Source organism: Haliotis cracherodii, unplaced genomic scaffold (genome assembly GCF_022045235.1).
Source record: "Haliotis cracherodii isolate W230 unplaced genomic scaffold, xgHalCrac1.p SCAF_7, whole genome shotgun sequence".
NCBI lineage: Eukaryota > Metazoa > Mollusca > Gastropoda > Lepetellida > Haliotidae > Haliotis > Haliotis cracherodii.
Window position 1 is genome coordinate 4,118,757 of NW_027266330.1, and position 60,901 is coordinate 4,179,657.

Genomic DNA, 60,901 nt, shown 5'->3' on the forward strand with positions numbered 1-60,901 from the left:
TTGTGGACATTCAGACAAGAGATATCCAAACACATCAACTGAAGCGCCATTAAAATCGTCATAACTGTAGCTTCAACGTTCACACAGAAAACACAATACAACAGGCGTTGACTTGATTGTATGTAGATGATGTAACACGCTTGTCGTGACGACTGGCGACACGTGGACAATGCAGCTACGTCAGGAGTCATCATCAGTTCTATTTGATTACCTCAGAGACCATATCTGAATTACAGGGAATTTGTACAGGGAACACAATGACCAACCCATACCTTGGAACTGTGAACATCTACCTTCACGTCGAGATATTTCATGAATCAAACTGATAAAAAATAAATCGGGATGTAGGATCACGACACAAAACAACGAAACCTCATTCAACAACTCTGTGATAAAATAGCCGCATTTGACCCATGCGCAGCAATGTCGCAAATTAAGCGATCGGGTTACCGACCCACCCGTGTTGAGCCCCAAGAGTCGATCTCAGATCCGAACAGTACACAGCAGATAACTTACACAGTAAAACTGTATGCCCTGGCGGTTGAAGCGAGAGTAAAATTTGAAGTAAAAATAAAAGACGACTTAATGTGCTATTGCAAACGGGGCCAACATTATCCAAGTGACGCGCCTTCCTCTTTATTGGGCCCGCCGTGTGAACCCGCCCGTTCCGTAACGTCACGGTCGAGTTCAGTCTATTATTTATGACCTCTCTATATCGTCACACCAAGAGTGTAATAGCGGGGTAGTTGGGTCGAACTGGTCTCCAGTCTTGCTTAGCGTTAACCCCTACTCTACCGTCGCTACTGTACCCTACACCCGTATTGTCGGAGCCCACCCGTCTCATTGCAAGTCTGTGAAAGACGAGGCTTGGATTACCAGTGTTGTGCTTGATACGAACATGTCTATTTGCACTGGAGACACGTATGGTGTGTGTTCAGCAGAATGGTCTAATGAGAACTTAGTATAAATACCTACCGACGTCTTGTCCTGCTTTCACATGCAGGATGGGAGGATTATTCATAACTTAATAACTTCCTGAGCGTGACAACTGTCTATAGGATACTCCGACCTTTTCGAACAGGTAAACACGCTAGACATATTTCACCTCATGGTATTCGGATGCGGTCTTGCATAAATGAGAGTGCATACAAATACAACAGTGCAACATGTAGAGAACGAGACCAGTCAAGCGGATTATTCTGAGCCGGAGATAATCTGTGTAGTCGTGGTATGCAGTAATAACAGGGTGGTAGGACCGAGCTGTCGACTCACACGGACAACATCTAGGCACTGGTAGCTTGTCGATTTCACCTGGAGATTTACCTGGCGGCACACTTCCAACGGCATACCTGTCTGTTGACAGATGTTATTGTGGCACTGTAATAAGCTGTGACATTTATGGAATAATCTAGTTACACCAACACCATGGCTAAATCATCGGCCGGCAGGGTAAGTAGTCATGTTGTGTGTGTCATGTATATTTCAGTGCATATGTCATGTATATTTCAGTGTATATGCCACGTGTATTTCAGTGTATATGTCATGTATATTTCAGTGTATATGCCACGTGTATTTCAGTGTTTATATCATGTGTATTTCAGTGCATATGTCATGTATATTTCAGCGCATATGTCATGTATATTTCAGTCCATATGTCATGTGTATTTCAGCGTATATGCCATGTGTATTTCAGTGTATGTGTCATGTGTTTTTCACTGGAGCTTGTAACGCAAATATTAGTAGCAAAATATATGTCTACTTCCAGGGTCATCGTATTCTTTCATATTGTGCTGACACCGATAGTGACCATATGTCTTGCTGCTAATATTTGCGTTACAAGCCACAGTGATGTGCATCATGTACTTAGCATGTATATTTCATAGATATATGCATCAACGGTGTGGTTAATAATTCTAAATAATGTAAAGAACATGGCGGCTATGCTTTAAGTTTCAGATTTTAGCGATCGTTATCTATACATCTAACTTGGTATATAATCGTTGTTTCTTGTGCGACCGTAAAGAGCAGTGTTACAAATGACGGAACATCACGTCCCCGTCGTTAATGATGAGAATGTACATGGCTTTGAAGGTTCATCGAATATGATGATGATTATGATGATAACACGTCTTCTACTAGTTGAGAACTGTTGTATACGTTATTCCTCAAACACTAAAAGCATCGACCAATCATTTCGGGTGCGACAGTAATGGGATTTTTTTCATTTTATGTAGATATACATAGAAAACTCATCACGTATCATTTCACGAAATCTGATAACGACGCGCGTGTCTACTGTCGGCCCTTGTCAGCTGAGGTGGTCCTACCTGAGAACAGGTGCTCTGTGCTTTCCCCTACTCCTGGGGTATGTTTCCCTGGAGCTTTCTCATATCACATATGTGATCCATACAGTCTATATGTGACAGCGAGCACACATACATATGTGATCCATACTGTCTATATGTGACAACGAGCACACATACAGATGTGATCCATACTGTCTATATGTGATAGCGAGCACACATACAGATGTGATACATACTGTCTATATGTGATAGCGAGCACACATACATATGTGATCCATACTGTCTATATGTGACAGCGAGCACACATACATATGTGATCCATACTGTCTATATGTGACAACGAGCACACATACATATGTGATCCATACTGTCTATATGTGACAGCGAGCACACATACAGATGTGATCCATACTGTCTATATGTGACAACGAGCACACATACATATGTGATCCATACTGTCTATATGTGACAACGAGCACACATACAGATGTGATCCATACTGTCTATATGTGATAGCGAGCACACATACAGATGTGATACATACTGTCTATATGTGATAGCGAGCACACACACATATGGGATCCATGATGTCTATATGTTACACTTGGAGAGTTTAACTGTAACACTATAAATCAAGGCCTATTGTCTCTGCTATGTTAACGCACTGGGATTGCTGATCGATTGTCTACAAAATCGATTTGTATTGATCCGTCTCCCACTTATGAATACCACACTCACCCTGTCGAATCCACCATCTCCATAGTCCACGATACACACACGTGACGAAATACGGTAAACATTTCACTCTCTCAATCTTGACAAGGCTTTGAACAAGTACAGTACGCCAAACACAATCAAACTTAATCTCCACTTGAATCACTGCAAGCTATATTCTATACACAGCTAACCAGCCGTGCACACTTCACACAATCTGGCGTTCTCTCGTGATCAACCGATACAATTAGAACAAATTGTTCTGATCTGACGAGATTTCGCGTTAAGACGATTACGAAATTTGTGTTTTCAATAGAATGTATTGCTTATATTATTCATTTCTATTTCCTGTGTACAATTACGGAATTGTTTTGTTCATTTTGAAGCTACTAAAGAATAATTAAATTTAGAATAGAAAGTAATTTTATCCGCTTAGCTTTATTCATGACACCATCTTGAGGGAGCAGGTGCGTGATCCGTTATGTCCGCACAGAACAAAGTACTCCCCCCCCCCGCCCCCACCCCCACCCCCGTCCCCACCCCCACCTGATCATGAACTAGAAATAAAGAGACCAGCGAGACCGCCTCATCTGTTTCATATTGACATCTATGCATAAAGATTCAGAGTGACAAAACACTCTCCACAAGACTGTTTGACAAGAGGGATGACTTTAACTTTCCAATAGTCAACTTTCCCTTCATGTTGGGTTATTCCTGCAGCTCCAGCCTTTGGTGCTTACATTTCACAACTTTGAGGTACATTCGAACATGCTCTTTCTACCCAGATTTCAAAGAGCGTCATACGTTTGATGGGGGTTACAAATTCAAGGCCTCAGTAAATATGCTTTATGGTAGACATGTGAACGGCATCTTCAATTTAGGCACGTCAGTGGTCAAAATTATGTCCAATGCAAATACCTAATTTGACTTGTACCACGTGTTCCCGTGTTTCTTCAGGTGAATACTTGACTTGCCCTTTCATGTGTTTGTGTCGGGGCTCACCGTTTGGGCTGGATACGCTCACCTTTTCCCGAACACTAATTGATAGTCATTCATAAACACATGCTTATGATACCATCGGAAGCGCACAACGGACTCTGATTTTATCAATGATTTCGTAGAATTATAGAAATGGTGTTGTCGCTTTTACTTTCTTGATTTAGAAGGCAATGGAGTTATTTCCCCTTCTTACCCATAATGCACCTTGTCGTGGATGACTGTGACTCTCTAATACCAAGGCACTTCAATTCACTGTAATCCGACATAACGGTGTTCATGCTCGGTACATTTATTTTTATGCTGAATGGTCTCAGGAATCATGGCAGCACACGGTAAATGAGATTACTATATTGTGGGTTTGACTCCAGACGCTGTGGTGCGTGGCCATTATAGATTTGGTAGTATTTACACGCTCTGTCATCACGAAGCATTAAACATGAACAGTTTTGTTAAAGAAATCAATGTTCATAAGTACACACTAATATTTTTACATTTTATCATCATGTATCGGTTATATTATTTTCGGCGATGTTATTGCGAACAGTAAAACAAACGAAAATAATCATGCTGCACAATCGATGGAGACGTTTTGATCTGTACCGTCTCTGGGCTTTAGTTAGTGAGACAGACATGTACCAGTCAATGTAAACATACATGTTTTTTTTAAAAAAAGGAGACATGGCAAACATATGTATTGTGCCCTCATCAAATACTGTTTCAGGAACTTTAACATGTCCAGTGACTGATTGTTTCAGTGACAAATTATTTTAAAGACTTTGTTTTGTGAATACATAATATTTTCCAAAACTTCTATAATATTTGAGGAATTGGGGTAAACAAAAAAGTCATGATTGGGGTATTAAATAATACATAAGTTAGCAGACAAACAAAGTGTGTTTTAACAAAGATAGTCCTTTAACACACCAGCCTCGTGCGTGAATCCCAGACTGTCGACCCAGCTGGAGCTAAGTCTGTGGAGGGGCGGTCGGGTAGCCTAGTGGTTAAAGCGTTCGCTCGTCACGCCGAAGATCCGGGTTCGATTCCCGACATGGGTACTATGTGTGAAGCCCATTTCTGGTGTACCCCGCCGTGATGTTGCTGGAATATTGCTAAAAACGGCGTAAAACCATACTCACTCACTCACTCACTCACTAAGTCTGTGGTAGACAGAGTCACTGGTCACACTACACAGACTGTATTACACATGCTGTATCTCCAGGGTAGCTGACGTTGCCATGCTTGGCTGAACGATGGCATACAACACAGCCTGGCATGTGAATTGACATGACGACCTTGCTTCAAGATTCGTTAACAGGGATGAAGTTGTAAGGCCATAGGTCAGAGGGTCTCACCACTGTCTTATTTTGTTCTGTGAGACCTCAATTAAGAGGTCTTACCGGTGGTATGTTTCGGTTGGTTGTAAATCCTCAGTTCCGAGGCTTTGGCCACTAATCTATGTTACTGTATTGTATGACCTCAGTTCAGAGGGTCTGACCACTGATTTTATAGCGTTGGATTGTAAGACCTCAGTTCTGAGGCTCTGGCCACTGATATATGTTGCTGGGTTGTATGACCTCAGTTCAGACGGTCTGACCACTGATTTATAGCGTTGGATTGTAAGACCTCAGTTCAGAGGGTTTGACCACTGAATTATTGTGCTGAATTTTAAGACCTCATTTCAAAGCGTCTGACCACTGACTTACGTTGTTGGATTGTAAGCCCTAAAATCAAAGGGTCTGAGCAGTTCACAAGTATGCGTAGGTTGACCGACGTTTCAGATAGATGGATAGAAAAATGAGTTCTTAAATATGTAAAAAGTAAAATTAATATTTTTATATATTTTTTATTTACGTGATTGTGTAACGCCGGAAAACAGTTGTCTTGTGTTTTGGCCAGGAGGATGGTCTGTTCCCGAACCCCGTTCAAGAAATCATGTTTGACGTAATATCGCCTTGACACACATCTACGGAAGTGCTAGCACTGCAAGATAGATCCTTTCACTGGCATATTGTCCACGGAGGCGTCGTATATCAATGCTTAACGATTGGTTCTACAACACTAGGCCGTGTACCTTTTGCATGCAATCTCAGTCACCCATTCATTCGGGATCAATGCATTTGTTACACATACTGGAGTCTCACTTGGACGACGCACAACACAACCCAGGGGGTAGTGACATAGTTACTTATCTGACCTTAGTGTTGCTACAGCCTATAGAATAGTTATATTTACATTACACCTGACATGGCTTTGCGTGTTGCCGTATTACTCCATTTTTAATAGTCGATTTGTGCCACACGAACCAAATTGTTTCAAGTTTTTATATAGTAGTTTCCGTTATAATACCACCCCCACAGTAGCACTCTACTTTGAGGGCGAAGTCCTGAAACGCAAACAGGCAACTCCTGAACAGGACTAGCATGAACGTGGCTTCAGACCAACAGCAGACATTCTGAAACCCATGTGCTGGCTGTTAGTATGTAGGCCTGTTCCATCCTCTACATGACCGGTGACACATGTCATGGACATAGCAGGTGCATATCAGGGCATTGCAGTAGACACAATACCGGAAAACATGGAACACGGGTTCGTATCACGTATACATTTGTATGTCACAGACTGGCATATCCATACCAGAGTGTACATCTATTCATGACGTATACTGGCATATCCATACCAGAGTGTACAACAATTCATGACGTATACTGGCATATCCATACCAGAGTGTACAACAATTCATGACGTATACTGGCATATCCATATCAGAGTGTACATCTATTCATGACGTATACTGGCAAATCCATATCAGAGTGTACAACAATTCATGACGTATACTGGCATATCCATATCAGAGTGTGCATCTATTCATGACGTATACTGGCATATCCATATCAGAGTGTACAACAATTCATGACATATACTGGCATATCCATATCAGAGTGTACATCTATTCATGACGTATACTGGTATATCCATATCAGAGTGTGCATCTATTCATGACGTATACTGGCATATCCATATCAGAGTGTGCATCTATTCATGACGTATACTGGCATATCCATATCAGAGTGTACATCTATTCATGACGTATACTGGCATATCCATATCAGAGTGTGCATCTATTCATGACGTATACTGGCATATCCATATCAGAGTGTGCATCTATTCATGACGTATACTGGCATATCCATATCAGAGTGTGCATCTATTCATGACGTATACTGGCATATCCAAACATGTAGGTACTATTTATATATCACATACTGGCATATCTAAACGTAGATATTGTGCATGTAGATATTATTTATATATCACATACTGGCATATCCAAACATGTAGATATTATCTATATATCATATACTGGCATATCCAAACATGTAGATATTATCTATATATCACATACTATAAATAATATCTACATGTTTGGATATGCCAGTATGGGATATATTTAAAATATCTATATTATTTATATATCACATACTAGCATATCCAAACATTTGAATACTGTGCATGTAGATATTATTTACATATCACATACTGGCATATCACAACAGCTGGATATCATTTATATATCACATACTGGCATATCCAAACATGTAGATACCGTTCATATATCACACACTGCCAACTGTTTACTGTAGGTTTCATTCACTTCACTGCTTCAGTGGCAGAGCTCAGAGTGGCGTCCTACTTGTGTAGACTACAGTCTACCTTGATATGTAATCTAGCAGCGGGAGGGCCACTTCACGGGCGACTGTTTCACATAAAAGTGTATTTAGGTATCACACTACACATGGAGATATATATGTCGCATTAAAGCTGGTAGCAGTTGCTTTTAGCTTAACTTAAACAGTTGATTCTCACTCCACAGTACTTACATGTCGGTAATGGAAATTGTTGTCTCTATCAAGTCTAGGTTAAACAGAAAAAGATCTGGGCTTCAGGCGTTTGGATTTGTGTTTGGTTTCTTGGGGTTCAGCGTTGTGGATGTAGAGTGTGGTATCTTGTGTTGTTTGGTGTTTTGGTGTGGATGTAGATTGTTTTGTGTGTTGTTTTCTGTGGTGTTGTGGGTTTGCTCTTTGTGAGCCTTGATATTGTTTAAGAGTTAATGACGGATGATTGAGAATTGTTCCTGACATGTTTGTGTGATACATGCGGTGTACGCTCTTAGGGTTGGATGTGGGGTTTTTGGATGAATATTAAGATATTTGATGACTGGTCAGAGGGGATACCAGTCTAGCCAAGGAGAAGGGTGTCTGATGTCTGGACAGACGGGATACCAGTCTAGCCAAGGAGAAGGGTATCTGATGACTGAACAGACGAGATACCAGTCTAGCCAAGGAGAAGGGTATCTGATGACTGGACAGACGGGATACCAGTCTAGCCAAGGAGAAGGGTATCTGATGACTGGACAGACGGGATACCAGTCTAGCCAGGGAGAAGGGTATCTGATGACTGAACAGACGAGATACCAGTCTAGCCAAGGAGATGGGTATCTGATGACTGGACAGACGGGATACCAGTCTAGCCAAGGACAGGGATATCTGATGACTAGACAGACGAGATACCCGTCCAGGCAGGAAAGAAGGTATCTGATGACGGCACAGATAACATGAGTTGTTTCAGACTGATCCGAAGCCATATTCGACAAGGCTTACCTCTCCGCGGCGGAGGGGCGTGAATTTTACCCGTGAGAAACCTGTGCTTGCCTCGGTAGATAAGTCTGTCTTATCGTTGAGCCGGATTGCTATTTCAGAACGCCCCTCATAGATGTATTTAGTCTGTCTTTCTTGCTAAATGTTGCGTGTCTGAATTGTGTCTATAACACTTTTAGGTGTTTGCATCAAGATTTTCCATCTCTGTGCGTCGGTGGGGTACGATAACCCCAACCAGCTAGACATGGCTAAAGAAGGCTTACACCGAGTCTATCATAGTCCTTCACATGTGATTTTCTTTACACAATCCCTTGTACATAATGCATATGGCTGCTTGTGTCAATTAACGCGCATACTGTGTTACATTGATACCGTTCCTGCAGTAATACTCTCACATGCTTGGATTTTAACGTGTAGCATTGTATATGGAACTTAGATGGGTACAGGTGCATTGTGTTTAAGTGAATATATTAAAACGATATACATTTATGTTATTTATGGTGGTATTTGATATTGTTGAAATAATTTTTATTAAACGCTAGACTGAAATGAATTCTATGAATCCAGACACTTACATTTGAAAACTATTCTGTTGTCACGTGACCATCATGACAAGTATAAATTTCAAACATTAACGCATGAAGAGGCACGTTATATCAAAGCATGGCGGAACGCACCCCACCCTGTCATGCATCTAGTGTAACACACAGGGACAGCAGAAGGCCATACGCCCTACCCACCACCCGTCGACACCATGTTAGAACAGGGAAATCTACATGTGTATAGATCGGCACACGCCCATCACTGTCACACTGCTTCCCCACCATGGCCAGACATTACCGTGAGTGAGTGAGTGAGTGAGTGAGTGAGTGAGCAATTTCCCGGTAACACTCCACAGTAATATCACGGCGCGGGACACCAAAATGGTCTTCATCGTTCATTAAAGCAAGTACATACTTAAATACTAAGCTTAAAAATACTGCCAAGAATTATATGATATTTGTCATGAGACACTAGGCCCGGTTTCCTGCAGTCAGTGTACACAGAGCTCACTCCAACACACACAGAATGTCACACAATATATTATTCAGGTCAGGTGAACTAGAGGTCACGTGTTACATCACAAACCACCACACAAGTGCAGAACTGATGCTCCACCTGAACGAACGGGTGTAACTCGATATAAACACCCGCCAGGTAATGTACCAGTTCTGGTTCAGGGACGTTGTGACCGGGGCAGGAGGCGGTGGCGGGGAGGGGGAGGGGGGTCAGGGTGTATACAATGGAGGGTGGGGTGGGTGTTGACTCCAGCACAGTGAAGCAATGCGATCTTTGATTGTTCTTTAAATGACCTTGGTATTCCGGTTTTGTGAATATCGCATGTCTTATTAACAGGAAATGTCGTGACGGAGACATTAGCATAAGAGTATTTACGTGTTGGTAACATTTAAATGGTTTTTATTACTGATTCAGCTTAACGTCTATTTTGTGGTCACACATTTAGATGGGCGTTTTCTGTTATACGTTTCCCTTATCTGTTGCGACAATGGTAAAGTCAGCCAGCAATCCAGAAACTACATCATTCAGCACACACGCAGAGACGAGGTCGCAGTGACAACTGTACTGTACTTGGAGACTCGGATTAGAATAGGTCGCCAGCATTATATTGCTTGTCGGAAGACACGACACACGTGGCCTCGATGTCTTGATTGTTGCGTGTCATCGTACCTCGACGTGTATGTTTTGCTCATGACATCAGTCATTGGTTTGTCTCGTCCATATACGGTATGTTCACGTCTCTGCGATTAAGCTGGAATATGTCTCGTCATCAGCAGACTTGAATCTCTGTCTCGGACTGTTTCCCTGTTTTGTAAAACACGCTCTCAACAAACTGTATTTCAATTATCATATTATATTTTCTTATGATTAAGCTTTTTTTAGGTATTCTAAAATGCGTCGAAGGTTACAATCAAATACTACATTCAAAGAATATATATATGTGTTAGGGGCGATGGTTAAGCCGATTGTTCAAGCATGTGCTGAGAGTGCCGAAAACCTGGGTTCGATTATATATCCCTGTCTACAGCAACATATGCTTGCCGTAAAAGGCGACTATGATTATCGTAAGAAGCGCCTAATGGGATCGGATGGTCAGGCTCGCTGACTTGGTTGATGCATGTCATCGTATCCCAATTGTGTGGACCGATGCTCATGTTGTCAGTCCCTGGAATGTCCGTTGACTCGATTATTTAAAGATAGCCGTCATATTGTTGGAATATTTCTGAGTACGGCGTTAAACAACAAAACACAGTCTGACGAACCAGCCCATTACGGACAAGCCCAGGTATTTAAGTGTTGGTGTACGACGATATTCATCCACATCCGCTCAAGGCTTTCTGTCCTCCGGGTACCATGCGTGTATTTCTGTATAACAGTAAGAAAAGAAAAACACCTCTATATATTATGTGTTCACATTTCGTAAGTTGATAGATGGCGACATTGCTAACAGGTGACCATCCATCTCACAGTTGTCTAGCGGTTGGTCTTCCCAGCCTGCCGGAATGTGTTATCTGCTGGTGGATCTGGTGTAAACGTGTACCCCGATTGCTGAACTTAATTCTCAGTCTAATTGTTGCTGATTTCGCGTGTGTAATTCATAAGTTTGAATAAGATTCATGCTGACCTAGCATTAGAAGTTACAATACCCATCTGTGACAGGGAACCCACCCTGAAGGCGTCAACTACAGTAAACTACGGTTATAACGAACACGCTTATAACGAACTTACTTTTTGGTCCCGACAATTTGCTGTAGTTATGCTGTATATATGTTTATAACGAACTACGGTTATAACGAACTAAAATTAGTAGTCCCTTTGAGTTCGTTATAACCATAGTTTACTGTACATGATCTATGGTAGCTCTCAATGACCCACCCGCCACTCCTGTATCTCTTTGCGTGAATTGTCGGTCGTTGAGCACTGAACCAACAAGGTGTTTCATTCATGTTACACCATGTAACAACCCGGCTTAATGTATGAATACAAGACTTATTCCTAGCTGCACCCACTCGCGGCAACATAATGCGGTCTTTATTGAGTACGTCAAAACGATCGCTATTACGTTATGATAATAACCTCATGCTCAAGCAGCCATGTTTACCCCCGTGTCAATGAAAGTGGGTTTGTTGTTACCACGGACCTATATACAAGTCCGTGTTGTTACCAAGCCGATGAAGTGTTGCTATCAGTGATACATTACCTTTCATATAAACTGATTGCAGTACTGTATGAAATTTAATCTAAACTGATTTGAAGTTTCATATGCGTACCTTGACGTGACCAGGCAGTCAAACTTGCAATGACAACCAGGAACGTTTAGGAAGGTCCCCCCCCCCCCCCCTCCCCTTATACTTATTCTTATTATCGATTAGCTAGTGATGGAAATAAGCTTCTCAAAACGCGGGTTTATGTAAATCTGGCAAGTGAAGTCAATGCCAGCATCAAGGAGCCGTCTCGTCTCAGGATTCAACAATTGCGCGGCAAATTCAACTGACATGACTGACACAGCTACCCACAGGGCGCGACGCCCCCTGCCCGGTGATTGATTTGAGACGTCCCCCATGCACGGTGGCAGTCAGGATGCTGGCATAAGCTATTTATCATGTGCACTAGCTTTGAGAATTGGCGTGTCGAGTTGGATTGTTGGGAGATCACGGAATGATTCTCGTAAAAAGTGACAAACGAGATTTGTTAAGTATTTGGTTTACAGATCCACCGTTTCCCAAATTCATAAGTTCGGACAAGCAATTGAATGTTTCCGAAAATATGTCTTTTTCCCCGCCACAGGGAGAAAAAGCTGACTTTACCTACAAGATGAGTTCTGTAAAAACTCTTTCGTTTCATTCCCAAGACCACCGGACACTTTGGTTTGGATAAAACAAATTGAAAAGAAAATTGATTCACCTTCATTGTAAGTGTACGTTCATGTCTGATGACGGTCCCCGTGGAGTTGATTTAATTGTGCTCTCAATGTATTGCCCTCTTGTGCTTGATTGCTTTCATCATCCCTGCATGAATGTGCAGAGCCCAGGTGGATGTAGTCGGTATTGTATGTTGCTTGACGTAACGACAACGAGACCGTCATCAGCGAGACACATCGACAATCCCGGCAGGTGGAAATATGTTCCCGGTAATCTATCATGTATCGAGGTGGTCGGCCTCGGTATTTGTCGTGGTATTTATGACACTACACGGTATTATCATGATTCCGTCTGTCAACAAACTACACATCTACCACCTGCATCGCATCGGGCCATCTTCAACATGCCTTCAAGGCACCGCCATCTTATTTTCACCTGCTATAATGTATCTAACCGTGCTATTGACAATACAAAGCATTTCACCTTTACCGTGCAGTGCTACACTTCACCCTACTCACACACCACATGTCATGCACACACCCCATGTCATGCACACAACACATGTCATGCACACACCCCATGCCATGCACACACCCCATGTCATGCACACACCCCATGTCATGCACACACCACATGTCATGCACACATCCCATGTCATGCACACAACACATGTCATGTACACACCACATGCCATGCACACACCCCATGTCATGCACACACCCCATGTCATGTACACAACACATGACATGCACACATCCCATGTCATGCACACACCACATGTCATGCACACACCCCATGTCATGCACACACCACATGCCATGCACACATCCCATGTCATGCACACAACACATATCATGTACACACCCCATGCCATGCACACACCCCATGTCATGCACACACCACATGTCATGTACACACCCCATGTCATGCACACAACACATGTCATGTACACACCCCATGCCATGCACACACCACATGCCATGCACACACCACATGTCATGCACACAACACATGTCATGTACACACCCCATGTCATGTACACACCCCATGTCATGCACACAACACATGTCATGCACACACCCCATGTCATGCACACACCCCATGCCATGCACACACCACATGCCATGCACACACCACATGTCATGCACACACCCCATGTCATGTACACACCCCATGTCATGCACACACCCCATGTCATGTACATACCCCATGTCATGCACACAACACATGTCATGCACACACCACATGTCATGCACACACCCCATGTCATGCACACAACACATGTCATGCACACAACACATGTCATGCACACACCCCATGTCATGCACACACCCCATGTCATGTACACACCACATGTCATGTACACACCACATGTCATGTACACACCACATGTCATGTACACACCACATGTCATGTACACACCACATGTCATGTACACACCACATGTCATGTACACACCCCATGTCATGTACACCCCCCATGTCATGTACACACCACATGTCATGTACACACCACATGTCATGCACACACCCCATGTCATGTACACACCCCATGTCATGTACACACCCCATGTCATGCACACACCACATGCCATGCACACACCACATGTCATGTACAAAACACAGATATAGTCTGCTGTTGTCACTGAGAGAGAGAATTATTTGATACCATGGGTCGTCATGTTGGCTGAATTGTTGACAGCGGGACCTGCCATCGGCGTTTCCATGATCAAGATGTAGCCCTCTACAGACCCCTACAGAAACACGTAACTGAAATTACCGAAAGTTGCATAACTACTTTCACTACAACTGCAGTCGTGTGGCTGTGTACCAATACCTGGCTCTCTACCTGCGTGGGCCTTGTATCATGTCAGTGGTGGCTTGTTGTGGATGTTGTAGCCTCTGGGTGATGTGGAGGCAAGGATTCTCCAGTCGAATAAGGCTCAGTTCGCTATGTAGAGATGCATCGCGTCGGCGCGTCACAAACCTATGATTGTGGGTTCGAATCCAAGATTCAGCCTAATAATGCTTGTAGCATCACTTTGGGCTTTCTTTCAAAATCAAACTGACACGTCTTGGTACACCTTAGCCCTGCTGAGAACGGCCTTCACTCACCCACACATACTCTGACCGATAACGCGAGTTGTGTTTGAATTACAGCAACAGCAACCGACGTAAATGTAGCTATGCCCTGACGTAGTACAGCTGTAAATAAATAACCCTCATACAGGCCCATACCTGACGGCTGAAACATGTGCGCTGGGGTCCCAATATCTCAGTGTTGGAGGGATGATACTTAGTGTTTCGAATTAGAGAGTCTCGCCAGAGCAGTAGATCAATCTCGATTCAAGCTGTTCCACGTGTGAACACCCTGACGACAAGCAGGCTATGATGTCCCCACAGTCTACTGGTAATGTAGCTACCGGGGTCATCAAACAGACATAGCTGTCACAAGTCAGACCGTCATGTCACGTCTCCCCGATACTAGCATACACCCCTACTGGCCGAATACATTCCACCTACACAATGAACAGACAGCTAAAATGTCCATATCTGATAAACGCCACGTTATAATATGGGGCACCATTTGGAAGGAAACTAACACACAATTGGAGTTGGTTTTCTCTTACTACATTATTTGTTGTAGGAAATAGTTTCAAATAGCTCATACGTCTTACAGTACTGGGGAGTGTTCACTTTGACCCGCACACCGTAGAGTAGTGGTGGAAGGTGGGGGTTGAGGTTGGGGTTTGGAGGAGGTTCACTGAACCACCCACCGTACAGTACTGGTGGAGGGTGGGGGTTGAGGTTGGGGGGTGGGTTAGGTTCACTGAACCACCCACCGTACAGAACTGATGGAGGGTGGGGGTTGAGGTTGGGGGTTGGGTTAGGTTCACTGAACCACCCACCGTACAGAACTGGTGGAGCGTGGGGGGTCGGGGTGGTCTCTCTGAACCACCCACCGCACAGAGCTGGGCAGGGAGGTCACAGTGCCCCAACACATGGTGTGATAACCCAGGTCAGTCAGTGTTCACAGGGTCTCGTACTCTACTTGATTTATGCCGCCTTCATATCAATCGTTCCTTGTTCCTGGTGGTGTTCCAAGTAACTGTATAATACATGTAGGAACAATGCAATTGTACAATGATGTCTTCATGAACCAGAAATACAGGTTCATAAACGTTATACACATCATATACGTAGGATTGCTAGGACCATTAAATCAAGGCACGATCCATTCATGATAGATCTCTAGTTTTAAACTGATACTGTTTAGACCCGTGAAGATCCGGGGTAGAGAATAGGTCTTAAGCAACCCATGATTGCCGTAAAAGGCGAATATGCTTGTCGTAAGAGGCGACTAACGGGATCGGGTGGGCAGGCTCGCTGACTTGGTTGATGCATATCATCGTATCCCAATTGCGTAGATCTATGCTCATGATGTCAATCATTGGATTGTCTGTTCCAGACTCGATTATTAACAGACCTTCATATAGCTGGAATATTGCTGAGTGCGGTGTTAAACAACAAACAAAACAAAATGTCGCTGTTATGTGAATTACTTGAACATGCGCCAAGCAGATTGCGGAACACAGCTATGGTGTTGGTATCATGCCGGGTCACAGAGCTGTTTATATTTGTGATAATTCATTGCTCATGTCATAAATGTCAATGACAGATTCCCAGGTTGGCTTACAACTGTCAAGTCCGTAATGCTATAATACACTTACTGAGCTTTAACCCTAAGCTGGTATGTCATGGAGTCTTGGTTTTAACGCCGCCTTCAACAGTACACTAGTTACATCTTTACGTCCTGCGGCTTAAGGCAAAAAATATAAAACGTCAAAGCCACACAATAACAAATCTCTATTATCTGACGAAAGATATTCAAGTTGGCGTAAAAGGCAAAATAGCGGTGAAAATTATATAAATGGATCACAGAAAATCCGTGATGACACCGATTGTTGGCGAAAAGGGTAAGTCCAGCCCCACATGTGGCACCAACGAAAGAAAGCCCAAAGTGGCACCGATAGGAGGCAGATGCATCCTGCTGTAAAACAAATGAGCAAGAACATTTAATGATGCTGACACACCACCGATCTTCTTCGGGGATAATAATTGATTCCCACGAACACTCATCCTGGTACACTTTCAGTACCTGATGCTGTACAGCGGATTGTCGGACCTTGGACCAAGGTGTCCCATGCGTTACTATAGCAACTGTTGGCATAGATGATGTAACTTGTTGTTGGTTAATGTGCATCTCAATACAAAAATAGCGAGCTCACGTTAATCCAGACCCTGTCGTTCCCAGTGCAGACCTAATCATGAGAGCAGAGGTATGTCATGTCGTGTGTCTGAACGTTTTTAACTGTAGTACGCTCTAAACACATTGCTTGGTGATGAGCTGACCAGACGTCCGAGTGCCACGTGTGTACCGAAAGCATCAGTTCTAAGATAAACTATGTCAGGAATCCGGATTAGACAGGTTTTACTTGGTGATAAATGAACATATGTAATTCGGCATCGTAAATTTTGTCCGGTATTAACAGAGATCCGGATTAGGCAGTGTCCCGCGTAGACGGATTATAACCGGAGAAGGTGGCAAATTGTAGTGTGGATGTAATTAACGACATGCCATCAACTGCCACTGTATACAGCTGTAGACACTAAATATGCCTGCCTACAATCAGGGGTACCCAGCGTGAGTCAGCAGCCGAACTCAGGTCATTGAAGGACACGCTTGGTCAGTGCCCATTGTCCATCATAAGTGCTGTATGGTCACTTTTCTATATGCCACACATGCTCTTTGAACATTATTATTCCTTTATGACAAATTCACCCACTCCGCCGAATGTGTGTGTGAGTATACGCGCACAAGGATTTAACAGTTCGTGAACTATTTCTCATTGAAAAAATCGTGGACAATGACTGGGGCACTTTGTTCGTCATCTCTTAGACCCGTGCGACCGCACATCCACCGACATTGACCCGTGTGTCGTATTCGCGCAGTACTGCTATACACATGTACAAATAACACCACTCCTTCCCACGTCGTTGTTGTGCCGTGGTTGTGTAGGACACGTATGTGTTGTGCCCAGGGTCTGAGATAGTTTCTCAGCAGCTCTGTCTGTGAAGATAAAGTATGGAAGGAAACAGGCCATCTGAACTACCACCAGGACTGCGGTGCAAGACAACGTTTGAAACATTATTTGAAACGACATTTTGAAAGATTGGACCTTTTGGTGCATAAGTGTAATGAAAATGTACCTTTGAATATGAAATAGGAATAAATGCAGTTGTTGATTGATGTTATTTGCCCCAATCCAGGTTCTGTTTTCACTGAAGATATACCATGTATATAAACGCTGGTTCATTGTGACCCTCAGCCTCCGACCTCCTCCACGACGTCGTTCTGGTTCATGATCGCGTCACCACTATTCCCGCTTTCATGATTCTATGTTTGTTCCCGCCTTCTTTCACGACAACGCCCCAAATATCACCACACCCAATATTTGCCTTTCACAGATGTATTCACAACAAACCGTCTTTATTTTCATTTTTTCTTCAGCTTGGTTGTTTGTTCCCTTTCCTCTCCAGCAACACAGATCTAGATGATCTACGTCAGCTCCGAGTTCTTGTAGCTATTCTGTCTACACTGGTGTTACTTTAGTCAAACTATTTGCGATCCCGGGGCAGAATACGTCCTGAATGCACATTTACATGCCTTACTGTTCGGATTTTGGGTCAGAATAGGTTCACGGTACCCCACACCTGTCTCCCTGTAGATATTTATGGCAGAAAAGGTCCGCAAAATCCATACTAGTGACTAGAGCTGATCATCAGCTGTTTTGTACCAATCAGTGCTACATTTGGTAGTGATAGACCTGACTTCCGCGACACACTGAGGCTTAACTGACCATAGCATTGTCCTTCAAAACATGTTGTTCCCAAATCCGTATGTCCGCTCCCTGTCTCTCTCACGCCTATTACTTCTGCTTTGTACAAAATGTACTTATATGATATACTTCGACTTTCGTTTGACCCACTACATAATTAAACAACATCAAGATACCAGGGTCTATTCTGACCAATAGTGTTTTGTACACAGGAGATTAATACATACCATATAGCATTATCCGCTCCTGTATTATTTTTCATTGTGGGTTTAACTAGTGGCACGTTTAGGTTTATCTCGTGGCAAGTGGTCCCGTGCACAGCTTGACTCCTGGGAGTCTCTTGGGTTTCGGTCACGCCCCACACACATGTAACACATGTGGCGTCTCCTGTGCAAGTGACTTCGTTCGAAATGTACCTCTGTTCACCAGCAGTGAATGGGTACCCGGTAGGATGAGATGGCAGTGTGGTTGTTAACCTTCTAGCACCTAACAGGAAGCTTGGGTTGTATACTCCCCTGGGAGCTTAGCATGATTCTTCAGTGCACACTGATCCAGTGATCGGGGAAATAATAGCGCTTTTAGCATGCTCCTGAGTGGTGTGGAAATATGCGAAATATAAATAGCCTGTTATTATTATTTACAGATTAAATTAATAAATACAGCAAAGAGGGTTTGGGTGATCCTGGCATGCTCAGGCTGGTTAGGGTCATCATCAGCTCAGGGCCATTGCCCCCTCTACACGCAGCCCACACAGCGAATTGAACTTCTCCAAGCAAGTGCTGCCTAGTGAAACCCAACCAGAAAGGTTTTCAAAGAATGTGAAGACTCCCCAACACTGCAGCCTTCTGCATTACCTAGATTGTCAGAAAGGCTCTATTCCTGGTAGTAAATCCAGGTACTCTCCCGGTGTCAGGGAACAGATTGGGAGGTACCAAACCTAAGGCACCGAGAACAGTGGGGAGCCAGACAATTTGGTACTTGGGATGCAAGCGTGACAATCCGAAAGCGAGGTCCGCATATTTGCAGTGTTTTTCCTGAATCTTGTCAATCACATTGGTGTCAAAAGGGACAGAAAATTCAATAATATAAATGATTTCATTGGATTTATCAAAAAGGACAAGATCATGTTTGTTGCCCTGGATACGTCTGAGGCTGGATACGGGCCTATTCCAAAGGATTTTGTATTTATCATTTTCCATAACGCCATCTATATATTCCGGGTCGTACCATGGGTGGACCTCTGTGTCAAAACCACAAGCATGGCGAAGACGGTAATAAAATGATCGAGCTACACCATCATGTCGCTTAAAATACTGTGTTGGGGCCAAAGCTGGGTATCCGCTGACAATGTGTTGTAAATAATCTACATTTCATATTTACATTTTGATGCAAAATCACAAATTGACGGTTTCGAGTGGGAAGTGTCTGGTCCTGAGCAGCAAACAGAAAGCCTTCTGTTTCACTTTTCAGGCCAGACGACTTTATCCAAGTGAAGGACTCTGCAGGATTGCTGATCTTCTCAACACACTGCACATAAACTCGATGCAGTGGTCGTTCAGATAGCCTCTCCTTCAGTATGGGCCCACTTGAGATGGCACTTCGCTTGTATTATTATTATATACACACACATATACATATACAATAAATGTACAATAAACAATAATAATAATAATAATAATTATTATTATTATTATTATTAATTTGTTTTCCTAACACAACGACCACGTCTTGATGGAATTGGGTAGGCTGTGATATACATTGCATCAGTTGCTCCGAGGTCAACAATTACAACATCGTGACTTGTGAATCTAAATTTAGATTATTCATCTGTTTTTAATTTTCTCTGAATACAGGCCTATCAAGGTTTGAAGTCGAGCATGACCGCGAACACAAGATTCAGCGCATCACTTTCAGTGTGTCAAATAGCTCAGGCCGCATTCATAGATGGAATGTTGTTTCCGCCTCAGTACCCTCCAAGAAAAAAGTGTTGTGTAGACATTTTTATATTTCCCTAATACCCTTATCTCGAAATTTATAGTAAAGTCGTGCACATCGATGTTTCATTTAACATACAGAGGAGGTGGCAGTCTAGATATAGAGTTCACAGTATATATATGATGTGTACCAATATTCTAACAGCTGTTCAAAGCCACCTCAGATGTACATGTTGTCGTGCCTATGTTGACGAATGCTGTGATATGATTTGCAAATGTCGTGAAATAAACCAATGAGTATGTTCAAACTAAATAAATATCATCAACGGACTAAGTTAGGACTTTGCGGATGTCATGACTTTACTGTAACTTAGACTTATATGTAGTCCTGTGTCAGGATTCTGATCTGGGGAACAGGTTTATGAAGAACTTAAACTTTAGCTGTACACATAGCTACACACCGTGTGATAGGCCACTGCACAGAAAGACATCACTTGTATAATTTTGATAAAGTTTGAACCTTAGCGCTACGACTGTCGTAAGTCTATGTTCAGGTATCGGAGCTACGATCACCTTAGCGCTAAGATCGCTTTGTACAACGTCACCCAGGGCCCTGTTCCAGAAAGCGATCTTAACGTTAATTGATCGTAAGCCTCTGTCAAAGTATGGGAGTTACGGCCAACCTAGCACTAAGATCGCTTTGTGGAATACGGCCCAGGATTGCATTGCCAACCACACACAGTGATATGGGATCCCTCTAACCAGGTGTCGGTATGGGCCGGCAGTAGCGTTAAACGTCAATTGCTGAGAATCACAGTCGTGTGGCCGGCTCACAAATGTCCATCATTAAAGCATCGTATCTGCCATGATCCTTTGATAAAATACAGGATTGCGTCGGATCAACGTTTATTGTGTATTTAGAGAAGAAGTACTATGTTTATCCGAATATATATATACCAACACAATACACTGTATGTCTGAACTATCAGCCTGCGTGATTAACACTCAGTCTTCTTTCCATGTTATGGCATGTAGTATCAGCGCGAAACTACATGATAAATAGAGCCTTGGGCTTCTCTTGTAAAATAACAAGAAGTTTATGCCTTCTCTGAAATAGTTGACCCTGCCCCCTCCCCCCCCCCCCCCTTCTCTCTCTCTGTGTCTCTCTCTGTGTCTCTCTGCCTCTCTCTGTCTCTCTCTGTGTGTGTCTCTCCATCTTCCTCTCTCTATTTCTCTCTTCCTCTCTCGTCCTCTCCTTTTGCACTCTCTCTCTGTCTCTCTCTGTGCCCTTTTCTCCTCTCTCATGTATATAAATATATACACGCATATGTGTGAAGGACGTGCCACTGCAACAGCGGAGGTGATTATGTATATATGCATTGCACAGCATGAAGTAGGCTACGTACACATACATGCCCTGTACACAACACTGGGTAGGAATGTGTGTACTTAACACGGGGGCGTGATTAACCTCTTGGACACTTCACGCTGCACGCATTATACATGTGTGGTGTGAGTGTATGTGAATGGTGTATGTGTGCGTGTGTGTGTCTGTGTGAATGTGCTGTGTGTGTATGAGTATGTGGTGTGTGTGTGTTTGGTGCGTGCGTGTGTGTGTGTGCGTGCGTGTGCGTGCGTGCGTGCGTGCGTGCGTGCGTGCGTGCGCGCGCGCGCGCGCGTGTGTGTGTGTGTGTGTGTGTGTGTGTGTGTGTGTGTGTGTGTGTGTGTGTGTGTGTGTGTGTGTGTGTGTGTGAAGACATTTGCACGTCGCCACCACAAAACACCTTCGCACTGCCTACTGTCACAGTATTGCGGAAATTCACAAACATGTACCCAGGAATGCTTCACTACATTCAGATACTATTTTAAGACCTACAAGTCCTGTAAGTCGAGATCTGCTCACCCTTGGCTTCACCCGCTCGTCACGGTGACTGCGTCTGAATACTGGGCGTGATGTAGCTACTCCTTGTCTCATCCCCCTCTCAACACACACTCCCGCGGTAAATCTTTGTCCTCGTGTTAAGGCCGCGTATCCCAAATGTAACCAGAAACATGGCTGAATCTCCCGTCACAAAACAATCCTGACATGAACATTTCACAGAAAGTACACACGTAATAATATTAGATATGTTACTTTAAGCACAGGTCTTTATTAACATTGGCACTTTTCCAGTTCGGCGTTAGGTCAAACCATGACGTTAGGCTATAGAGTGATTTACTGGGTTTCTTAAAGACATTTTTGGGAGTTTCCCCGTTGCTACCGTAGAGGTATATGTAGCGTTGCACGGATCCGTATATGATGGGGTATTAAAGGGCAAGGTTTAGTTTGTGGGTAAAGTATAACAATGTAGGGCTCACACCTAAGAGGCGAGGAGTTAGTTCAGCGGAAACTGCAGAGTGTCGATATCCATAAGGTTTTCATTATTGCCATTGGTGAACTGACCCATCAGAATCAACACCATTATATGTATCAATCCTGAATACGACCGAGGCACTGGAAACAATTACATGAATAAAAAAGAAAAATTGCCGAAAAGAAAATGGACAGACTATTTTATCCCTGTCTAATAAGGCGTACTTGAGCATATTTAAAAGTGTTAAAGAAATATAAACATGCAACATTGCAACCATTTCTTACTTCAAAGTTTTGTGAACATAAAACGTAATTGGTTCTCATGGCAGGACACATTGTTACCATCTGATCTGTACTTCAGTCAACACGGGCTGGTCTTTGCTGTGGAGTTGGTGCTCGTTTGGGGATTAAGTTTGGGTTGAAATGCGAAGGCTAATATCAACAGTTTAAAAACATTATATACACTGATGTACAGTTCAGGCATATGCCACCCCGCTCTAACGTCGCACCGGGTACAGATTCAACCTGTGTGATTCACCGCCTATAATCATCTGTATATGAGCCGAATTCAAAACGTCAGTGAGTCATGACGCATAGTACTGACAGGGTCACTGAGACTGGAATACAACTGACGGGGCGTGAGGAAAGTGGGTTAGAGCATAGTAATGACAAAACATAACTATTTTCACGCCACCATCTTTTGGGCAGGCTGTTTTCTTAGTCAGGCAACCGTACCTACAAATGCCTTGTCAATTTGAGGAAGAATGATGACAGACCTTGATGGACAGACCTGATGGACAGACCTGATGGACAGACCTGATGGACAGACCTGATGGACAGACCTGATGGACAGACCTTGATGAAAAACCTGATGGACAGACATTGACGGACATACCTGATGGACATACCTGATGGACAGGCCTTGATAGAGATACCTTGATGGACAGACCTGATGGACAGACCTGATGGAGAAACCTTAAAGGACAGACCTGATGGACAGACCTGATTGACAGACCTCGTGGACAGCCCTTGATGGACAGACCTGATGGACAGACCTGATTGACAGACCTCATGGACAGCCCTTGATGGACAGACCTGATGGACAGACCTGATTGACAGACCTCATGAACAGCCCTTGATGGACAGACCTGAAAGGACAGACCTCATGGACAGCCCTTGATGGACAAACCTGATGGCCAGACCTGACGGACAGACCTGATGGACAGACCTGATGGACAGACCTGATGGACAGACCTGATGGACAAACCTTAAAGGACAGATCTCATGGACAGCCCTTGATGGACAAACCTGTTGGCTAGACCTGATGGACAGACCTGATGGACAGAACTGATGGACAGACCTGATGGACAGACCTGATGGACAGACCTTGATGAACAGGCCTGATGAACAGACCTAATGGACAGACCTTGATGAAAAACCTGATGGACAGACCTTGATGGACAGACCTTGATGGACAGACCTTGGTAGAGATACCTTGATGGACAGACCTGATGGACAGACCTCATGGACAGACCTCATGGACAGCCCTTGATGGACAGATCTGATGGACAGACCTGATGGACAGCCCTTGATGGACAGACCTCATGGACAGCCCTTGATGGACAAACCTGATGGCCAGACCTGACGGACGGACCTGATGGACAGACCTGACGGACGGACCTGATGGACAGACTTTGATGGACAGATATTGATGAAAAACATTGATGGACAGACCTTGATGGACAGTTCTTGATGGACAGATAATGATGGAGAGACCTTGATGGACAGACCTTGACGGTTCTGTTGTGCTCGGATTCGGTCATCTTTTACTTGAACCTAGATTAGCTGTAGTTTATTTTAAACAGTCCCGAACTTTCGGCCAATACGAACAAAGTAGAAATTAACCCCTTTTGCGTAAACGCTATTGAAACTTTAAGTCGAGCCGTAGTCTGAATATATGAAAAGCCCCGTGCAGGGATTCACATAGACTAGTATAGTTCTCATTCAGAGTTACTCGCAGAATGATTTGTGAACAGAAAATGAACATGAATAGGAACTTGTCACATGATACATTCCCGTGTGTGGCCTTGATGAGTTCACCCCGACACACTGAGGCGCCTTCATGCTAACACTGCTGCCGAATACTGGACTAGCTCAACAGCGTGTTGATGGAAACGCTATCTAGAACGAGATATATGTTGCTAGGTAATCATTGATCAGACCAATGTCATGTTGGGTAAGTCAGTGAGTTTGGTTTAACGCCGCTTTGAAAGGTATTTCAGTTATTTCACCGCTTCTCAGCTTGATGTTGGAAGACAACCCGATTATGATTATATTTCAAAACTGGTTGTGGAACTTTGTAAGAACACAGAAGGAAACGAAAAATGTGTCTGTTATATAGAATATATCACAACTTAGCCCCATCTTACTTTATTGTATTTGACCAAATTCGCTATTTTCCAAACACACATACACCCTCGAGAATTCGGAAAATATCCAAATACCCCTCATAATGTCCCCCATCTACCATCAAGCTGTGGAATGAGCTACCATTCAATGAAAGAACCAGAACTCCACATTGTAAGACACTTATAAGTCACAATCAGCCCAAGGCCCAATCGTACTTCTCCTTTGAACATAGACAATATAATGTTATACATACTGAGCTAAGACACAAGGGTAGGCAGTGGAATTATGATTTACGTAGACAGGGAATTAAAGACGCAGCAGAATGATTATGTGGTGGTAAATATGTACATGCATATCATTGTTTCTGTGAATGCGACTTGGTTCAGGAAGAAAGATACATTCTACTTAGAAACATAAGCAGTATAGCCGACAATACACCAACTGATCTCAATTTGATAGTCAATGGAAATGGGGATTTACCAGGAAAGATCACATAAACAATTCATTACATGTACAAAGTTATACAAGTGAATACAAAAAGGTTTATGTAAACTATATTGTTCTCACTGTTCACTTATCTTTCCCATTCTTTTCTTTCCTTCTGTTCTCTTCATGTTTAGTGCAAACTGTAAATCGATGGTGTTAAAATCTGGGAGGTGTCCTAAGTTGGAGAACCTGTGCCCAATCCCATTCACTCATTGTGAATAAAATATGTTTAAATCCCTACTGTGGCTGAGTATGGATGTCTCGTGCCTGCCAGCACCTGGAACACGGATGTGATCATATGCAATATAGTATCAAGTGTGTCCAAGCCATGAGAGTGGCGACATACAGTATCAAGTGTGTCCAAGCCATGACAGTGGTGACATACAGTATCAAGTGTGTCCAAGCCATGACAGTGGCGACATACAGTATCAAGTGTGTCCAAGCCATGACAGTGGCGACATACAATATCAAGTGTGTCCAAGCCATGACAGTGGCGACATACAGTATCAAGTGTGTCCAAGCCATGACAGTGCTGACATACAGTATCAAGTGTGTCCAAGCCATGACAGTGGCGACATACAGTATCAAGTGTGTCCAAGCCATGACAGTGGTGACATACAGTATCAAGTGTGTCCAAGCCATGACAGTGGTGACATACAGTATCAAGTGTGTCCAAGCCATGACAGTGGCGACTTACAGTATCAAGTGTGTCCAAGCCATGACAGTGGCGACATACAGTATCAAGTGTGTCCAAGCCATGACAATGGTGACATACAGTATCAAGTGTGTCCAAGCCATGACAGTGGCGACATACAGTATCAAGTGTGTCCAAGCCATGACAGTGGCGACATACAATATCAAGTGTGTCCAAGCCATGACAGTGGCGACATACAGTATTAAGTGTGTCCAAGCCATGACAGTGCTGACATACAGTATCAAGTGTGTCCAAGCCATGACAGTGGCGACATACAGTATCAAGTGTGTCCAAGCCATGACAGTGGTGACATACAGTATCAAGTGTGTCCAAGCCATGACAGTGGTGACATACAGTATCAAGTGTGTCCAAGCCATGACAGTGGCGACTTACAGTATCAAGTGTGTCCAAGCCATGACAGTGGCGACATACAGTATCAAGTGTGTCCAAGCCATGACAATGGTGACATACAGTATCAAGTGTGTCCAAGCCATGACAGTGGTGACATACAGTATCAAGTGTGTCCAAGCCATGACAGTGGCGACATACAGTATCAAGTGTGTCCAAGCCATGACAGTGGTGACATACAGTATCAAGTGTGTCCAAGCCATGACAGTGCTGACATACAGTATCAAGTGTGTCCAAGCCATGACAGTGCTGACATACAATATCAAGTGTGTCCAAGCCATGACAGTGGTGACATACAGTATCAAGTGTGTCCAAGCCATGACAGTGGTGACATACAGTATCAAGTGTGTCCAAGCCATGACAGTGATGACATACAGTATCAAGTGTGTCCAAGCCATGACAGTGGCGACATACAGTATCAAGTGTGTCCAAGCCATGACAGTGGCGACTTACAGTATCAAGTGTGTCCAAGCCATGACAGTGCTGACATACAGTATCAAGTGTGTCCAAGCCATGACAGTGGCGACATACAGTATCAAGTGTGTCCAAGCCATGACAGTGGCGACATACAGTATCAAGTGTGTCCAAGCCATGACAGTGGCGACATACAGTATCAAGTGTGTCCAAGCCATGACAGTGCTGACATACAGTATCAAGTGTGTCCAAGCCGCCATGACAGTGCTGACTTACAGTATCATTTCACAGCGAGGGACAACTATTGCTGGACTTGTTTAATTTCGATGATTTATTTCAAATATAAAGTGGACCACGGCGGTGAGGATAGTAAATACAAATAGCCCTGTTGAAAACATTCATGACACGGAATTATGTATGTTTACCATCACTGCGCCTTGACCCGGTTTCCCCGTCAGCATCAGAGGGTCGAAGGTCAGGGTGATGAACATTCGTCTGAGCTTTACAAGATGTTATGTATTATTCTTGCAGTTAATGTCGGAATGGTACGACGTGTCTCTGAAGAAGGTAGCAACGTTTTGTTTTCCAATGTATTTGCTTCTGACTCTCACACTGCTTCTTAATGTCAAGTAACATGTTATGTCTTAATGTCAAGTAACATGTTATGTCATAATGTATAGTAACATGTTATGTCATAATGTATAGTGACATGTTATGTCCAAATGTTCATCTTAGTGAATCATAATGTCAAGTAACATGTTATGTCCAAATGTTCATCTTAGTGAATCATAATGTCAAGTAACATGTTATGTCCAAATGTTCATCTTAGTGAATCATAATGTCAAGTAACATGTTATGTCCAAATGTTCATCTTAGTGAATCATATGATGATTCATATACAAATCGCGAGGATTGTCAAATAAATGTATAATGAACTAAGATGTAAACCAAACGTGTTCGATGATGTTCACAATTAAATGTGTTGATGTCGAATGTTTTAATTTAAAAATTTAAAAAAGAAATCTTGGTACGCATGTGCTTGTGGTGTATGTATATTCGTGATATTTACCATTCATCTACACAGGGCGATGAGACGGAGGTGAATATGTCCTACTAGAGTTAACGTCTTTGTAGTTGTGTGTCATCCTTGACGAGAATACCGCAATTCGTAACGGATAATTGTTCTTCATATGATTTGTAATGTTAGAGATATTCACATGTTTGATTATCTTTTGGGTAGAAAACTATCGGAGAATTCTGAATACTCCATCAGATAGATGTTGGTAGTGCTGGCAAGTTGGCATAGCGTTAGTTCCTAGATGAGTGTCGTGGTAGTTTCAGTCTTGTAGCATAGTCCTACGTGTTTCCATGGCGATGAACAAAGCCATCTTGAACTGTCACTTTGTGGGGTGGTCAGCAGCTGTGCATCCTCCTGATGAAGTACGTGACACGGGCAGGGAATACATAGAGTAGATATATATATTGATCTGGGTAGTTGTACCACTGTGCATAATGAAATAGTCACGTAAAAACATCCCGCGAAACATTAAGAATTCCTTAAAATAATCTGTTCTGTTGTTATCTACAAGTCCTATTGTAAAAATACAATTTGGTAGGGAATAACATTTCCATGTAACCCATCATACGATTTGGAATGCTTTCTAAAATGAAATATGTGCATGCCTTGTCTAATATTTCACAATAAAACCACCAATGTATTCTTTTACAGCTACGTTTCACACTGCTGGTCTGGCATGTATATAATATGTGCAGTCACATGGCCCCTATCGGCCCACTCAGTGTGTGATGGGGCTTCATCTAACTGAACGATACCTCCCTTCCTTCTTTGATATATGCTACATGATGAGGAATCTGCAAAATGTAGAGCTATATAAATATATATACCATATACCAGATGCGATGGAAAGAGAATAAATATGTTATTGGCGCATTAGTAATATCACAATGTAACTGCTTATCTTGCTATGCACTGATGCGACCCCTTGGCATTTTTGCTGACCTGAACTTCCAGGAACCGTTACCCTATCGTAAATTTGCTATTGCCTCATCGGTAATATTACAGTGTACCTCCTCAATCTGCTATACAACGAGGCGTCATCTTGACATTCTTCTGACCTTGACCTTGACCTTCCAGGAAGCGTTACCTCACCGCAACAGCGTCGTGATCACCGTCACACAGGGCGCCGCCGCTGCATTTGGGATAGATGACGACGATGACAAGTACTCGGTGTCGGAGATGTCGGTGGGGGCGACGAAAAATGAGAAACAGGGCAAGAACTCCCGGGAAGCTTTTGGCACATCTGGCTTCAGGAAGAACCATCTAGGACTGGAACGTATGGTAAGAGATATACAGAACACGGACGTATGTACTATTTCGTCACGGGGAGATTTACTGGTAGTTTACTGTTTACTTAGGCACGCCGGAAACTTGTGATTGTGGGTTTGAATCCCGGTTCGCGACGTTTCCCCAACGTGCTAAACTTCTGAGACCTGCATCACTTCGGGCTTCCCCCCACATTAATCTGACACGATGTGGTAGGACTGGAACGCTATGGAAAGCGTCGTTGAACAGAACTCATGCACTCGCATAAAACTATAATGCCTAATGCAACAAAATGCAACCGCGAATGGATATATTTAGACATAAGATAATAGACTTCTTATCAAAGCGATTATATGCAAAACAGCCATACGAACTGTATATGCTCATAAGGTTTGCCAGCTGTTAATGCTACATGTTAAACACTTGCGGTTTTGCAAGTTCCGGACTTGACACAAGGCACGTGTTAGTTCTCTTTGGTCAATCTTTAATTTGTTGGTCTGCAAAACGCAAGGGTTCAGTTCGTTTTGTCCAAAAAATGTATGTAGAATTTGCCCGTTTTGTGCACAGATACACTGTCGTCATATTTAGTCTTGCAGGTAACATTCCCTGTGACATCAGAGGTGTAGTGTGGGTGATTAGATCAAAGGTCACTGGGGATCATTGGCGATTAGGCTCAGGTTTATTTGGTGCCCTTTGGCTTATCTGGTGCATGTGCACTTATGATACCAAAAAGAGAAAGTCGTGCTAACGTGACAGAATAGCGTGTATGGCCGTGTTAGATAGATGGGTCTCAGTTTCTCAGTTTGTGCAAAAGTCTTGTTCCCCTCTCACTCTGTGTCTCTCTCCCTCTCTCCCCCCCCCCCCTCTCTCTCTCTCTCTCTCGCTATCTCTTCCCATCTGTCTGTGCATGAAGCCCATATGGCTCACATCGCTGAACATCTCTCACCCCTCGCCATTTCTCTAGCTTCACTCTCTCTGTGTCTCTCCTCCATACTGTCCTTATATATCTATATATCCTCGCTGTCTCCTGTCTTTTTCTTCCCCATCTATATCCCCCTCGCCCCTCTGCCCCGTCTTCTTCTTTTTCACCCCCCTCCTCTCCCCCAACCTCTCACCCTTTTTTTATCTCCGACCTCCCATGTTCCAGAAATCCGTGGTGGCCGAGACCCACATGACTGACACCGAGTCCTCCAGCACGGAGAACTGCAAGCCGGAGACAGAGGAGTCTACTCCAGTTCCGCCGGTCAACTCAGGGCAAGAAGAAGAGGGGTCCCCGGGGGAAGGGGCCTCAAGTAAGAAGCGTAGAGGTAGACATAGCGTAGATGCCTTCTAGCAGCACATCACGGAGAGAGAGAGAGAGAGAGAGAGAGAAAGAGAGAGAGAGAGAGAGGGGGGAGAGAGAGGGGGAAGAAAGAGGAGGAGAGAGAGACGGAGAGAGAGGGGAGAGGAGAGAGACGGAGAGGGGAAGAGAGAGAGACGGAGAGATAGGAGAGAGAGAGACAGAGTCGGGGAGGAAACGAGAGAGTGGGAGAGGGAGGGAGAGGGGCTAAAGAGAGAGACAGAGAGTGAGAAAGTAAGAGGAGAGACAAGGAGAAAGTGGGGAGCCAGAGACAGACAGACATAGAGGCACACAGACACACAGACAGATAGAGAGATACACACAGACAGAGAGGGAGAATGTGAGAGGGAGCTAAGGTGATATACGTAATCACAAGAGCAGTGAGAGGGGGGAGAGAAAGAGAGAAGGGGATCCAGTGCAAGAAGGGAGAAAATAAAGTCGGAAGGGAGATTGAGAGGGGAGGGAGAATGGCCGTGTTCCCATGGATGAATGAGACTGACAATGGGTGTACCCATGGATGCACGATGGTAGAAGTAGTTCACGACGTGTAGTGCCTAGAATAGATTCACTCTGGGGCTGGTGTGGGAACATCATGGAGCTGTCTGCAATGCTGATGGTGGAGCTCCACTGCTGATGGTGGAACTCCACGGCTGATGGTGGAGCTCCACGACTGATGGTGGATCTCCACGGCTGATGGTGGATCTCCACGGCTGATAATGGATCTCCACGGCTGATGGTGGAACTCCACGGCTGATGGTGGAGCTCCACTGCTGATGGTGGAACTCCACGGCTGATGGTGGATCTCCACGGCTGATAATGGAACTCCACGGCTGATGGTGGAACTCCACGGCTGATGGTGGATCTCCACGGCTGATGGTGGAACTCCATGGCTTTTGGTGGAACTCCACGGCTGATGGTGGATCTGCACGGCTGATGGTGGATCTCCACGGCTGATGAAGGATATCCACGGCTGATGGTGGAGCTCCACGGCTGATGGTGGAGCTCCACGGCTGATGGTGGAACTCCACTGGTGATGGTGCTAATTTCACGTAGTAATGCTAATACCTTGAATTATGAGCACGTCACGTCGTTGTCCAACTCTATCTTTTGTGATTTGCACGGGATACCGGCAACACTTTGTTAATGTACACATTCCAATAAATACAGACCCTGCACCGCAAGCAACGATTTGAACAATCTCAACACCAATGTTAATTCTCTTGTTAAAGCGTCATACCTCTATTCCTGCAAACATGTCAACATGTCTGAATGTGTCAGATCCATATGTTCTAGAACCCGACATGATAAATTGAATACTATATTCAACTCAATGTGAGTCAAGAAAAAGGTTTGGTCTCACGTGAAGGATACATTATTTGTAATCCAACACACATGGGATTCCGACAACCTTTGCTTACACGATACCGTGCGTTCCCGGGCTAACTCCACGTATGTTGATGTACAGGCAGGGACGACGACTCCATCGTCAGCAGCGAAGTCGACGACATCGACACCCTGACAGGACCTTCAAGTTTCGCGCTGTTTGCTCAAACCAAGTTCCAGCTCCGCACGACGCATGTCTACAGTTGTGCAGCTCTACAGGGATCCCTGCTGCCAAAACACGACAGAGCTGACACACTGGTATGTCCTCTCTCCTCTCACACACACATAGCACCCACACATTGCAGAACTGACACACTGGTATGTCCTCTCTCCTCTCACACACACATAGCACCCACACATTGCAGAGCTGACACACTGGTATGCCCTCTCTACTCTCTCACACACATAGCACCCACACATTGCAGAGCTGACACACTGGTATGTCCTCTCTCCTCTCACACACACATAGCACCCACACATTGCAGAGCTGACACACTGGTATGTCCTCTCTCCTCTCACACACACATAGCACCCACACATTGCAGAGCTGACACACTGGTATGCCCTCTCTACTCTCTCACACACATAGCACCCACACATTGCAGAGCTGACACACTGGTATGTCCTCTCTCCTCACACACATAGCACCCACACATTGCAGAGCTGACACACTGGTATGTCCTCTCTCCTCACACACATAGCACCCACACATTGCAGAGCTGACACACTGGTATGTCATCTCTCTCTCCTCACACACATAGCACCCACGCATTGCAGAGCTGACACACTGGGATGTCCTCTCTCCTCACACACATAGCACCCACACATTGCAGAGCTGACACACTGGGATGTCCTCTCTCCTCACACACATAGCACCCACACATTGCAGAGCTGACACACTGGGATGTCCTCTCTCCTCACACACATAGCACCCACACATTGCAGAGCTGACACACTGGGATGTCCTCTCTCCTCTCACACACACATAGCACCCACACATTGCAGAGCTGACACACTGGGATGTCCTCCCTCCTCACACACATAGCACCCACACATTGCAGAGCTGACACACTGGTATGTCATCTCTCCTCACACACATAGCACCCACACATTGCAGAGCTGACACACTGGGATGTCCTCTCTCCTCACACACATAGCACCCACACACTGCAGAGCTGACACACTGGGATGTCCTCTCTCCTCACACACATAGCACCCACACATGACAGAGCTGACACACTGGGATGTCCTCTCTCCTCACACACATAGCACCCAAACATGACAGAGCTGACACAATCGTATGTCCTGATTGGGTCAACTGTCACTTTATAATACTGTTTTGCGTATATCTACTTCTTGGTCTGTCAGTCGCAATCACGGACCTCTTTCCTCACATACACACCAACACAAATACACACTTACATACACACAACGCACACACAACACACACACACAACACACACACACACACAACACACACACACACACACACACACACACACACACACACACACACACACACACACACACACACACAGAGTTAATAAATCAACGTCTGTGAAAAGTTCGAAACTATACAATATGGCATATTGATGTGCTACTTCTTACTAAACAGCTTCGCACTACCGTCTGGTTGGTATGCTTTATAAGACTGAGACTCACTCAAATATATTTGAATGTTTCCTGTATTTGCCTTTTACAATACTCGGATGTAACTTTGATCCCTCGGCTGGAGTTACTCAATACCAGCTGAAGACTAAACACAACAAAACACGTATATCTAGTGTGTGATGTTGTGGTATGTTGACCTTGACCTTGGCCTTGACCTTGAATGACAGTTTCACTGAGTATTGTCCTTTATGATTACAGGCGTCCCTGGCCTCGTGGGTGACCATCCTCCGGGTGATGGGGGATCTCCCAGAGAGCTCAGGACAGTTCCTCTCCGTCATCGGGGTAAGGCAGCAGCACATGCAATGTCGTAATCGCCTTCTCGTGGATACTGTCGGAATACTTTGTCGGAAATACTTTGTCGTGGATACTTTGACGTGAATTTCTTGTCACAAATGCATTGTCGTAAATATCTTGCCGCGAATGCAATGTCGTGAATACCTTATGATACCTTGTCATACATACTGTGTCGTTGATATTGTGATGTGAATACTTAGTCATAGATAGTTTGTCGTGAATACATTATATCTAGTCGTTAATACCTTCTGAATACCTGGTCGTGAATACCTTGTCCTCGATACCGTTGTGTGAATACTAGTATGTTGACGTGAATACTTTTTCATAACTACCATGGCATGGATATCCTGTCATGGATACCTTCTTAATACCTGGTCGTGAATACCTTGTCCTCGATACCGTTATGTGAATATGTTGACGTGAATACCTTTTTATAACTACCATTGCATGGATGTCCTGTAGTAAAAACGTGTCCTGGATTCGCTATGTGGATATATTGACGTGAATACCTTTTCATTACTACCATTGCATTGATGTGTTGACGTGAATACATAATTCACGTGTTTATGTTGATACATATCCCCAGATAAGAATATAACATATAAGAAATTACTGTTTTAGTAACATTACCCGCCATTTGTTCATGACAACTCATATTGTCCTCAAAGTAAATCTAACCATTTTGCAGGAGGAACCATCTATCATATCCAAGGTCAAGGCTGGCTTCAAGAGGAAGTACACAAAGAAAGACCTGGATGATACTCAAAAGAAATATTCCGAATATGTGAGTCCCCGCCATGGTGATCCACTAGCTCCCTGCGTCTGCCTGGACATACCTGCCAACACACTGGCCATGGCCATATGATAAACTCACTTATTCAATATTAGTTTAAGATTATGGGACAGTTTATTGTTATGAATAACTCCAGTGACGGTAAGTTATTAAAGGATTATCACATTGTTTGGTTCAGTCATTATTTTTCCAATATGACATGCATCGTGTTAGACATGTATATCACAAAACTCGCGATGTAGGTATGATCGCCGATAATGAAGTAATTAGTCAATAACACTTTGGCCCGTCTTGGCCCGGCCCGCCCCGACTTTTGGGCAATGCCCTTTTGGAAGAGACTCTATCGGTAGTAGCCACTTTATTACATCGGGGTGTGTAAAGATGGTATTAAGTCTTGGAGAAGGTTGTATGCATATGTACAGTACATGGGTATACGACAACAATGCATTTTGCAGTTCAAAGATCCCGTGAGTGCCGAGGTCTCCGATATCTCCTTTTTACCCACCGGCAAGGAGACGATGCTGGAGAAGATCCAGTACCTGTGCGCCCTGGGCATATACAGAACCGACCTCAGGTAGGTTACTCAGGACACGGGGATTTCGAGGATTTCGGTTTTGACGGGTCAAGTTATGTTAAATATATAAGGCAACGAAGAACGACCTATACTGTTATATAGGGTTATACAGGGTGATCAGGAAGCTTCATGCCGCTTGTAGCGAGGGTCCCTCAATATCAGCGTAGGTGGCCACAAGAATTGGGCTCCCTCGTGTACTCATGTGGAGAAACGAACCTGACTGTCATGGTCAAGTGTTATTTTAACCTGGCAATTTCACCTTATGACAGGACAGAAACTATGTATCCAATGTACTCTTCACTTTTTCATCATGCGGAGATTGTGCAATTGTGATGTTATTTCAGGAGGAGTTACACTGTAGCTGTGTACAATTGTCATGATGTTTCAGAGACGAGTTATACTGCCAGTTATGTAAGCAGTTGACGAACAACCCGTCCAGGAACAGCACAGTGCGAGGCTGGGTGTTGATGATGCTGTTCGCCGGATGCTTCACGCCCTCGGAAAAGGTTCGACCACCATCCCGTCTCACTTTCTAATATACCAACCATTTGATCTCCGAAGAGAGGAACTTGTATGGTTTCTATCATAAAATATATATTCTCCTCCAGAATTTGCTGGAGGCAAATAATTTGAGATAATCTTGTATTCACTGGACCTGCTTGATGTCTTAAGCAATGTGTAGTGTCCTAGACTGTTCTGATCCGTAAGACATGGCGGTGTTTCAAGATCCAGCATCTACATGCCAATCTTACCAGTTATTATTCCATTCCCATTAACCCCAACCAGGAAACAGCAAATGCTCATGCTTTGTTTGTTTGTTTGTTTGTATGATGTTTATATGAGGGCGGTCTGTAAATAATAGAATCGGGACCGAGCAATCTAATGATTGACATCATGAGCATCGATCCACACAAATTTGATACGATGACATGCATCAACCAAGTCAGCGAGCCTGACCACCCGTTCCCGTGCTTGCTTACGCAAAGCAACGTGGTTTTTACAATAACCTATACGAAAGAAATATATGTAACTAGTTCAAGGGAAATAAATGATGAAAGTTGGCAACGAACAAGGACGTGACCTATCAATACATGTTCACTAAACAACATCTTCTATCTCAGCAAGACAGCTTGTTCGAATTGGGAAATTTTGACCTTGAACTTTTGCAGACTTTGCCCTTGGAATTATGATTATTATTATTGTTATCATGATTATGATGATTATTATTATCATTACGTATATGACTTTTACGCCAATACGATATTCTCATTGCTTATGTTGTTGTCTGTTGTAGTTCGCCCCGTGTTTCCGATGTTTCCTAAAGGAGGGGCCGACAGAGTTCACCCAAAAGGTGGAGAAGCTTACCCGGAGGACCAGCGTTGCAGGAACTCGGGGGTTCCCTCCCAGCTGGCTGGAGTTCCAGGTCGGTCATCTGTGCCGGTGTACGTCACCCAGGGCTTTTGTCAACCGGTGTAATCCCGGTCCGCCCCAATTATGTTTCTAGGTTTGTCAGCACCATACCCGTGCTGTGGGTTTCGCCGAAGTAGTAAACGTCTGAGACCTGCATCACTTCGGGCTTTCCTCCCACATTAAGCTGACACGCCGTGATATGACTGGAATACTGTTCAAAGCGGCGTTAAACCCACCTCACTCACTCAACCGGTGTACAGTGCCAAGGCAACAATGGTATGAGTAAATTCTAAAACTTTTAACTCCAAACAAATCACTATTACAATCTTCACAGCGTGTTTCAGTCTGGTGATCGATGGGTTCTACTAAGTATACACCTGTGGGATAGACCATGTGGAAGATGTGCTGTGATGTGGCAGGAGTGTGTCGTATGGTGAAATATGTCTTTCTTCATGACTCGAATGTTTCTGTCAGGCGGCCAAGAACTCCAAACCTATCCTTCTTCCCGTCACCTTCATGAACGGCCAACGCATCCTCATTGAGGCGGACGCAGCTACGACTGTGCGGGAGCTGAGCAACAACCTCGCAGAGACGCTGGACTTCAGCGACAACGAGGGGTTCTCAATCTACGTCTGTCTCCACCAGAAGGTACGTCGACGTCATAAAACGAACGGGAAAGACAATGCAACGGCAATAAACATTTGAAGACAATTGAATTAATCTCAAGTACTGACATCTTGTCCTCACATTACACCCTCAATTAACACTAGTAACACAGTGATTGAAGTGGATATATTCTGTACATGTACAGTGCACACCTTTTATATTTATCGAGTAACGTGATATCATATGACGTGATAAAAGGTGTCTGACGGTCGAAATGAAATACAATTAGTGGTCTTTTGAGTTAGTTAAAATCGTAGATTACTGTATATCGTTCTATTTACTTTGTTTGGCTTATCATATAGCGATATACTCACTCATGCAAAAACTACACTCTAACTCACTCACTTATTTTAAGTGTATTGATATCTTTGCATGTCAACACACTGAATACCCTAAGCTACAACAAACTCACGCACGCACGCACGCACGCACGCACTCACGCACGCACGCACGCACGCACGCACGCACGCACTTGTTGATCTGTTTTTTTCAAATCTACAATCGCTGCCTCATCCAGTAATGACATATTTATTTTTAAAGACAGTTGTGCATACACTCAATTCAGCCTTGTTATGGACTGTTTCATGAACGTTAGCTTTAGGTTTTCCGCGAACAGGATTCAGTCATCGTATATAATGTATAATATTTGTATCTATTCACTATCCTGTCCACATCAGATCTCCTGTCTCGGCCACGGACTTCACCGGATAATGGATGCCGTGTCGGAATGTGAACAACACACCAAGCAAATGGGCATGCGCGAGAGTAGCTCCCTCTGGCGGCTGTATTACCGGAAGGAGTACTTTACACCATGGCATGATGCCAAGGAAGACCCCTCCTCCACCGACATCATCTACCAGCAAGTGATGAGGGGGATCTCACTCGGCGAATACCAGTGTCAGAAGGTACTGGTTCTTGGGCTCATAATCTAATTGACTTGCCTTTGCAAGTGTTTGTGACGATGACATCGATGCTACCTTTTCGCGAACACCTGGTATTCTCAATACTTGATTCACCCTCAATACACATGATACAGCCAGAATCAGATATTACTTTGATCATGGACATGTTTTTGCCGTTTCTTCTTCTTCTTCTTTTTTCTCCTCCTCCACCTTCTCCTCCTCATTCTTCTCCCCTCTTCCCCTTCTTCTTCTTCTCCTCCTCCTCTTCCTTCTTTTTCTTCTCCACCTTCTTCTTCTCCTCCTCATCCTCCTTCTTCTTCTCCTCTTCCTCATTCTAGATATTCCTATTCTTCCTTTCCTTCTCATCTTCTCCTCCTCCTTCTTCTTCCTCTTCTTCTCCTCCTCCTCGTTCCTTTTCTTCTTCTTCTGGGCCGGTACTCATTATTATTTATTAAATGCGGCAGACATGATAATGATGTTGATGTTGTAGGTAGCAATGGTATGGAACAATGAAATACTCAACAATGAAAGCTCTTGCGGGTATTCTTTTACCGAATATACGAAATAATCCTGTCATTTTGATGCGTTCACTGAAACGCTTATGCTATCTAGAGTGAATTTAGTTGCGATTTTCAAGTAGTATTTTTAAACTGGACAATGATTAATGATACAGCTGTGTAGTTCAGTTAAAGGGAGACTTTGATCCACGGGGCCGATGTCTAGTATTGGTCTAGACGTTGTGATAAGTGGTGTGTGTCATTCTGATACAATGGTTCTGTCCAATAAAGGTAATTATGGCAATGTAACATCATGGATATTTACTGCGATCAAATTTGTCAATGAGCCGGGGCCTATTCACCCTTTAATCTAACCTTGACCTCACAACCTTGACCTTCCACAGGAGGAAGTGTTCGTCTTGCTTGGGGCACAGAGGTACTACCTTGAGTACTCGGAGGTGATAGATCAGAAGAAGTTGGACAACCTGTGCCGGAACTGGTTCCCGGACGCCTGGAAGGAGGAGAAGGGGGTTCCGTACTTTGTCCAGAAGGTGGAGGAAGCAGTCACAAACAATTTCGGAAGCAAGAAACCCCCCCACGCGGACATCAAGGCGGACATCGTCACGTTCGCCATCAACAAGTGGTCTCTGATGTTCTCTCGCTACTACGACGCCAACAAGGTCACAGGACCCGGGGTGAAGGTCAATGGGCCGGGGTTTACTGCCGTCAACGTCGTGGTGGGTCTGAGTGGGAAAGGGATGTATGTGCTGGACAATGGAGACTCAATACGTGTGCAGCTGCCGTTTTATGAGATGTCCAAGATTGTCAAACACAGGTGTGTGGAAACAGGATGATTTCCTCGCCATGTAGTGAGTGATGTTTTTTAACGCCGCATTGGACATCCGTTCAGTTATGTGATGGTGTGTGAGCTTGATGCGAGATGAAAGCTCTCACCTGATTCAGGTGTATAATGATGTAATAACACTTTGGTGAAACTCACGAGCATAGGTACATGAACAAACACCGGATCGTAGTTAAGGGGGCGTAACTCCCTACTGCAATTTGGGGCGCATTAGACCACTTGGCCCCGGTGGTAACCACAACCCCACCCCAACTTCATCACACCCCCATTCCCACCTCCGCCCCTCAATCCTCAAGCAGCCATCCCCACCCCACACTCCTCACACACCAATCCCCATCCCCAACCCTCAATCCTCACACACTCATCCCCACCCCCGCCCCTCCTTTCTCAAGCAGCCATCCCCACCCCACACTCATCACACACCAATCCCCATGCCCTACCCATAACTCCTCAAGCAGCCATCCCGGCCCCACCCCGACTCCACCCTCCCCACATACCCATCCCCAACCCTACCCCTCCCTCCTCACACATCCATTCCAAACTCGCGACCCTCCCTCCTCACATACCCATCCCCTCCCCGACCCCACCCTCCTCACACACCCATCTCAACCCCCACCCATCCCTCCTCACGCAGACATCCCCACACCTACCCCTCCCCTGCACACACCCATCCCCAACCCTCCCTCCTTACACAACCATCTCCATCCCCGCCCCTCCGTCCTCAAGCAGCCATCCCAACCCCCACCTCACCCGCCGCACACGCCCATCCCCAACATCACCCCACCCTCCTCACACACCCATCCCCAACCCCAGCCTCCTAATACATCCATCCGAACCCCGACCCCAGCCTGCTCACACACCCATATGACAGGTATATGTCAGGTATATGACAGGTATATGTCAGGTATATGTCAGGTATATGTCAGGTATGTGTCAGGTATATGACAGGTATATGACAGGTATATGTCAGGTATATGTCAGGTATATGACAGGTATATGACAGGTATATGTCAGGTATATGACAGGTATATGACAGGTATATGACAGGTATATGACAGGTACATGACAGGTATATGTCATGTATATGACAGGTATATGACAGGTATATGTCAGGTATATGACAGGTATATGTCAGGTAGGTGTCAGGTATACGACAGGTATATGAAAGGTATATGCCAGGTATATGTCAGGTAAATGACATGTATATGTCAGGTATATGCCATGTATATGTTAGGTATATGTCAGGTAGGTGTCAGGTATATGACAAGTATATGACAGGTATATGTCAGGTATAGGACAGGTATATGACAGGTATATGAAATGTATATGTCAGGTTTATGACAGGTATAGGACAGGTATAGGTCAGGTATATGACAAGTATAGGACAGGTATATGACAGGTATAGGACAGGTATATGCCAGGTATATGTCAGGTATATGCCAGGTATATGCCAGGTATATGTCAGGTAAATGTCAGGTATATGTCAGGTATATGACAGGTATATGTCAGGTATATGACAGGTATATGTCAGATATATGTCAGGTATATGACAGGTATATGTCAGGTATATGACAGGTATATGTCAGATATATGTCAGGTATATGACAGGTAGGTGTCCCAGTCTCACATGGCCCTGTACCGATGTTCCCCTGGTTTCAGACACACAGTTAACATCACCACCGTCAAGGACGAGGAGTACTCCGTCATGTCCAATCACTCCGATGACTTCCATCTCCTCCTGACGTCATTCATAGAAGGCCTGCAGATGCGCTCCAAGTACGCAATAGTCATCGACAACAAGCAAGGTACGTTCCTGGCTCATATATTCATAAACGACAAGCAAGGTACATACTTAGTTTACAAAGTCATCGACAACAAGCAAGGCACATACCTAGTTTATATAGTCATCGACAACAAGCAAGGCACATACCTAGTTTATAAAGTCATCGACAACAAGCAAGGCACATACCTAGTTTATATAGTCATCGACAACAAGCAAGGCACATACCTAGTTTATATAGTCATCGACAACAAGCAAGGCACATACCTAGTTTATATAGTCATTGACAACAAGCAAGGCACATTCCTGGCTTATATAGTCATCGACAACAAGCAAGGCACATACCTAAAGTACTCACGGAAATGAAAAAAAATGTTTTTTCGACCTCAGATCTTAAATAAATGCAGTTAATATACAAAATATGTAAATATTCAAACAAACTAAATTAGTACTAATTGGGCCGTGGCACAAATACAGCGTGTCAAAAGTTTGTATGCCTTTTTACACGTAAAAGTGTGTAAAAATGTGAATAAAACAGACTATTGTGGAACAGGGCATAACCAGGTGTAAGTAGATCAAGGTGACCTATGACACCTTGACGACAGGTGAGAACAGGTGCATAATGCCTATAGTCTGTTTCTGCTATGTCAATTTGGACTTAGTTTTATTTTTGAATGTTGAAAGTGCCGACAAAATACCTCCTGTAAAGTACATTTTGTATTGTTCACTGAGATCAAACTAGCAAATCCAGACTAGTACTTTTCGAGTTGTTTTGTTATTTCGTATTTACAGCTACATTTGTACGTAACACTTTGTGTCGATTTTTAAATTGAGAAAAACAGGGTTTTTTTCATTTCCGTGAGTACTTTAGTTTATATAGTTATCGACAAAAAGCAAGGTACATTCCTGGCTTATATAGTCATCGACAACAAGCAAGGTACATTCCTGGTTTATATAGTCATCGACAACAAGCAAGGTACATTCCTCGCTTATATAGTCATCGACAACAAGCAAGGTACATTCTTGGCTTATATAGTCATCGACAACAAGCAAGGTACATTCCTGGCTTATATAGTCATCGACAACAAGCAAGGTACATTCTTGGCTTATATAGTCATCAACAACAAGCAAGGCATATACCTAGTTTATATAGTCAGCACTATCCCCTTTTTCTGGCTTGACTCTAAATCCGCGAAGACATGTCCATTCCTTTGATGTACTGAGCTCCAAAGCTCAATAAAAGTAGGTACAAAGAGAGAGATATTGCTGTGTCCGGCAAATGTACCACCAAATCCCTGTCTCAACGATTAACCATAAGCCTCAATACAATCAAGGAATGGCCTTCTTCAATTCTATTCATAGGAGGCATTTGAGACATATGGAATTAATACCATGGGGATTCTCAAAAATTCAACGGATTTGCTTGATGTTTCACAATCTCAGAAAACCCCCGGTTCAATTCAGTCAAAACAACTGATTTTTAAGTTATTAAGAGAAAACTTCAAGTCTTGATCCATGGGGCTTTTGTTACAAACAAGGTGACCATAAATATAGACACGTGTCTACATGTCTGAAAATGAATGTAAATGCCAACTCCAAGTTTAATGAGAAAGCAATATGTGAAATATCGGACTTCCTCATTGATAAAGTATATGTAAAAGTTTGGTTTAAGACATTTGGGCAGGACGTAGGATCCAAATAGCCCCTTCTTGCGGAACTGTTTCTTTATGCATATGAATTGGAATTTCTGTCTGTTCGCATTGACAAAGTCAAAACAAGGTAATTTGGCCAATTAGTTGAACATAAGCTTTAGGTATATCGATGATCTAATATCGTTCAATAACAATCCAATAGCCAATTCCCTTCCACTGATTTACCCACCTGAACAAGAAATATAACTAAAGAGACCGGTGAGACCGCCTCATGTGTTTCATATTTAGGTCCAGGTAAAAATAGTTAGACTGACAAAACACTCTCCACAAGACTGGATGACGAGAGGGGGGACTTCAACTTTCCAAAAGTCAACTTTCCCTTTATGTCGAACAATATTCCTGCAGCTTCAACCCTTGGTGTCCACATTTCTCAACTTCTGAGATACAATCGAGGATGCTCTTTCCACCAAGATTTCAAAGATTGTCACATGCTGAGCGTTTTGATCAGAAGTTGTCTGATCAACGTTACATCATTCAAGGCCTCAGTAAAGCTTTCAATTTTTTTATGGTAGACATGTGGAGGACATTTCCAAATTTGCCGCATCAGTGACACAATAATGTCCCTATTTTGATTTACCTTTAGGGAACACCTGGTGTCATCACTATTTCGTATGAATATAGAAAGCGTTTTGTATCTTTTATTATTATTATTTATTAACAGTATGATATCGTTAAATCTGGCCGATAGATCAAATAGAATATAGGAAGACAGCATACACGTTGTTTCTTCTTGTAGATCTGAAGAAGGGAGACCTGATCACGCTGGACAAGGCAGTCAAGGAATACAACAAGCTGGACCCCTTCCGTGGCGTGTGTCAGAGGACAGGCAAACCGTGTGACGTACCGCGGGACCTCGTCTATATCCTCAACACCGTGGATGAGCCTTCCTCAGAGGTTCTGGTAAGCTGATCTGGCACTCCGCACACATTTCTCTAGCACACAATCGCACACACTAACAAACACACACGTATGTATATACGCAAACACACATTAATGCGTACACATTTACACACTTATACACGCATAAACGCATTCATACACACACACATGCACACACATACACTTCCGCACACATTCACACATATGCACACTCATACACACATACACACATGCACACACATACACATGCACACACATTCATACATATGCACATGCGCACACGTGCATACACATACACATACTTCCCCACACATGCACACACATACACTTCCGCACACATTCACACACATGCACACTCATACACACGTATACACACGTTCACACACATACACATGCACACACATACAAAAACATACATACACGCACGCATACACACATTCACACACATGCATACACACATTCACACGATCACACACGCATACACACACATTCACACACAAACACATACACTGGCACACACACGGCTTGTGTCACTTCAGTGCCTCTCCCACATCAAGTTGACACGCTGAGCACTGAATGGTCAGACTTTGTCCACTGGATAAAGACGTGGACGCAATACAGACCATGGTATCAATTACTATTTTCACACAAAAATTAAAATAAAGTAATTTTGTAAGTAAGTAACTATTGATGACGATGCTTAAACCTGTTACCATCAAACAGGGCTGCGACTTCAGGGGGCTGTGATTCCCTAGTCACGTCAGTGTGTCTGTTTCAGACAATGTTTACAGTGCAATTAGAGAGAGACAGTCAGGTGTTCAGGAACCAGGACGATGGCCGGCCTCATACACTCCAGAAATACTCAAGATATCATTTCAGGTGAGAACAAAGAACTTTATGCATGCAGCCCGTCCTCACCTCTTGTTAACAGCTACCAGAAACATTCCGGGAGTCTGTCTGTGTATTAAATGAAGCTCTATGCTTGTCTGTTGCTGCAGGCGACAGTTAACGACCAGCAATGCCAAATATCTCATTAAAAAATACATACTGTATCTTATTATTCAAAATGTCATACTGCTCTATGCAAGGCATTTTCGCATACCAATAAGATATATATTAACCATTACAACTTTTCGTTTTGGATCTTAAGCCATGCAAAATATTATGTTCGCATTTACATGTTCTCAGCCGATTCTACTCATACTCTTTGGGGCGGTGGGGTAGTCTGGTTGTTAAAGACCCGGGTTCGATTCCCCACATGGGTACAATGTGAGAAGCCTATTTCTATTTTCCCCGCCGTGATATTGCTGGATTATTGCTAAAAGCGCCCTAAAACCATACTCACTCACTCACTCACTCTGCTAATTCTCTGACGTCATTGTTAAGACAAAGCATCTTTTCCAGACAACCCAACGAGAATGCCGTGACGAAGATTTTCAACAAGGCTTCTATAAAACGCGGGAAGGGCAAGAGTGACCTCATCTGGCAGTTCAGCAAGGACCCCATCAAGAAGCCCCTCCTGAGAAAGTCCTTGAACCGAGATGACACCCGCCTCATGGCTTGTCGAACATTCACTGATATCCTTCCCCGTGCTTCTTGCAGCCGCATAGCTGTCTCCACAGCTGCCACGTGTCTGGTCAGCGTGGGTAGTTGTGTTACCAATAGGGGACCCGTGAAGACCCGGGTTAGAATAGACCTTCAGCAACCCATTCTTGCCGTAAAAGGCGACCATGTTTGTCGTAAGAGGATATCAGCATCGGGTGGTCAGGCTCGCTGACTTGGTTGATGCATGTCATCGTATTCCAATTGCGTTGATCGATGCTCATGATGTCAATCACTGGTTGTCTGGTTCAGACTCGATTATTTACAGACCGCCGTCATAGAGCTGGAATATTGCTGAGTGCGGGGTTAAACAACAAACAGACAAAACAAACCAATAGGGCTGGTGTGTACAACTACTGGTTATTAATATTGTGTTCGCTTGTCACGGTTCAGACCCCGGTTCGGCCCCGTAATGTAATGTTTCATCCCTGGTGTTCCAAGACTTACTGGAATGTTGCTAAACCGGCGTAAACCATCACTCACACATCCCCTCCTGCTATCAGTTCCCACTCAGTGTTAACGAAAGATGCATCGTGAAATATAATAGTGAGCCCGACCGGAACAAATTGTCCTCGTCTAGGTTTCATGACGAGGATAAGATTTGTTCAATAACTCGAGACAGACAGGAACAGGAAACATTGAAATGAAACTATTTTTTTAATACTTCTGATGTCACGAATTGATTTGAATGGTCACGTAAGTGTATCAGTTGACGATAGCAATAATTAGGATTTACCGAATACGAATGAGGTGATACATGTATTCAACGAATGCTCACTTGAACGACTCATATTGTACTTAACCAGATGAGTCGTCGCTATGACATGGACTATATTTCATACACACTGGACACTTTTTTATAACAGTGGGTTCCTCGACTAACAGAGATATATGTCTGCCTCCGTCTGCCTTTGTCCTAGTTGTACCTTGGAACATATCCCCTGTACAATATCGATACACCGACATATACCTGCTGGAATGTATCCACGTGGTTCGTTACACACGTGGGGAGGAAGATGTATCGGCAGCCTGGCTTCCGGGCAGGGGTCATCGGGTGAATGTGACCTCTGGGTAGTTATCGCCTGATTCGGTTTATTGTTGTAAAACATATCTCATCGTGACATGAGTCCGTCGTTAATCACGTCCCACGCATACCACCGACTGTCTGTTTTATAGCTGCGTAAATCATATGTTACTATTTGTCTTCCCCAAAATAATCAAATCAGAATTAACCCATATCTATCTTCTCATACCTCATGGCCGCGTGTGCATTCTGCCGTGATAAAATAACTGCCGTGATAAGCCTGTTGTTGGATACTGATAGTTTCCTATATTCCCTTATACTTGATTTAGATATGGAATATCTCTACAACAAATGTATGATAGTTATATTAATAAACATAGTTGTTATTTTATTGATATTTAGCGCCAGTTGAATAAGTTATTACCTGTTTCTACAATCATTTGCCGATTAAAAGGATAATTAGTTTTATTGTTGACCTTGACCTAACCACCAGTCCAGCAGTTCATGGGGGACGCCCACCTGAAGGACAATGTGACGGACATTGAGCTGGCCAATCGCTGGATCGTCGAGCCGGCTAGCAGAAGTGTGAGTTTAACGGAGGGAACAGCAATGTTAGCACTTGCCTCTGTATTACGCCTTGTGACCATATTACCCCTTGTGACCATATTACCCTTGTGATCATATTACCCTTGTGACCGTATTAACCCTTGTGACCATATTACCCCTTGTGACCATATTATCCCTTGTGACCATATTACCCCTGTGACCAAATTACCCCTTGTGACCATATTACCCTTGTGACCATATTACCCTTTGTGACCATGTTACCCCTTGTGACCATATTACTAGCTGTAACTATAGCACCAGAATAATGTAACCAAATAACCATATTATAAATTGAGACCACTTGTGCCCAAGCTACTAAGTGTGACATATCCACTCCTTGTGACAATATTACCAGATGTTACCAAATTACCAGTTGCGACAATATTACCAGATGTTACCAAATTACCAATTGTGACAATATTACCTGATATTACCAAATTTCCAATTGTGACAATATTACCAATTATGGCCATATTACTATTTGTGAGAAACATTCCAGTTGTGACCAACTTACTACTTTTGACACAATTCGCGCTCCTCAGTAGCATACATAATTCATTCCGGAATGACACGTGGCCACACATGGATTGGGTAATAGCTTAGTTATGCCCCTTGCATGGCGAATTAATTTCCTAGAGTGAGATATATTAAATTACAGTGAAACGGTTTTGTGGATTCTTAATGAAGTTTCTGTTTTTTTTCAGAGATATTTACGAGATGAAGTTTTCTGTCAAGTTATCAAGCAACTGACCAACAACTCGAACAAGTGAGAATCCTAACAGTTTGATAGAAAATTACATCCTCCTTGTTATCTACAAACTTGCATACACGCAGAACGACAAAGTTCTTAAACCCATAGCGTGTCATAAAGTTAAGTAATTTATACATTGTTAACAGATTTTGCCAGAAGAGAAATTTATTAGGAATTAAATCAATTACATTTATTTGTATTGACGTCCCATGTTTGTCCTCATGTCGACCTTGACATTGACCCGCCACGGTGCTGTGTCTGCAGGTCAAGTGAGGAACGTGGGTGGTTGTTGTTGCTGATGCTGGCTACGACGGCGATCCCGGGGGAGGGGCTGTATGATGAGGCGCAGAAGTTTGTGCGGTCAAGCCCTCTCCCCATCGCCAAGCTGTGTGGTGAGAGGCTGGAGAGAGCTAAGACGTGAGTAGCGTTCACCGGGTCCATGGTCTCCACACATGCACTCGTGGGTACTTTAGTCTTTGTGTGTATTTTGATTGAGAACTCGTTATGGATAGAACAGTTGAAACCTATGTCAAAAGCCGGTTTTCTAAACAATAGAGCGTTTTGTTTGTTTGTGTACTGTTTGACGCCGCAATCAGCAGTATTACAGTTACTTGACTGCGACATGTAAATAATGGAATCTTGGCCAGATAATCCAGTGATTAATTTTGTGAGCAATATGATCCACGCCGACGGGTCGCGAGGACACGCAATCCAGCAAGTCACAGAGTGTACGCTCATTGATTTACTACATGATGTGTACATGCATGTAAACGTTAGAAAGTAACAAAACTTAAATGATTCGAAACTGTGTAAATATGTTTTATTGGACAATCATTGAAATATTTGTATTTAAGGAAGATAGAGCACCCATAATGAAAAAAATCTATAGTTAACGTAGATACTGACTAACCTAATACTGTGTAGACGCGGCTGTCGACTGTGGCCGCCCCACCCAGCTGAGCACGACATGCTGTCCAGGAAGCTGCCCACTGTCCGAGTCAAGGTGTACATCCCAGACAACACCTGCCAGGTAAGCTTGACCTCTGGTCTTTTTGTCGTTTAACAGTGCGTGAGTTACATTCAAGACAACTTTAAATAATATTCAAGTTATATCGTGGTACGTCAGCTTAATGTGTGGGGAAAGCCTGAAGTGATGCAGGACTCAGACGTTTACCACTTTGGTGAAACCCATGAGCACGGGTATGGTGCTGACAAACCTAGAAACAGAATCGGGGCGAACATAGGTGTCTGGCGTGCCAAACGGACGCATCTCTGCACAGCGAATAGCGGCGTCTTAGATGACTGGGCCATCCGTGCCCGCACAACGAGTATGTGCTGTATGGTGCTGTCAAATCCAGAAACTGAATCAGAACGAACTGGATTCGAACCCGTGTATCGGTATCTGTTACACTGTCAGTCTGCAGTCGCTTTAGACATCTGGGCCCCCGGGCGCCCTTTACAAATACCACTCCTTGTGTACTGGAAGATGTCAGAACAGAACACGAAACACATCTGCGTTGCACATTCTCTATGACCCATCACATCATGTACACGTCAGTGTTCTTATGACCGTTAACCCATCCATTGTTCCGTCACGCTGATTAACGTCCACAGTTGTTTGACGTTGGTGTGGAACAAGATCGACCAAGTATCCTGGAAGTACTGGCTACCCATGTCCAAATGTTGGTCGAGGCCTTGCACCCCATCTATTCCACGTGGAACTGTCATGTTAGTTTCTGTATCAAGCGACACAAGTATACGACCCGAAACCTAATCATCGCATTATGACTGATTACTACACTAGATCTTAGTTCATGCGTTGTACAATCTCCCTCTGTGTATCGTGGAGTTATGTTGACGTGAGAGTCATCTACAGTACACATCTTAGTTATCCCCTATGTAATTACCACTGATGTAGTTCGACTTTATGTAGAAGTATGTAGAACGGCTATGATGTTGTTTTTTAAGACATTCGACGTGACGTCAGTGACGAGAATCATCGACATTAAGCGAGAGGTGTGCACGAGACTTGGCCTGAAGACGTGGGAAGAGTACAGCTTGTTCATGAGCTTCCAGGACAGCGGTCAGTTTGTTATTTATAGTCAGTGTGTAAATGATGAACTTGTTGAAAACATAACAAATAGACAGCTATTTGAATATACAAAAGATGTGAGGATGGTGCACGTGACGCCATCTAGTGAGTCAGCATTCGTCCATGCAGTGGAAGGAAACATTGTGTCAGAACATCTCTGCACTGAATAATGATGATCGTCCTTCAGATCTAAAAAGAAAGTTATTAGTTATTGTCCAGATTGAAATTGAAATTATTCCTGCACAGTGACATGCTAGCTTAATGAATGATCCTTGTTCCACCTTCAGTACACTCCCTCCAAGCAAACGAGTACTACTTTGACGCCCTGTCGCATGCCGAGATGTACTGGGTGTCTCAGAAAGCCGCCATTCGGGCAAGACGTAAGTATAGTAACCGACCCGTATACAGGGTGTGTGTGTGAGTGTGAGCGGGGGGAGGGGCTGGGTTGAGTCCGGCGGTCGGTCGGACGGGCGGAGGAGTAATATGGTAGGTAGTATAGGTAGTAATCTCTCAGCTGAAGCCGTAGATACTGTAGTATAGGTAATCATCTTGTGTATATATGTGGATGGAATATTCTTGTCTAATATTTTAATAGCAATTTACGCTGTAAGGTGAATGATGTTTTCATCATAGATACTCATGATCATTGGAACTCTGGTTCATGTGTGTCCCACTGTGTAGCTGTAATGTCCGTCCACGTGTTCCAGTGTCCGGTCCGCTGACCCCGGTCCTGGTGATGCTGAAGAAGGTGTGGGTCAATATCAAGCCTGGACACGACTCGGTGGCCGATGTGTCCTTCCACTTCCCGCAGGTATGTGTGCTTCCACTTCCCGCAGCTATGTGTCCTTCCACTTCCCGCAGCTATGTGTCCTTCCACTTCCCCCAGCTATGTGTCCTTCCACTTCCCGCAGATATGTGTCCTTCCACTTCCCGCAGGTATGTGTCCTTCCACTTCCCGCAGCTATGTGTCCTTCCACTTCCCGCAGGTATGTGTGCTTCCACTTCCCGCAGGCATATGGGCTGTCGGGTAGCCTAGTGGTTAAAGCATTCGCTAGTCACGCCGAAGACACGGGTTTGATTCCAAGACGGGTACAGTATGTGAAGCCGATTTCTGGTGTCCCCTGCCGTGATATTGATGGGATATTACTAAAAGCGGCGTAAAACCATACTCACACACTCGCAGGTGTGTCTTATTGTCGTAGGTTGGTGCTATTCCACATACCGCGGGTCCAGGGAACACATATGTTGGCACATAGTTAATACTCCTTTAATGAAAAGAAGTATGTAAGAAGAATCCAGTTATATCTTGAAAATTCAAACAGGGACAACAGTGAAACCGAGCTCTTCCTGTTGCAGGAGCTGCCCAACTTCATCCGTGGATATCACCAGACTACAGATGACGTGACCGCCAGACTCGCATCCCTCGCGTACAGGGCCAAGTACGGCAACGAACCCAAGCCACTGAAGGAAACATTCAGGTACTAGTGACCATAAGCCATGTCCGTTCAGTGACACTTACTGTAATAATCTTTCTGAAGACGATCTGCAGATATATCGTTTTACAGTTGGCCCCCTTGGTCTCTATTGTTTGTTGGTTGTTTGATGCCACAATCATCAATATTCCAGTTATATTGCTATACGTCGGTATGTAAATAATCGAGTCTGGACCTGACGATCCAGTGATTGACATGAGCATCGATCCACGCAATTGGGATACGATGGCATGCATCAACCAAGTCAGTGAGCCTGACCACCCGGTCCCGTTAGTCGCCTCTTACAACAAGCATAGTCGCCTTTTACGGCAAGCATGGGTTGCTGAAGACGGATCTTCCCCGGATCTCTACAGGCCTCTGTTTGATTTCTACTTAACAATACTTATTGTAAATGTGTGAAGTTCATCAAATACGTCTGGAATACCACTATTTACCAGGTGTATATTCTGATGATTTCAATATTTTCAGTGAGGTCAGCAAGAGCATTGCCCCGAAGAAGCTGTTGCAGACGCAGTCCTCGGAATACTGGTCCAAGGTAGGCTAGACAGTTTACAACAATACTGGTCCAAGGTAGGCTAGACACAGTTCACACGATACTGGTCCAAGGTAGGCTATACGCAGTTTACACAATACTGGTCCAAGGCAGGCTAGACACAGTTCACACAATACTGGTCCAAGGTAGGCTAGACACAGTTCACACGATACTGGTCAAAGGTAAAGTAGACACAGTTCACACGATACTGGTCTAAGGTTAACTAGTCACAGTTCACACAATACTGGTCCAAGGTAAACTAGACACAGTTCACACAATGCTGGTCTAAGGTTAACTAGACACAGTTCACACAATACTGGTCTAAGGTTTACTAGACACAGTTCACACAATACTGATCTAAGGTTAACTAGTCAAAGTTAACACAATACTGGTCCAAGGTAGGCTAGACACAGTTAACACGATACTGGTCCAAGATAGGATAGACAGTTTTCAACAATACTGGTCCAAGGTAGGCTAGACAGTTTACAACAATACTGGTCCAAGGTAGGCTAGACAGTTTACAACAATACTGGTCCAAGGTAGGCTAGACAGTTTACAACAATACTGGTCCAAGGTAGGCTAGACAGTTTTCAACAATACTGCTCCAAGGTAGGACAGACAGTTTACAACAATACTGGTCCAAGGTAGGCTAGACAGTTTACAACAATACTGGTCCAAGGTAGGCTAGACAGTTTACAACAATACTGGTCCAAGGTAGGCTAGACACTTTACAACAATACTGGTCCAAGGTAGGCTAGACAGTTTACAACAATACTGGTCCAAGGTAGGCTAGACAGTTTACAACAATACTGGTCCAAGGTAGGCTAGACAGTTTACAACAATACTGGTCCAAGGTAGGCTAGACAGTTTACAACAATATTGGTCCAAGGTAGCCCATCTTACTGACGCACAATCATTGGTTTCGCAATGTCGGTCATCCGTGTTATTCATTTCATTATTATGTTTGTTATCAACATAGCCATCGGAGGCAAGTTGGCGAGCAATTCGCTGTGCATGTAACATTACCTAGACAGGAACCTTTCCTTGATGCCAATCCTCTTTTCTCCCTGATGATGTTCTTAGCTTTGTTTGCACCATAGTCATGCTGTTGGCTTTCACCACATGGTGTCAAGTCTTGCGTCCACTCACTCACTCACCCTAATGATCAGTACCATGTTGGCAGACAATCACTCAGTACTACGACGAGGGTAAGGATCTGAGCCAGGATCAAGCAAAGGCCTCCTTCCTCAAGGTCATTAGCCAGCTCACGACATATGGATCCATATTCTTTGAAGTCAAGGTAAGTGACCATTCAACATGGCTGTGACGCATTCAAGACACATTGCTCTAAGAGCTGTTGATTAATTACCAACCCTTTTCAAAACTCTGTTCAAAACTCTGCTATTACATACTAATCGAAAGACACAAGCACATAAGCAACTGCAGCATATATGTCAAAGTAACCTTCGAGGTAAACAATATTGTCCACGAATGGCCATACACTATCCCCACTGAATATGAAAGCAACCATTTCACAATCACGATGGCTGTTAACAATAAATACTATGTTTGTCACAAGAGAAGTCCCAGGATCTTTGTGGTATGCTTCACGTCATCATGTTCTTGTAACATGACATGATATAATGGTGGGGGAAACATTGCTTCCAGCAACGAGCTCAAAAAGACCTTCCCAAGAACCTCCTGGTGGCGATCAATATGACAGGGCTGCACCTGATTGACTCCAACACAAGGGTGAGTTCACCACTTACTGAACAGCTTGGAGCCAAAAGGGGCTAAAATGCACTTTGGCCTTTTTGGCATATTATTGCACAAATAACATGTATGAATATTTGTAGAAAAAATATGTCATGTTTTCATTGATAAGTTTTTGAAATATAGCCACTTAAAATTCTGTAAAAAGGGCCAAAGTCACTTAAAGTTTGCTAGATTTTGTCCCTTTTAGCTCTCATTTCCGTGTGGGTTGTGTAAGAGATTTTGAAAGTTTGGAAACATTATTATTATGTTTCATCTATTTCAACAAAGTTGACATTAGTTTAAATTATTTAAAAGAACTTTGCTAGTATGTGTTTGTACTTTCAGTAGTTGTTTTATCAATCTCACCTGTTAGATCCCATGCAAATGCTTGAGGGTAAAAAGGGCCAAGATACAGACATTGGCCCTTTCCAACCTCACACAAATTCAAACGTAAGCTTATTTCTTTTCTTAAATGTTTTTAGCAACATTTATATGTCTGTTGTCGGAATTCGTTAAAGTTCAGGAATTTATCGGTGAATAAAAATTGTTCATTAGCATGCATATGGTTATGGCTTGCATCAGTTTTCTCAAAACGGACTCCACGTGACAATGCCTTTGGGGCTGAAGTCTGTCGACTGTGTACTGCTCTGTCTTCACGCTGGGTGTGGGTGTGACCGGGGATTGTCTTGCAATGTTCCGACTTCATCACGGCTGACTGGCGCTAGCTGAATCTAGGCCAGACAAACCAGTGATTGATAGCATGAACAACGGTCACCTTATCTCCACCAGACACGCGCTGCCTCGGTATATCCACTGGCTGCCTTGTGCTGTGGTGACATTCTACTTCATATCTATTGTACGCAATCCAATGGTAATGAGGTGAGATGAGGTGAAACTGGTTTTTATATAACGTCCCGTTCAGGTCACATGATACTGTCTCAGAGCCGACCGTCATTGTGTGATCTCCTTAATGTCGAGCGCCAGGCAGGGAAACAACAAATGTCATAAAGATGAGAAATTATGGGTGTCAGCTTCTTTATTATGAGGAACACAACGTTTGGAGTATATGCTTACTCCTTCATCAGGTGAATAAATGCTATGAGGCAGAGAACTGAACATTTATATGTACCTGTAGGAACAACAAAAGTAATAAGATAACGAAGGTGGAAACTTAACAATGAAAGCCAACAGTTAATTGTCGCTGATAGGTGATCAAAAATGAACCAATGCCATCGCTAACGTCTGTTGGTATGACGCGGCCGGGGATCTTACCCCGACATTCTGCTGTCTGGACTCTATCCACTAGACCACGGAGGCGGTCCACACACTGTGGGGACACACGTTTAATACACAATGTATCCATCACATGCTGTCGGTCGTTACAGTGTACAATCCCTTAACATTTAACACTCATTAAAGTTTTCGACATCTACTGTCATATGTGCATGGTGTGTTCTCTCCATTGCAGAGAATGTTGAGGACACTGGAGTTCTCACAGATCCCCAACTGGGCCTTCGACGAAGACTCCATCACGCTGATGGTGATAGATGGGACGAACACCATCAAGATGCTGCTGGAAACAAGCGTGGTAACTATGGGAACATATCTGACATACGCAGACTCCCCAGGGAGCTGATAAAGAAACTGAGTGAACGATGATCCAAAGACTTGGGTATTAACAATATGGAGCATTCTTTTGGAGAATGGACTCTGATGCATTATACCCAGACTTAGTGTTATACTGGGGGGCACGGGTGGCCAAGTCGTCTAAGGCGCCGCGATTCGCTGTGCAGAGTTGCGTCCCTTGGACATGCCAGAAACCTATGATTGTGGGTTCGAATACCGGTTCGTCCCGATTATGTTTCTAGGTTTGTCAGCGCCATACCCGTGATTGTGGGTTTCACCGAAGTGGTAAACGTCTGAGACCTGCATCACTTCGGCCTTTCCTCCCACATTAAGCTGACGATATAACTGGAATACTGTTAAAAACGACGTTAAACCCAACTCACTCACTATACACATACTGTCAAAACCTGTTATTCTGAACCCTGTTAATTTGGACACCCGAGTTCTCGGACAGTGCTGGGAAAGCGGACACGTATACAAGGGGACATGTTCTGAACTTATGTTTCGTTTATCACGACATTTCGTATTTTGAATGATTTCATTTTGAACGCTTCCGTTATTTACACTGTCACAATCAATAAAATACATGTTGTCAACAGCCTTTCTGATATGACTGTTTGTTTAGCATTCCTGAAGTTGGTCAGTAACAAGATAAACATGCAACTTTATGGATAACAACTTCTGAATCATTGTATATACCGACGTTTCGATGTAGATTATTACACCTTCATCAAGCTGGAGTGTCTAGTTGTTGTCCATAAATAATTACGTTTTCTTATTTCCTCATTCAACCTGTGAAGATCCGGGTTAGAATTGATCTTCAGCATGTCATGTATGTCGTTAGAGGCAACTAACGGGATCGGGTGGTCAGGCTCGCTGCCTTAATTGATGAATGTCATCATATCCCAATTGTTTGGATCGAAATGTCAATCACTGGATTGTCTGGTCCAGCTTCGTTTATTTACAGGCCGCCATCATATAGCTGGAATAGTGCTGAGTACAGCGTTAAACAACAAACCAATATTTCTTCATTCTAATATATATGGTTTTATTAATTTATAAAGTGTTGACTTGAAGTGAGACTTGGCTATTCTACGACGTCCATGTTTCAGGGGCACAACATGGACGACATCCTCATGGCCTATATCAGCTGGGTGATGAACACACAGATGCGGAAGAAGCACGGGTTTGCAGGTTCCCCAGCTGGTGAAAGTACCTGTTAGTGTCGCACACAGCTTCATCAGGCGTACAGCTGCACGAGAAACACAGCTGCGAGGCGAACAATCCTGATCTGACCAGCCCTACAAACTGACGTGGAAAGTGCTGCCGCACACACAAGGGTGTGTGCCTGACTTATTTATATAATCAATGGCTTACGAGGACATTCGAATCGCACGCCTACCACGCCATCAGGATACCCAACCATGGGGATGTGCTGGCTAGATAGGTCAAGAAATGTGTCACGTGGACCAATACTTACATCAACCGATTCAAAGTATTGTTGCGTTGCCTGGCGAATACTCATTTAACTACAGGCTCCCAGCTGAAGGTTTCATATATCAACGCTTCATCACAAGTGGTAGTCCTCAGCACTGCATGCATGCCTGTCTCGGCCGACATGTGACCACCCAGTATATAACTATTACTGTCATCATAGACATGCGCAGTAGACGCCATCATGTCGGACTATACATACGTTCATTCCTAATATGCTCTTAGCGTTGTGTAACCATTGACATCAGTTCTTTCTCTTTGATAATACTTCCATTTAAAGTTAACAAACGTATACGTCGTCGCCTGTATGTTACTAGTATGATGTTTATATACATGTATATATTTTCATGATGATTACGAGTGAATCTGCAGTTGACATCGAGTAATACGAAGTCGGTAATAACGAACAATCGGTTATACCAAATCCAGTGTTTAGTCTTTAATTGTTGTTATCAAGTTACATGTATTTTCATATAAAATGTAACTTCGGCTATGCCGAACTAAACATGACGATCATTTTGAGTTCGTCTTATCCGGTCTTTACCATGTCTATGTATCTGGCCAGTGTGCTACGTATTCTAATCTACTATGTGCTACTATTTAAATATTGGGCACGGCAACAGGTTGCAATGCTATATATATGAAATATATCATTACAGTACACTTGTAGTGCTGTATATATGAAATATCTCATAACAGTACACTTGTAGTGCTGTATATATGAAATATCTCATAACAGTACACTTGTAGTGCTGTATATATGAAATATCTCATAACAGTACACTTGTAGTGCTGTATATATGAAATATATCATAACAGTACACTTGTAGTGCTATATATATGAAATATCTCATTACAGTACACTTGTAGTGCTGTATATATGAAATATCTCATAACAGTACACTTGTAGTGCTGTATATATGAAATATCTCGTAACAGTACACTTGTAGTGCTATGTCCAATACGCTTTGTTGTGACGAGTACGCGGGCCGTGATCGATGTTCAATACTGTCATACCATCATACCATCATACCATCATACTGTCTACCCACTGTACATCACATAACATCGCTGATATCTCTTCACTTCACCCAACTTAATAGAATGTAATATTTGACTGCGGACAACGTTTCTCACTGACATGGAACCTAAGGTCGGAAACGGCATATATCTATCATCGACGTGTATGTCATCGTGGGTTGAGCTACATCCTCGATACAGCAATACCTAGGATAATATAGGTACGACCTATGATATAGTTAGCACCTAGGATATATGACCTAGGATATAACAAGGACCTAAGGTATAGCAAGGACCTTGGATATGACTAGGACCTATCATGAAGTTTGGACCTTGTATATAGCGTATATGTATATGTTATAACCAGGACTTGGGATATAACTAGGACCTAGGATATAGCTAGGATCTTGGATATAACGAGGACCTTGGATATAACTAGGACCTTGAACATAACTAGGACCGAGGATATAATTAGGACCTTGGATATAAATAGGACCTTGGATAGAACAAGGACCTGGGATATAACTAGGACCTGGGATAGAACTTGGACCTTGGATATAACTAGGACCTGGGATAGAACTAGAACCTTGGATATAGCTAGGACCTAGGATATAACTAGGACCTGTGATATAACTAGGACCTGGCATATAATTAGGCCAGCAGCCTTCATCCCCACACAAGGAGTACCCGCTTGTCATGCTTTGTGCGAATAGAATCGCCTTCTGCATCTTCAGCACCGAGGACTGTCAGACCTGTCAGCTGACCTTGTATTCAATCGTCTATCACGTTCCATGTCAGTGATTCCATATCACTATGTATTTGATATTTGTCTTGCAATTGCGTGATCCAGAGTACAGGGCTGAGACACCTTGTTCTCCGTCATCAATATCAACATGACGATAGTATTTATTCCCCACTGTATTGTGGAATATTATTGTATACACTCAAGTCACGTGCACAATGGTGACGTTCAGTAGTATGTATACTAACATTATAGTTACGTGTGTAGTGTATAGTTATGACGCCGTGCGAGAATTGCAGACGAGCGGCACGGGGTATACCTTTTACTTTACTTTACGCAGAGATGTAGAATATTAATTCTGCGATTTCATGGTGTAAGAAGTACAAGATTGGATTGAAAAACAGACACTGTTAGGGATTGTCCAACATTTTGTTGCACATTTGGCCACTTATTTGACAGTTGTAACCTGTAAACTGTGTAACCTTGTAAACCTATAGGAAATACTGTCCAATATCTGAACGACGTAATTATATATCACACGGATTTGTAAGCTTATGTGTAACGCGGCATGTTCAAAACGAAACCTATCTTGTTACAAATGACGGGTCAAAAGCTCCGCTATGCGTCAATATTGGTCATTATAACTCAGTTGGCTATGGATCGCGACATTATATATTCGAATTGTTTTGCTCACGAGTAACCAAACAGTTTCAACACATTTATCGATGAAAATAATTCACTTTTATGTATCCTGCCAAATCATAAGATATGACGACATCTTACAACATATGGCCCTATCTAAAACTGCAATTAGTCCTCAGATACTCGATACTCGCATTCACCTGACTGTGTTAGTGCTTGTATTATATTTGTGTACAGATGTACGCCGTAGGTCCCTGGGACTATCGCCTGCATTGTCCAGCTGTCCAGTTAGACATTATAACGCTGTGTGTAGATGTAAGCCGTAGGTCCCTGGGACCATCGACTGCATTGTCCAGCTGTCCAGTTAGACATTATAACGCTGTGTGTAGATGTAAGCCGTATGTCCCTGGGACTATCGCCTGCAGTGTCCAGCTGTCCAGTTAGACATTATAACGCTGTGTGTAGATGTAAGCCGTATGTCCCTGGGACCATCGACTGCAGTGTCCAGCTGTCCAGTTAGACATTATAACGCTGTGTGTAGATGTAAGCCGTAGGTCCCTGGGACTATCGACTGCAGTGTCCAGCTGTCCAGTTAGACATTATAACGCTGTGTGTAGGTGTAAGCCGTAGGTCCCTGGGACTATCGACTGCAGTGTCCAGCTGTCCAGTTATACATTATAACACTGTGTGTAGATGTAAGCCGTATGTCCCTGGGACTATCGACTGCAGTGTCCAGCTGTCCAGTTACACATTATAACGCTGTGTGTAGATGTAAGCCGTAGGTCCCTGGGACTATCGACTACAGTGTCCAGCTGTACAGTTATACATTATAACGCTGTGTGTAGATGTAAGCCGTAGGTCCCTGGGACTATCGACTGCAGTGTCCAGCTGTCCAGTTATACATTATAACGCTGTGTGTAGAGAATGCAGATCATAATACCCTGAGGCCACTAACATTCTTTGTATAGGGTAAATCAAGCTAGCTAAATTTCGTTTAATTCATTTGAAGTAGACATTAATATAATAAGTTTAACAGTGATTTATAGACGTACAATATCTTAAGCAAGTACATTTGGCGGAAGTCTTCAAACAAATTACAGATTAGCAAAGAAATGATATTCCGTCTCTTACAAACCTTGCATAGTCTCTGTTCTCTTGGTACGTGTACCTATTATCTGTCTCAATACATAACTCGTGTGAACTGTAGAGAAACTGTGCAATAGCA

At 43.5% G+C, this 60,901-nt stretch overlaps 1 protein-coding gene across 4 annotated transcripts; it reads left to right on the top strand.

Moving 5' to 3' along the window:
• The first annotated feature begins 737 nt into the window (after positions 1-737).
• Positions 738-57,915, top strand: LOC139448234 (myosin-VIIa-like). 4 transcript variants are annotated; one of them, XM_071229752.1, is made up of 30 exons: positions 738-1,449; positions 27,723-27,758; positions 29,347-29,550; positions 30,683-30,842; positions 32,340-32,515; positions 34,127-34,210; positions 34,911-35,006; positions 35,471-35,589; positions 35,978-36,095; positions 36,884-37,012; positions 37,474-37,647; positions 38,343-38,570; positions 39,469-39,899; positions 41,586-41,731; positions 44,155-44,318; positions 45,076-45,176; positions 45,702-45,874; positions 47,414-47,508; positions 48,234-48,295; positions 48,545-48,697; positions 49,205-49,310; positions 50,249-50,363; positions 50,660-50,752; positions 51,080-51,183; positions 51,729-51,850; positions 52,334-52,400; positions 53,581-53,697; positions 54,066-54,149; positions 55,621-55,740; positions 56,891-57,915. In XM_071229752.1, the coding sequence occupies exons 1-30, from the start codon at positions 1,426-1,428 to the stop codon at positions 56,999-57,001; spliced, it is 3,912 nt and encodes a 1,303-aa protein (XP_071085853.1). In that variant the 5' UTR covers positions 738-1,425; the 3' UTR covers positions 57,002-57,915. The 4 variants fall into 4 exon arrangements, with proteins under 4 accessions (XP_071085853.1, XP_071085854.1, XP_071085855.1 ...); XM_071229753.1 differs by having other exon boundaries at positions 739-1,449; positions 30,683-30,827; XM_071229754.1 differs by lacking the exon at positions 27,723-27,758 and having other exon boundaries at positions 739-1,449.
• The last annotated feature ends 2,986 nt before the right edge of the window (positions 57,916-60,901 follow it).

Coding starts and splice junctions, on each gene's coding strand:
- LOC139448234 (XM_071229752.1), top strand. CDS start 1,426: ATGGCTAAATCATCGGCCGGCAGG. Junction 34,211..34,910: donor AGTTCCTCTCCGTCATCGGG/GTAAGGCAGCAG, acceptor ACCATTTTGCAG/GAGGAACCATCTATCATATC. Junction 51,851..52,333: donor CCACTGAAGGAAACATTCAG/GTACTAGTGACC, acceptor CAATATTTTCAG/TGAGGTCAGCAAGAGCATTG.